This window comes from Opisthocomus hoazin, chromosome 6, assembly GCF_030867145.1.
Source record: "Opisthocomus hoazin isolate bOpiHoa1 chromosome 6, bOpiHoa1.hap1, whole genome shotgun sequence".
Taxonomy (NCBI): Eukaryota; Metazoa; Chordata; class Aves; order Opisthocomiformes; family Opisthocomidae; genus Opisthocomus; species Opisthocomus hoazin.
This window is the reverse complement of record NC_134419.1, coordinates 21609970-21682058: the sequence shown is the minus strand read 5'-3', so window position 1 is coordinate 21682058 and position 72089 is coordinate 21609970. Positions and strand designations below refer to the sequence as shown.

At 45.0% G+C, this 72089-nt stretch overlaps 2 long non-coding RNA genes across 5 annotated transcripts; one reads left to right on the top strand and one right to left on the bottom strand.

Annotated features, from left to right (window-relative positions):
• The first annotated feature begins 23535 nt into the window (after positions 1 to 23535).
• Positions 23536 to 51568, top strand: LOC142361807 (uncharacterized). 4 transcript variants are annotated; one of them, XR_012764421.1, is made up of 6 exons: positions 23536 to 23855; positions 28544 to 28707; positions 32452 to 32843; positions 33027 to 33324; positions 34478 to 34564; positions 47861 to 51568. It is a non-coding gene; the product is annotated as an uncharacterized LOC142361807 (long non-coding RNA). The 4 variants fall into 4 exon arrangements; XR_012764423.1 differs by lacking the exon at positions 33027 to 33324; XR_012764420.1 differs by having other exon boundaries at positions 32452 to 33324.
• On the bottom strand, positions 40762 to 66008 carry LOC142361808 (uncharacterized). The gene is made up of 3 exons (XR_012764424.1): positions 65801 to 66008; positions 51770 to 51971; positions 40762 to 41582 (listed from the first exon to the last, which is right to left on the bottom strand). It is a non-coding gene; the product is annotated as an uncharacterized LOC142361808 (long non-coding RNA).
• Between the last annotated feature and the right edge of the window lie 6081 nt (positions 66009 to 72089).

Here is a 72089-nt window from a genome sequence, read left to right as displayed (position 1 = left end):
CCCAAGCTGGTGCCAAGTCTTTCCCACAGAACAGTTACATCGTGATAAGGGCTTCTGTGTGCACAGTAAATCAAGGAGTTTCGCAAAGAAGCTACACAAAAAGCTTTGCTGTATTGCACTGTAAATCATTGTGTTGAACAATTACACAATAAGCCTCCTTAGGTTCTTCTTTAAGGGAACATCTCTCAGTAATGGATAAAAGTCAATATGAATATCTTTTTTCCCCTTTCTACCACCTACCTCAAATACTATTTATGAAAACTTAAGGTTGGGGGAAAGACCACCGTGTTAGCCTTGTATGCCTGCAGTTGTGATATGATACAGTTAATAAAGCACTGGGGTATAGTGTGCAAGTATCCTAGAGAAGTCTGAAGGCACCGCTGGGGCTGACTCAGTGATGAGAAAGGGTATCCTTGGCTTTCGGTGGAGATGTGTCAGTTTACACTAACTGAGTGTTGGCCTTTTTGGTCTCCACGAAGATATGTACTAGAACTTCCTATTTATGCAGTGATTGTATTTGCTTTGCTCTGTCTTAGTTTTCATTGTCCCATTCAATTTTTATTAGTCAGCATTGCTATAAGCAGCATCTTCCCTTTTAAACTCGATTTTATTGATTCTTGAGGCTTACAGGACCATTTCTCTACCCACCAGCTCCTCTTATGTGATTTAACCTGCTGCCCCTATTTGACAGCTCCCAACTCAATCAATTTATTTTTTACTCCACCCCAAGTATTCAGGTCTTAGCTGTCTCCCAGACATCTCCACACCGATGTCCTCTTGCCCTGCAATGCCACAGACTGGGACTCAGCTTCTTGCCTTTTCTCCCAGGCTAATACCCTATACCTCTTCCTGCCTATCTCCAGGACTCAGACTTGTCTTGATGCTTAGGTTTCATCTTCTCCCTTCCTATGTCTCACTGCTTCCTAGAGGCTTGCATAGTCTATTGCTAAGTGCCTCAAACATGCAGTTTGCATTCTTCTTCCTTGGCAGAGCCTCTTCAACTCACACTACTACAGCCTTTGTGCACCACTGCAAAAATGCACACCTTCTTATCTTTACAAGATGAAATAATAGTAAAAAAGGTGCCTGTTGCCATTTCAGTTGGGTCCCTTCAGGTGTATAAATTGTTGGAGTCAGATTGTAGGACATATGTCTGCCTTTCAAAGAGCAGGGAGTCATGTCTGCATTAATGTTGCCTCCTTAAAGCATCGTATACTGAAAAGGACTATCATGTACACCAGAGCTGCAGGAGCGAAATCCCCATTTGCAACACAACAGAAAAGCTCCAGTAATATCAAAGAATGTATCTTCTGTCTGTGCTGGCTGAAGGTCTGGCCTCGAGTGGGGACTAAGTAATGTAAGTGAGGAGATAGCTAATGAGGCCATTTTACCTGTCATGGACACCTGCTAGGGGTATAGAAAAAACACAAAATGATCTCACTGAAAAGAAATGAGAAATCTGGGCACAACGCTTGATGTTTTCAGAAGTACTCTTCATATTTGTTTTATTGATAGATGTGTTAGGAAAAATAAAATACTGTTGGCCATGAGTGTAGAGCTGCTGCTATCTACTAAATCCTAGCATGAGGTATTACCCTGTATGTATACATGAGACTTGCTGATGGTAGTCTGTCCTGTGTAGTGGAAAAGTCAGAAAGGAGCTGAAGTCTCTACCAGTTCAGGTTTGTTGCAGTTCCTGAGACAGTAAGGTTTGCCACTTCTTTTCTCTGTTCAGAGTCACATTATTGTCCTCTATAGAAGTTCAGCTGAGTTGGTTGTGAGGTTAGGAAGAGGGAAAGAGTGGTGAGAAATGTGGAATATTTTCTAGTCTGCATGCCAGGCAGATGCCTTACAGTATGCATTGCCCCTAAGAGGGCTCTGATACTGTAAGATAAGTGTAAAATCAACACTTACTGCCCTTATTTAAAACGTCATAAAGGTGGGATGTCTACACTTTCTGCAGTAGCAGGCTGTGTAGCCTCCAAGAGGTACATGTAGGTAGTATATTATGGCTTTTTTTCCTGGTATGCATCTGTTAAGTCCAAATGTAGATTAAATCCTGTTTTGTAGCAAATGAATGTACTGACACCAGCTGCAGTATGAGCAGCCTCCAAACATGGCATAGCACATGTGTGTTCCCATTATGTAGGAGAACTGTCTGTGTGTTGGGATCCAGCAAACCTGCAGTTTAGGTTTGTGGTTGATGTATGTGTAAAATATGATGGGTGGAATGCAGAAGACTCTCGGAAAGCTGAAGTGGGATGATGCTGTAAGAACAACTGTCCAGCCTGTATGTGAATCTTCATGTTGCAAGCCACATGTATGTAAAGCAGACATGTAGGAGTTGAGGCAAATTTACAAAAGGCTTCATACTTGGGAGCTGGGCTTTTCAAGCTGTTGTTTCCATCTTTTGTAAAAATCAGAAGACATGCTGAAATTGCAAACTGCCTTGTCATCCCTGGAAGAAAATCTTCAAATGAGGAGGATATCATTTTTTCCTCAAAAAGATGCTCTCACTGAGTCTTTTCAGATACCAATTCTATTTGTGACAGTAACTTCTTCAGAGAAATGAGAAGAAGATAGAACAGCATGTTGCTTCTGATTGTACATTTCTTAATATGCTTTAGAAATATAACCACTGACAACATTTTTACAAGAAAATGCCTCATCTTTCATTAAAGAATGACTTATAAAAAAGCCTTGACTTTTGTATAGCTGTGTGTTTCATTAGGCATATTTCATACTTCTCTAACATCTCCTAAATGGCAAATAGTCCTGACTAATGTCAGGGAAAGCAGATCACTGTCAATGGTTCATTTAGGTGAATTTAACAATTTTATTTTGTATATAAACCAAAAAGCTTTTCTTAGCTCAGCTTTTCCACTTGCCAGAATACAGGAGTTTAGTTGTTGAGTGAGATCACACATAGGAACATTCTCTGTAAAATGCTGACAAAGCCAAAGATACTTGCTTCCCAAATTATACTTTTAATTACTCCAGAGACACTGTACCTAGACACTACCATGAGCAGGTAGAATTAGATTTTTTGGCACTAGTGGGGAAAGTATCTGATTTTATCAGGTTTCCTATAAGCTGTTAAAGAGGAGCTGTATTTGACAAAAAGAAACCGAGTGAGCACTAACTCAAGATAGCATCAGAAGTAAAGTTCTGAGTATTTTAGCTAAATGTTTTTCCCAAAAGTCATCTTGTAACTTTGATACTCCTTACATGATACTTCTAGCACAAATTCCTTTGATGCAGAACATAAGTGCTAAGTAAACTGAGAAGCCAAGTTGAAAAAGATTCCATCAGCAAGCTTTCCAGTGAAATCATAATGAATTTTCAAGGAATGATTTCTCTTACTTCCTTCTCTTGTTACTCTTATTTGCTCTTTTTTTACCATGATGGTTGAATTAAACCAGTATACAAGTGCTTTTCTTCTCTGAATGTCCTTTAATTTGACAGCCTCGTGGCCTTAGTGCCCTTCTTTGCCAAATATTGCTTTTTTCATAGACACAAGTTAATTCCTGTCATACTGTGCGACAGGGTTGAGCACAGTGAAAGCCCAGCTTGCAAACTGCCTCATTTCTTTCCAACCCCTGAGGAATTCTGAATGTGTCAGTAAGAGCAGATAAAGCCATCAGCATGTTCTTTCTGTTTTCTTACTCCTGAACATTTTTCTCAACTGTATCCTAAAACACGGGGTGTTCTCTTTCATTTTATTTTCTCCTCTCCTTGCTCCATCCAATTCCTTTCGTTCTTCCCATTTCTTACCTCCCCTATAGGAATGCAATAGCCATATATCCACTTCATCTTCTTGCTGCAATTTGTTTGCATGGCTGGAAGGAAAGTGTGCTGTCATTCATGAGCCTTTACACCTGCCAAAGCTAATGAGCTAAGTTTGGCCCTCATTCTGGCTGGTTATGTAGAACTTCACACTCCTAGCAGATTTCTGATGTCCCAAAGGAACATCTGAGGTGTTACTACAAATATTTCTATTAAAAAAGAAATCTATTTAATATGCTTTTCTCTGTATAGATATGATTGAACATCTATGTGTTCTATTTAATATCTGAATTTCATTTTTTTGCATCGAATATAGTCATAGAAGTTGCAGTAGCAGAAATAACATAATGGTATTTTTATTAATAGTTGACACTTCAAAAGTCTATTCTGACCAATGGAGGAAATGCAGCAGTAGTTTTTAGCAAAGGTGCTTCTACTCAGCCTGACCCTGGGGTCCTATGCTTTCTTTTTGGTGGATGTCCTCATAGTGTCCCTGATGGCATTGACCTTACCTGTGAGTGACAGGTGGGATCAGAACTTGGTCCTAAACCTCATCGTTTTGGTGGCATAACTCAAAATGATGACAAATGGGAAAAGGAGATGGGTAGTTGCCCTAAAGTCATCAGGTGATTAGTGGTGGGTGAACATTGCATTTGTGGTCTGATAAGAAAAGCACTTGGAAGACTAGATACCTGTTTGCCAAAGCCCTTGTCTGGTGGGGAAGGGGGCAAGAGGAGTCTGATGGTGCACCCTTGGGACCTTCTCCAGGTGCATCTGGTTCCAGGGCAGAGGGGAGGAGTGCTGCCAGTGGCACCTCGCAGAGGTGCTGCTGCTGTCCCCAGCCAGCAGGCAGGCTGGTGCTCACTGCAGATGAGTGTACCTCTGAGGACAGCCAATAATTTTATAAGGAATTTGCAGATTAAGGCCTAGACAACCTAGAGAGCCTTTCAAAAGATCCACAAACCCTCTGTGTTGTATTTATCTCTTAAGGAACCTTGTTATTAGGCTCAAATTAAAAATGAGCTGTCAGTTTCTATTAATAATTAATACTGAAATGTTAGCACTTTGAAAGACTGTTTCAAGTGCAACACATTCCATTTAATGCTGAACAGTTTTATATTTACAGTAATTCCACCTTTCATCCCTTAATGTCAATGTCTAAATCTTTAATGCTTTAATCACACTTCTTATTTTGATATCCCAAGTAAGCTGTTCTAACCTGTGTCCGCTCCCTTTTGATAAGGTGCACTTTTTATACTGGAAGGATAGTCAGCAGCACTTGTTAATAATTAAGGAAAACAAAATGCTACTGCTGGAAAATTATGTTTGTTCCCAGCAGTATGTGTTACCTTTAATCTGTACTGACAAGAAGCAAGAGGAATCATAAAATAATCAGAGGAGCCAGGAGAGAGGATTGTTTGTGAAGAACATTACCCAGCAGAAATGTAGACAGCCTTGATTTGATTCCATAAATGAACCTAATTACTAGGTAATGTAAATACCATATCTGTAAAATATGTCGTTAAAAGAAGACATTGTGTATTTGAAAGCAGATGATTTTTGCTTTCGAGTTATGCTCCCTATAGCATATTCCTGGACAGCGCTAATTGACTGAGAGCTTTTGTCTTGTGCATAGACAGCACAAAAAAAATCACCCAACCTGCAGCATATGTCTGTGAGCTAAGTTCTTTAATGTAGCCTTCCCATTGAGTAGGGAGGGATTCTGCAGAGAAACAGGCCACCCATATGTGTTGCAGAGTTTTCTTTTTAAAATTCTTGCTTGCTTTTTCTCCCTGTACGTATGTCAGAATATAACAAAATAAATACCTGGAGTTTTCTTAACTGCCAGGCAATTAATGAATATCCTAGAGACACTAGAAAAAACACTTTAATGGCTCACAAAGAAAAGACATTTCTGAACTTGTAGTTATAAAACATATTACTCCAATTTGTCTGGGTTTTCCTTGCTGTTTCAGAATAGTTCCTTGAAGTGAAATGTATATGTAGTTAATGGTTTTTGTAACCAAATTTACACAGCATTAATGGATTACAGAAGGATATTAAACTATAACCTACTGTTTAATTACTGGGATTGGTAGAACGAGACTCTACCTTGTGTCTGACAGATTCATGTCCTCTGATGTATTGCTACCAATTTGTTATGAACTTGTTATTCAGGCACACATTTTCTGGGATAGATGCTTAAGACCAGCCACGCTATTTCTATGTGTTTACACTGGTGCTTCTGTATGGAGAAGGCAGGTAGGTGTTTCCCTGTAACAGACACCTCCCACTTGCACCTTCCTCTGCAGAGACTGGAGAGGAGGTATGGTGCTGGGGAGGGACCTCCTGTGGCCATTGACAGGCCCCATAAAGCTGTGCTTGTAAGGCACCATGTCTTAATCCTGTGTATCTGTCAGCAGGAAGACATCCATCCTGAATTTGAATGCTAACCATTCTTTAATAATGAGTGTTATTTCTTCTATTCCCCCTGCATCCTGAAACATGCACTCCTTTTCCTTCATCTTGTTTGTAGGCAAGTTTCTCATAGGCACACCTGAAAAACTAGCCTTTGGCTTTGCAGTGATAGCTAAGAGTTCAAATGCACTGTGCAACTCACAGTAAATAGTACCTTACTGAATGAATATCCGTCTGAAATCAGGGGACTCCAAAAACTCTCCATTCTGTTTGGCCTGCCCGTTCTGACCCAGGTGATTAGAGTGCTGTATCAATCAGATACTATTTAGCACCCATTTCACCCAAGGGCTAGCAAAAGCATGATGTGCAAAGTGGTGAAGTATCAAGACTGTATTATGATCAATTCTAGCAGCATTTCCACCTCAGATGCATGTAGTTCAGCAAGACTAAACTGGAGTAAAAGAAGGTAGGATTTTTTCTCAGCCTCTGAACTTCTGCTTTGTATTATCAGCTCTCAGCAATATTATCTTTTATCAGGCTCCCACTGACTGGGGTTTTTTCTAATTATATGAAGAGTGGATGAAGTCCTATTAAGTTGTCTGTGACTAGAAAAAGAATTACGGCACTGATACTTTCAGTCCTCAGTGCCTTGTAAAAAAAGGCATGCAGAGTTTACTGAACCTCCACCTCACACATCAAAAAAGAAATAGAAAAATTCCTGCTGCTACATTATCATGCAACCATCCAATTCTGTCCTTCCATACTGTGGAGACATGCACAACATACAGGAAAGTGTTAAAAAATATTTATAAATGCCCAACAGGACAAAACAAATGGACTTGTGTAGCATATGTACATTGTTCATTACAAACATGATTAGTGTGTGTATATAATAGATGTGGTGGTAAAGCACAGTGGGTTCTTCAAAGTTTACAAGTTTGTTATGAATTGATTTATTCATGAAATGCTTTGTTTCTATGACAACTTTATTGGTTTGCCTGTGGTCTAAATACATATAGGCATGGCAGGAATTCCACAGTACAAAACAAATTACCTGAATGGCTTGATGCCTTTAGGGAATGTACAGAAATAGTCCCCAATGAGGGCAGAAATCTCCATAGACTGTGCCAGTATGAGAAGGCTTGCTTAATAAAGAAAAATGCTTAAAGGTTCTCCATGGCTTCTAACTGTGCAATAAAAGGGAAAGAAGCAAATGAAGAAAGGAATCTGGTAGGAAAACATAAAAGGGACCCAAACCCCAATTGCAGAGATACTAGTGTATTCAAAAAAGCCACAGATCAAACACCGGCACTCTCCCACAAATAACAGAGCCTGCAAGAAGCTATTAATATTCATAACAGATCTAGAGCTACAAAAGAAACTGGAGAGCTATTGTTTAGCAAGAAATTAGCATGGAAGTGTAGGGCATTAGTTGATAAAAGGATAGGGAGGCTTGCTTGGACAACACAGAATGGCATCAGAAAAAAGTCAGTAAGTGGATCAAATGACAAAAAGGCAGTTTTTAAAACACAAGAACAATAATTAAGACAGGAGCTAGGAAGATGACAAGTGTTATGGAGGTATGAGACCTAAACAGGAGAATAACACTTGTTAAAGTACAAAAAATGCAAGTTATAGCAGGGCTTCTATGACTGGCCCCCATGATGTGGTGCTCTCCAAAACAATATTTTAAACTGTGGTGAAATGCTGGTCTTTGGCTGCTTCTGTCCTGTGATATGAAGCTCTCTGGAAAATGTAAGCAAAAACAGGCAAGTCTGAGAACATCAGTCTGTCTTGCTCCATCACCCACAATCTATCTTCTTTTCAAAGCCATGAACGTCAGAAGAAGCTGAAAGCACACTTCCATTATAAAAGCAAGTTTTCTGGCAATGTTTTTAAACTGAAACAAAGCTGCATAGAATTATGGATAGTTTTTAGAAAATTGGTATTAGAATTTCAAAGGGAGGAAGGATTGCTGACCATCCTCTGCCTAGCCTAAAAGCCAGCATGCAAATGCTGTCAATGAGAGCAAACCGGGGCAAAAGGAAGTCCTTTCTTGGTAAGCACAGACTGCCCCACCAGCTCTTCTGCCTCTGTGAGGGGCCTGTGCTGTGATGGAGGTGGCAATACCTTTCTGTGCTTACTTGGCTTGGACCAGGTTTGTGCCTTGTAATTTGGCTATTGGGATGTTGTTCGGTGAAGTGCCACCGATTTCACCTCTTACCGTGGAGTGTGCAGAGCCTGGGGGTGGGATGGGCAGATTTGCAGCACTAAGGGCTTAAGGATGCATTGCCTCCCCTGCACTGCAGTGAAGCCAAACTGCGAAGCCAATGGGGTTCAGTCACTAAGACTTGGCTCAATAATGAGTTCCAGATGGTGCCTTAGTCAAATAACTTTTTATTTATTAACTAGATATACTTAATCACCTGCTCTGGGAGGTGACCAGGCTGACATGGGCAGGAACTGCATGAGAGCCAGGGTCCTGAGTCCAGAAAGCAGAGGGAGAAGAAAACAGAGGTAGTGAGATGTGAATCTGCATGTGGCTTTGTGCTGGGCGGGCATGCAGTGTGCATACTTCACTGCCACTCTGCAAGTGCCTAAGCCATTTGATTAATTTGACAAGGAAGCACTAATAAAATAAAAAGCTCTTCCAATTAGTGCATGCTCTCTATTATTCCTGACTTGTGTTCTGACCTAGTCCGTTCCATACTCCTAATTGCCTGCACTGCACTAAGTGACAGCGCCTTCCATGCACTTTCATGAGCTGTGGTCTCCTGCAAGAGGAGAGAATTATCTGTATCAGCCTCCATGACTGATCTGAAATGAGACTGTTACTTCAGCTGGTGAAACTGCACAGATCACAAACTCTGGAATATTTGGAGATAGGCTTCAGAGGGAGGGAGTGGTTACTTCTTTGGACAGTGGGCCTTATCCTCAACTGAGGATCCTTTTATATCATGCTTGCTTCAAAGCTGTTCGTAGTAGCAGTGAAACATCATGCTTCTAGTAGTTATTAAAAATAAAGCCACACCAAGAAATCAAGAAAACCTAGAAGTCATCTTTACCGTGGGGCTTTTTTAGGCTGGGTATAAGCCTAGGGAGAGAAAGGAGAGTTGACATCAGTTAACTAGCTTCTGACTGCACTAGATCTTTGGAGTCTGAAAAACCACTGAAGTAAAGCTTCCTGGTGTGCTGAAAGAAAACAGGTTTATGTTTGTTTTTTCTGCCAGAACAACCCTGGGGAGCCAAGGTACCTGGCCAGAAGCTGTCTAGCACGGGCACTGGGGAGATGGGCAGCCTGGCAGTGTGAATACCACTCAGCTATTTTGTTACAGTTCTCTGCACATTCCAGTCTCATTTCAGGAACTGGGAGACTTCTAGAACATGCATCACAGGGAGTGGTGGGTCTCCAGAATCCAGGTAAATTGTGGTTCACACACGGTACCATAAAAAAAAATCTAGTTATACAACATAGGCACAGCTTCTGGTGTCTAGTGCATGTATTTCAGTAGAGTAGTTTTTGACAGATCCTCTTGGCAGTGGATTTACAAACAATTTTCAGAAGTCCCCTGTCCTTTTCTCTCATAAATGCTTTAAGAGCCCTTTTAAGTGTTGTCTGAGCTACTTAAGAAAATGTCATAGTTGATCCCATAACTAACCACAATATTTAGTTATTTAATGATGGCTATAAAACAAGTGTAACAAAGGGAAAACTGTTCTGAACTTTCTCGACACTGTATTCAGCAAATACTTGCTCTTTATCTGACATGCCATCATTTATGCCCTCAAAGAACAGCAGGGTAGCTGAACTATCAATACATTAGAAGAAAAATCATAGACAAGGAAAGTAAATTCTGACATTTTGAAACTAAGGGTGTAGTTCATCTGATGCACTGCATGTCTAACACTCAATGAAAAGTCTAGAGGGAAGAGTTTAATGCACCTTTTAATCTTTACATTTCAGTCACAGATTATGTGATGTCATATTTGTGTGTATGTATAAGGATATGTCATACATGATCTGATGTGATAAATTTATGCAGATAGTACTTTACACACACATTCAAATGCTCAATAAAAATGCCTCTATTCATTGCCTCTGGTTTGGGCTTGTGCATGTGTGTGCATATACATGATACAGACGGGTTATGAATGGATACCCTTTTTCATTAAGCAAGTGACATTTTCATGCTGGTGCAGCATCTATCTGTCTTCTTTCTGGCAAAGCTGTGTGCCTTTCAGTCAGCATCTGACTAAAGATCAATGAGAGAAAGCTTTTTGAAGGTGATTTCAGGTCCTGCGGCAAGGGAGATGATCAGAAAGCTGCCATAAGCTTCAGACCCACTTGACAAATGAGGAACTATTTTGGCATTCTGTAAACTGCTGTCACATCAGTTAGAAACACTAATTGGAACTACTTTGCTATTGAAAGTGTCCAGTGCATTAAATACCACTTCTGCTTATTGCAATTAGCTTATCCATTGACTTACACTTCATACCACAAGACTATCAAAAATGGAAACGCATAAGGGATTGTTTAATAATTTATGAGGGAAATTAGGGCTAAATGGCAAATAGCTTTTGCCTGCTACCCTTTGACTTTTCATTCCTTGCAGAGCATGAAGTTTACATGTGAAATGTGCTTATCCTTGGTTTTGTCTAGCTGGCAAAGAGTCAACACCCCAAGATGCACAAGTAAGCAAACATCAGGTTGTGTTGCTTTTTTCTCAGTGATGTGGAGATGATGTGAGTAGCTTCTAAGAAGCAATTGGACATATTGGTACCCTGCAGTCTGTAAAGCAAGGGAATTTTATGCTCTTCCCCTACTGTTCTCCAGAATAGTTCTTATTGTTGATAAAGTAGCAAGACTTGTTAAATAGGCTATACTATGTGGAGTTCAGAAGTAGTGGTGATGATCTTTAATGCCATTTCCTTTCTTCACAGGGCAAATTTGTAGATGACCATCTAGTAAAAAAGTGAAGTTGTAAAGACTGAGACAACTTCATATGTTTGTCTTAAGGTTTAATTGTGACTCTGTAGTGTTTCAACATGCCTTAGGAGTAACAAAAAGGAAGCAAAAAGTTTCTGATGCCTTAAAAGACAGAAGTGGCACAACCATTAAAGATGCTATAACTCTACATTTTACACAGATGTTTTTAGCTGAGAGGGAAGAAAATATCAGTATAAATAGCTGGCTTGCAATCTAGCACAAAATCTAAAGTCATGAGGCTGCATTCCTCATCCTGCTTTTGTTACCTTGGTCTAGGCACTTACTCTTTCTGCTCAGATTCCTACTGATTATGGTAGTCCTTAGTTCAGTTACCAGGGTGTTAAGGAAGATCAGGATTTGTAATTTGTTGTTTTAAATATAAGGTAGCAATCGTACTACCAGTCATACTTCTCAAGAGCTGGAATTTTCTCCCTAAATGATTTTTTTGTTATTAAATTTTTTTTTTTTTTGTTCTATGAGACCAGGTCAGAGAGTACCTGCGTTCTGTTCCTCAAAGATTAGTAAGGTGTAACTGTGATGCACATTTTTGTCTAAAAAGTTCATTTAAAGAAGCAGACAGAAAATGTAAAGCAACAATGAGGTAATTTCATCTAAAAGCTTATAACAAGAATCACCTTCAATGATCTGATTACAAATATATGAAACTTTCTGTTTTCAAATTCCTTTGTATGCCCATTCAGTGATCAATACAGAATATTCCTTGTCTGCCTGAAGTCCTACAACTCCCCACTGTTCCATACAGAAATATTTTTTTAAAAAATTAATTACTATATCATTTTCAAAATATTTGTGATACCAACATGAAATACTGCTAACAAAGGCATAAGTATACCTATGCTGACCTAAATGCAAGCATAAATTACAATATGAAATGATTTGGTTCTCTGACTATATTTACAAGTTAAGTTTTGTTTTTTAGGAAAGAAAAGTCTCTGGAAGAGCGGAATAGAATTGCAAGGTCTCAAATCATGCAATGACCTTCATTAGTCTACTAACACCAGACGCCAAACCTGTGTCCTCATTTGTACCCTTCAGTTTTGATACCGGTAACTGGGGGAAGGGAGAGAACTGATTTGGTTTATTTAATTAGATACGTTTGAAAACCAAAGATGATGCAACAGAAAATATCTCAGCATGATGTGCAGAGCTGTTTGAGGCCTGTTTTGGTTTGGAGCAAATCAGGTCTTTGTTCCCTGATGCAAGCTGCACACACTTCAAGAGTGGCTCTGCTCTTCTGGATGTCACAGAAGGAACGTGGCAGACACATGCATTTTTCCAGAAATTCACAGTAAGGTTGAGAATTTCTGACCATTATGGAGCTATGGTTCTGTTACAGGAACTATGGAAAACTTTCAAGGTTCAGCTGTGACTCCACCACCAGCAAAGTTGTTATTGATACCAGTGGAGCTGAGGGGTAAGAGCATGGCTTTACTAAGCAGCTCCTAATCTCTAGGATTTACAGATGCTGAAAATGAGCAGAAAATCAGGCCTGCAGTGACCTGGCTCTTCTGCAAGTACAACAAATGCTCGCAGATATCCACACTAAAAATGCAGTGTTCCCAACAAACTTTGCCTTGCCTGCACAACTTCGAAAATCTGCGCAGTTTGATGTTTGTGTCAGGTTTCACCTAGTATTAGTCAGACCCTACATTGTATTTAATGTTAATTTTGGTATCTGTCTGCTTGAGACAGGGTTTCACAATATTCCATTGCTGACAAGTTTCTACTGCAAAGGAGTAACTTGTGCATTGACTGTTTCCCATGAGATTTCATGTTCCTGTACAATCAGCCATTTAGGAAAAAAAATGCAGTATTAGTTTTAACTTATTTCACATGAATCCGCTAAGACAATCCCTGTAAAAAGAAAAAAAAAAAAAAGCAGTTCTTCAGATGTCCAGTGCTGTATGACATACATTACAATGCTACTCTTCTCTCCGGCAATATTTTATCATCCAGTACTGACTCAGGTTTTTCCTTCATTTAAAGCCCCTCTGTGGTGGCTGGCCAAATTCTTCAATTCTAAGACAGAATCTGGTTTTCCTATGCCAAAGTAAGTAGAAAGCATGCTGTCTTGTACGTGATACATATTAAAAGCCTGCCTTCACAAGAAATGTGCCGCACAAAAGAGTTCACCTCCGGTTCAGCTTTTTGCTCTTCAGGAGTGGCAAATGCTCCCAGCCCCGAACACAGGGGTGTGTGGAGCTCCTCGCTGCCCTGACCTTGTTTTAATGCCTGTTGTTTGTTCACGGTGCAGTTGCAGCACGCTGGCTGCTGAAGGCCAAATCTTAATCATGTTTGTGTTTGTAAGGACTATAGATTCAGAGTCACTCCAGCACAAGTGCAGGATTCTCTGCACTAGAGCATCAGTAATGTTATTCAAATTCACGTGGATTTTTCAGAGTGATCCTAGAGCAAATCCTTAAACGCAAACCACGCTTAGTAACAATGTACTAGAAAAAGGGTTTGTTACTGTCATTCTGTTCATTGACTACTTTTCTGCCTTTGTGTGATCCACAAATATATAAAAAAAACATTGGCGGTATCTTCTTTGTACAATCCTGAAGAAAACCTGAAAGAGGAAGTTAAAGTAGTTTTACATAATTTCTTTTTCATGATACCAGAGACATTTTTATTGCTTTAGACATTTTTGGTACTGTTTTTTGGGTAAAGACTTCTAGCCCACTAAGTAGAATTTGGTCTTTTCTGTAGAAAAAAAAGTTTACCTGCCAAATCTCTCAAGTGTTTCCTTCCCTACCTGCTACTGATTTTAACATACTTCTCACCTGAGAGGTATTAAAACTTCTTCAAGTGACCTCTGTGTTCTGGGGTAAAGTACAGCCATGTCCCAGAGCTGCCGTAGGGGTAGAGGAGCTGGTGGCATTCAAGTTTGTGCCTGGAGGGGGGTTGTCTGGGTGGGCTTTGCCCCTTCCCAGTATTAAGGGACAGGATGTGTTTGGGGGGCCCTCTCCAGTGTAAGCTCCTCTTCTGACTGCCCCCAGGTCTTGCCATGGGGTGCTGCTGCAGGTCCCACCCCTCCTTGTGCCCCAGCAGCTAGTAGGATTCGGCTGCTCTTGGTGCTGAGGAGGTATAAGCAAGCAGTAAGGTTATTTTTTAACTCTTATAGAAAATGGTTAATACATTAATTTTATTTCATTTAACCAATGTATGTATGAAATCTCTCAACAGAAGTATACATGGCTAGGACAGCCCAGTTAAATGCATTTGGCTTGGGAGGCAAAGGCTGTTCCTAAATTAGGACTGGACTAGAGGTAAGTCATTTTGTGCTCTGAATTAGTGGGGCAGCCAAATTCTTTGTGTTAGCTTTCCTTGCCTGAGAAATGTTCTTGTGAACTCTGGCTAGACCTAGTCCCTTAAAACTTCTGTAGATGGAAAAATTCCAGTGAATGTTTTAAAATGGTATTTGAAAATAAACATGGGGTGTAGAAAAATACTCAATAAGCAGCTGAGCAGGAGAAAACTATGAGAAAAATTGCTATTGTGTGAAGATATATAGCTGCAGCAATAGACTGATATCCAATAATTTACTACTAAGTTCTAAAAAAACAGATGACTGCAAAGTGTTTGCTAAACCATTCTTTATCATCTGACATGTGGTTGGATTATGTGAACTGACTCACCATTTAAATGGGGCTACTGAGATTGGTGTGTTATTGATTCAGACAGTCCTTGACCTCGGGGATAACACTTGCTGTAACAGAGGAAACTGGCTTTTAGGATAGAATTCTCCATCTCTCTCTGCATCTCTGTTATTTGACAATACTGAAAACAAAAAGATTAGGTAAGCAAAGCATGAGTTAATACCAGCAAAGTCAAGCCGCTTTCCCTGGGCTGCTTGTTCTGCCGAAATAGTGCTGATGCTCTCCAGAAGAAAAATCCAGAGATGCTGAGACTTTAGTCCTTTGAATTCAAATTTTCACCCAAGCTGCTCTCTGTGTGTGTATACATGTGTGTGGTTACAAACATACACATATCTTAAAGCCATTTTTTATTTCATTGAGATTGGTTTTTTTGTATTTTTAGAGTTACACTGAAATTAAATCCAGATGCAAAATGCTTGAAGTCCCCACTCATGATTTTTTTCAGGGCAGATAGAATTCCCATTAAATAACATCAGGTTTGTGTCTGTACAATAAATTGAAAGTGCAACAGCACCTGGGTTAGCCTCACCCCTGAGAGCACCCCTGCAGCTGAGCAAGGAGCAGCTAAGTAGCACAGGCACTAGTGCTGCACGCCGTATGGGCCTTGGGTAGGTGCTTTGACTGGTCCTTTCTGTTGACTGACACCTTTGTGCTATGCTCTGAGATAGTCCAACTACTGTAGACATGTGCTTGCCTACCCACACACAGTCATATCTTTATTTTGCTAGGTAGCCCTACTAAGCAGGAAGCCTGCAGTCAAACTCATCCATGCAAGGATGCACTCAAGCCTAAAATAGCAGTTTAGTCTCCTTGGGCTCCCTGTAGAGTTAGATGAGAGATGCAAGCTCTTCTGCAAGGTGATTTAGAGCAGGTACCTATGGAAAGAGCATTCTCACTCTGCTCGCTACATGCTGGGGAGACCAAATCTCCCCAGAATGGCACTTACATTGAGTGACTGATGGCACTGTGAGGATCCACTTCATCCCATCCCCAGAGGAATAAGCACTATGGTTTTTAATGTCACCAGAGTCTTCTGCAAAAAGTACAGCTGTGGTGTTGCCAGGGAGGGAGATGTGGAGAGCAAATCTGTCTGTTCAAAGCATCAGGGAGGGACAGCAGCAGCCTGGCCTGGCTCCACGGGAGCCTGTGAGGCTGGCATGTGGGGCTTAGAAAAACACTGGTGAGCAGGACGGCTTCTGGACCCTGCACATAGAGCAGAGTAAGAGTAAGTGAAGAAGGGAGTTTGTATGTGGTGGGGTGTTTTGTTTTGTGTGTTTGGGGGTTTTTTCTCTCTGGTGCTTGTGCAGAACACAAACGTTTTGTGTGTCACTGAGCAGGGAGTTATGACTAGGATGCACAGGAGAAAGCAGAGGATGCCTGGGATATATGGGATTACTATGAGATTTGGATGTTTCAGGTTTCTCTGGATAGCTCAGGAAGGACTTTGTCCAGAATTCATCAAAGACAAAGAAAAGCTTTATTTTCAAGAAAGTTTTCAGTGGGCACTTGCCAGACTGCCTTCAGGACCTTTTCTTTGCAAAGAACCCCAAAATAACAAATGAGTAACACAGCAGACTGTTGATAAGTCTTAAATTTACTTAAAACTTGCACTTGTTGGGTGTTTTGTTTTTTTTTTTTAAGTGCATATTATCCCTAGGCTTGTCTTTAGTCCAGGCACTGTGTCTACCTTCTCAACCTGTCATTCATCAATTCCCAACAGTTATCAATCTCCAGACATTAAGCAGGTAGCCTAGTGCTTGCCCAACAGGTACTGCATGATGCTGTGTCTGTTGAACAAGTACTTTTTCCAGCTTTTTATCAGATATTTCAAATACCAGGTTGCAAATCAGATGCTTCCTTTTTAGTTATATGGAAACTGAACAAGATACACCTGAATGCTTTTAAAAACAATTAATTCTAATTAATTCTAATACTATTTACCAATGCAAACATCCATCCATCCTCAATCCTTTCTCTGTAGACCAGAACACTCACTTCTTTCTTACTTTCATATGCAAACACTATGTCTACGTTATAATCACTGAGCATAAGTCAGATAAAATCAAAATCAGATGTATTAACAATGAAAATGTTCTTAATAAAAACATAGATTACCATGGGATTTTTCTAGGATTATACTATATTCAATATGATTAAGAGCCTCAGAACTTGTCTCTGAAAGACCTATTCTTCTGATCAAAGTGAACATCCCATTTTTCTATGCCTGTTTCCTAAGCAGGTTGAAGGATGATCTCCTTATATGTATAGTTTTTCCCAGGCACAAAAAAATCACTGAAATCATTTGGGGAAAGGGAAATTGGCAATGTCTTATGGCTGATCATCCTGCAGTCTCTCCAGTGCTGTTGAAACAAGATGCAGAGGGAGTGGGTATTTGGGAGCCTGAAATCTCCCCCTGTGAACGGTACTGTGAAAATAAATCAGTTTGATGTGGGAGTATCTGCATGGAGTGGGCTGATGTGGGCCTCTGTGCAGAGCAGCAGCTGCCATGTTCATGCTGCATGGCTGGTGGGTTCCACGGTGGGAAGGAGTCAAACGTGGAGCCCTGTGGCATCTATGTATGCTAGGCTTTGGAGATATTTCGCTCGCAGTTGCAGACAGCTCCAAGCCATTTGCTGACGTCCTGAAAGTTACCTAAAGCTGTGAGTCAGAAAGCACTGGTGTTAGACACTGATAGTATTGAATGGGTTACATACAGTACGTTTCATTTGCTTTTATGTGTTTAGATGATGGTCCACTAGTGCCAAGTGGTGGCAGCCAAAAAAACGTATCAAAAATGAGTATAACGTGGATGCAAGGAAACGCTATGCATGCAGAAATGTTGCTTTCCTACCAGGACCCAGAACTGTGTCACTAAACTACTGATACCTATGTCATACAACAGGCCTGCCCATGCCCAAAAAATGCAATGGCCGTGTCCTACTGAGATCTGTAACTCAAACCAAGGTACAGGCAGACAGCAGAGCTTAAGTGTTTTTTTTCTAACAGTAAAAGAAATCCAGTGAAGTCTTCAGAATTATTCCAAGATGGATCAACGTAGCATAAAATTGTAGTGCACAGATTATGTCATACATTGAGTCCTACATTGAAGCTGAAGCCATGCTGACAGAGAAATGCTTTCACTTCAGCAAGTTCTTGAAGCACCTCATTTCTGATGAGCTAGATTATTTTTTCATAAATTGTGGACAACAAATAAGATGAGCTTAGCCCTTGCCTTTGTTGCTGAATGTGGCAAGCTGATCTGTGAGTAATGGAGCAAACAGAGCAATCTGTTCCACAGCCTCTGTGAAATTTTCCGTTGTTTGGGGAACGAATCAGTCCATTCTCTGCATGAAAGGGAAAGTCACGCTTAGGAACTTGATTTGTTGCAATGATCTTCTTTAATGCATTGTACTACTAGTGACATTCTTGCTGATACTGGGGTCCTTTGTGTGCTTTGTATCAGTTTTATTTTCTTGCCAGGAAATTGAAACACCTGTATATGTAAGGAAGTCAATCTTTGATTCTAGCCCAGAAGTGTACCTGCTAACACACTTCAGATCCCAGACCACCTTCACAGCGGCAAAGAACCAAGGTATGAAATGTTTGCTACAGATTTTACCTCATCTTCCTATTGCAGTGTTAAGTTTCATCTTAAAATTAGCTCTGCTTAATTATATAGGGTATGAAGAGTCTTTTGGGAGCCCAAGGCAGTGTTTGGAAGGGCATGGTTTTCACCACAGTCATGTGGTTGCTAGATTTGAGCTGGTTAGGTGGTACTTCTAAACTAAGACAGGACTAACAGAAAAATCTAACTTGTGAGTTCGTGTGATATGATCAGTATTCACCTGAATGCCCCTCCTCCCCGAGAAGTAAGGTCTGGTTTTGCAGGGAATTCCTAACTGGACCGTGTAATTCTAAAGTAAACAGTAGGCATCTGTATCAAGAAACCTTTAACCAGGTGAAAGACACTGGAGACAGAATTGAAAAATAGAGAGGAGGACGAGGAAAATGGAGTGAAGATGAAGTTTACCCATAAAGAAACCTCTGTCTACAAGGATGGGGAAATAGAGAATGCTGGAATTTCCTTTCTAATGAAGATGAAAAGTAAGTTTTCCTTTTCCCCATTAAAAGGAATATATCGCATATATAAAAGGTCATTCACCATTGTCAGGTGATTCACCATTGTCAGGTGATACTGTAGCTTCTCGATAGGCAGTGAACAAGAGCTCATTTGTCCAAATGTCTCAGGATCTTGAAAAGGGGCTATAGCTGTCTGTCCCTGCAGATGTGTGGCAGGGAGACAGCCAGCCATGGACTGTGATGGTATGGAAAACGTTATAGATATGCCAGCATTCTTCATTGTCTAGCAACATGGATTGCTGTCGGATCAGAGATGAAGGCTTTACTAGATTCAGGGGTGGGCAATAGGACTGCATTTTTGCCCTGTTGCATAGGACTGTAGACATAATGGTCTCTTCTCAGCCCAGGGAAAACCTAATCGAATAGCTTCTCTTCCCATGGCAGCATGCTCAAAGGCATGAAGACATGGCAGACACAACAGCTGTCCTCGTACCATTATCCTAGCCTCCCTCTAGAGTCACCAGTGCTTGCCTCAAAGCTTTCATGGCAGCTTTGAGGATCTTGCCATTCTGAGAGATTTCTGGCGTGGTCAGGCTAGCTGGGTGCAGATGAGTCCCAGAGGTCAGGGTTTCACAGACCACCTGCCCTGTGGCTTGGGGAGGAAAGTATGAAGTCTCAGCTTAGTGACTGAGAAACAGCAGTGTAACAAAAATAAACAGCCTTTTCTTTGAGATTGCTTGTAAATACTAGCAGTTTTAGTGCAAACTCATAACGGTCTAAGGCCAGCCTCGTTATGTTTGAGATCCTAGGCATTTGCAGCACAGTGCCCCCAGCAGCCCTGAGGAGCAAATTGTGCCAAGCTGGGATGGCTCTGCTTCTGCCCGGCAGGACATCTGCAGCTATCCCAAGCTGTCCTCACGTTGCACCTTCTGCATATTACGGAGCACTTCTGTTTGTTTGTATCCTACAGAAATGCCCTGGTTCTCCAGTGATCAGAGCCCTGCGGCTCCCTGTGCCTTGCCCACTAATAACCCAGCATGTGTCTCCTTTGGCAGGGGGCAAAGGGACTTGCCCAAGGCCTCTCAGCATCTCAGGGGCTGTACAGAGTTGGTGCAGGGTTGTTGGTGTAAGTCCCAGGTGTCCTCTGGAGGCTGGAAATGTCTCTCCGAGCTGCTCCAGTTGAGATGCAGCTAAGTCTGATTCCTCTCCTCAGTTCAAAAAAGAGATTGGGAAATGCTGGTGAGATGTTGCTGCTTCTGGAGAAAGGGTTAATTTTTGTCTCTGATTTTTCTCATTTTACTTCTGATTTTCTCTTTGTTCCTCAGAGAGGTATGTGGGCTCAGCTTACAAGGAGTTAGGACTTGACCAGATTCTTTTTAAAGAAAAGTCTGAAATTCCAGGGAAGGATTTTACCTGTTTGATCTGCTTTTCTGCAGAAGATGTTCATTAAAAGGAGATGCTGAGTTTCAGCTGCAGGTCTATTACAGAGATAGAAACTAGCTCTAAAGCTTGACTTTGGATCCTGATTTCCTCCCAAGTCTGTGCTGAAATTCAAATGTAGGCTGGCCTAATAAGTGCTGCTCAAAAATATGCCATGCAGAATATTTTGGGGCTATACCCAGGTTAAATTAACTGCTGGCAGCTTTTGGTGGTAATGTATTGAAGCACAGTCTGTGCGGTGTTTTTCAGGGGTCATTCAGCAGTGTCTCACCACAGAAGCACGCTATTGAACTCCTTGGAAAAGCTATGAAATTTCATACACTGGATACAACCCCAGGAGACTAATCGAGCCCCAAACACTATCACTCTTAGATTTGTGTTTCATTCAAGAAGTCATGAAGCAATCTATTTTGCCAGAAAAAAAATTCTTAGTTTATCGTCATCCTCAGTACTTTCCATGAGAACAAAATTTATCAAAAATGCCTGAGATCTTTGAGAGAGATCTCAATTGTGCAGGAAAACATTACATTGATTGTGAACTTAGCCTTTCTTCGGGTTTTTCTGCTTGTCATTTTTACTTAAATGCAAATATTAATGAAGACCTAAACGTGCCCTTTTACTATTGCCCTTTATTTTCTTTTTCTATAAAGATTGCTCATAATCCTACAGCTATCTTTTTCCACTTTAATAGGTTCTTGCTTCTTATTGCTGTCAGGATAATGCTGCATCATTCCACCTAACTACCAATAAATAGAAATGCAGAGCCATGACTTCTATCCGAAAGCATGCAGGCTTCTTTGTACTGTTTCTGTATATACAAATATATCTTACAACTTGTAGCTGTGTAGTACAACATCTGAATTAAATCATGACTTATTCTTTCTATTAAAGCTGTGTTGTCCTTGCCATTATCCCCTTTTCCAGTAAATGAGTACAATGAAAAATTGATTCTAGCTGTATTGGACAGCAACAAAATAACAAAAGACGATTGTTACATTATCAAAATCCTCTTCACTTCCATAATATAGGAATTGAAAACACCTGTCTTTATCTTCTTAATCAATATTGCACCTGAGTCACATTTTCCTGGAAAACACTTTAAAGGTGTCCACTGTATGTTATTTAGATTTAACAAATGCATTATTCAGGCTGTCTTCATTTATTTTGATTACCTGAGATCGCTCTGCCATCCCTGTGAGTTATATAAAGCCTAATATTAAATGCCATACTAGACTAGTATGTCAGTAACAATATCAGATGACTTCTCTTCTGTGAAGCAGTGTGACAGCTGAACAAGTACACTTCGTAATATGTATGTGGAAAACTTGTGTTCAACAGGGACATTGCATCGCATGCTGCTCTCTTTCTAAAAGGTAGACCAGGGCAGAAGGCTTCCATTAATGGTTGCTAGAACAGAATGACCTAATTGGAAGCAGATTTGGGTAAAGCGACAGTGGATGTTAGAGCTGCATTTCCTACCATCAGGAAAGTATAAGCCAGTGTCAGATGCCTAAAGCTGTCTGTTATGCTTTACATCCATGCTTTTTCATATTTTTAACAGCCGCTACTTAAGAGCAGCTAATTACTGCATGCCTCAATAGCAGTCTGAAACTATCGAGCATCTAGTAAGAACAGAGAAATAAGTGAGCAGCTCTAGAGACGCGGCCATAATTTCAACATGTGCATTTGCATATTCCATCTAATGCCTGAAGTCAGATGCCTGAAATTAGTAGATTTATTTGGATGTGTGGAAATAATTGTAATTTGTTTCACAGCAATCAATTTGTGATGCTTTGATTTCCCTTTCTACAGAATTAAATTATTAAAGGGCAAATATTACTTTCAAGATACTTTCTATCATTCCCTCTACTTGAAGTTTTGTCAGGTTTGACACACCATAACCCAACATTCAGCCATGAGTAATAAATATTAAAAAAACCCAGTCAAATAAAACCAAATTAAGTATGAGAAATGCAAAGAAATGAGGGACAGCAGGATAGTACCTTGGCAGGAAACACGACCATAAGAGGGGCCTCTTTTCCATACCCACTAATTATCTGCATCATTTCCAGATTGCAACAGTGGTCCAAGTTAGGAGGCTGTGCCTGTCAGGATCTGTATAGGGTCATGGGTGGAGGGCAGGGAGGAGAAGGAAGGGTTGAGCTGAGCTGTTCTTCAGAGGTGCCTCCATGGTCCTCCACTGACAGACCCGCTCTCTGGCAAGTCTGGTGAGGCATGGGCTATATGGACGTGCAGTAACCCCATGCCCACAGGGACAGTGAGGGCTGCTGCACTGGTGCTCATCTAGGGGCGTTTTGCTCCAAGATTTGAGGCTGGTAACAGTCCTGCTGAGGCAATGGGGACAGGAGAGATGATCATCTGAGTCTGTTCCAGCTCCTCAGCTCCCCAGTCAGAGCTCTGCTAAGGCAGAAATGGTGTCCTTGGTAGTCAGAAGAGGTCTCACCCTGCATCTGAATAATGAGATGCTTGTATTCCCCCGAGATGCCTGGTGGTGACCCACAGCATCATGACACACACTGGGAAAAGCAGGAGAAGACAAGCCAAGGGGTTCAAATTTTGGTCAGTACCTGAGGCTGGCTCATGCCAAGCGCAGGGAAATCTCTGTGCTCCCCTGGCCCTGCACACCCAGGAGCAAGAGGCCATCCCTGCTCCAGCAGTGAAAACAGTATGGCCCCTGCCTACGCTTCTTTTGCTTTTGTCATGAGTACCCATGGTTTTTCCATCCTCTGCCCTCATTTTGTTTCTCTGTTTAAAAACCTTGCTTTTTATTTTAGCGGAGGAGAAAAAAATCTGCTCAAAAATTAACTTCAAAGCCCCTATTCATTGTACAGCTACAAGCACAGAAGTATTCCGTTTCAGTCTTTTTAATTTTGATATTTGTTTTTTACTGCTTGGCACAGAAGGACCGGTCTGAGCAAAGTATTCCTGTAATCAGACCCTGAGCTGCACCATGCCTGCTCACAGCCACTGCTGGAAGCATGCCCTGGGACAGCCCCATCTGTGCCTGACTGACCCATTGGTGCAGTGTCTTTCCATGACCCAGCAAAGCTACAAGAATTCCGGATTAGCTTGTGCTCAACAACATCTGATGTTTGCTTTGGCTCAGACGGAACCCTGAGTGCCAGGATGCCTATGTTAAGTATTTTTAACCTGCAACCGGCAATATTGCTTTGGTACCTTGGTGAGAACAGGTTTTCTCAGGAGCTCTGTGTGCCTCTGCTGCCAAGGACAGCTTTGCTGGTGGCATTTTGGAGCTTCTACTTCTGATCTCAGCCAGAACAAAGGGAAGGAGGGCAAGAAATAAGAAATTATGTGAAAAAGGTGTGCTGAACCTGGGTAAAGGCTATTCCTGTTGGAAGACAATCTCTGGCCATACGTCCATCCACATGCCCATCCACTGGGCAGAGGTGTACACCTGTGTTTCTTCCTCTGTTTCTGCGGTGAGTGCCTAGAAGGCTTTACCTGTGCTGGGGCACTGTGGGGTGGCAGAGGGGGCTTTACACCTGGGCCCATGAGAACCTGAAGGTCTACTGTCTGCAGAAACAAGCTGCAAAGATGCTGCTTAGCTCCATGCCTTAATACATTTGTATTTCCTTGTAAATTTAACTAGCAAGTGAACTGAAAACTCAGCTTATGGTGGGATTCTGGCTTTCATTAAGGAATTTTTTACCTATTTAAAAAATATATGCAGGAGCATGTTGCTGATTATTTTAAGAACCTATGCAAATATATTGATTTGCAGCAGGAAAAGCTTGCTGTGATGTGTAAATTAAGCCATTTAAATCATCCTGTTTGGTAACTGAAGCACCAGCTCTGTTTACTCAATGAGTTAATACGCACCATAGTTTTATAGTTGCACTCGTGGTCCTTGCTGGCTCAAAAGACCTAGCTGGCTGTCTCCCTGCTTGTCTTTACCAGCAGATAACTCTCCCACTGTCTGGGATAGGTTTTGGTTTTTGCTATTTTATGGTGCCCCAAAGTGTGCCAGCTGCCTCCTTGACCAGGCAGAACCAGCTCTCCTCAGTAGGAGAGGACACGGTGGCCATGTGCGGGTGGCAGGATGCAGCCAGGACAGCAGCAGCTGTGCCAAGCTCTGCTGTTGATTGCTACAGATGCCTTAACAAATATCTCTCCGTGAGCAGAGTTTCCACCTAAATACTTCTGCAAAGTGTTATTAGGGATACATTCTCTTTCAGTCCCACCCTGAGTCAACAGCAGGTCAGATGTAATTGAAGATTAGACAGACACAAATTTTTTTTCATGTCCTTGCACGTGAACATTTGGAAGCTGCTTTAATGATAAACCAAGGAATGTATTAACACAGAAATCCTGCAGATAGCTATATTAGTTTTCAGGCAAACATACACATGCATATACATCTCCCTGTATCTGCTACACAAGAGCTTGGTAATTGCTACCTGCATTCTGCAGGCATGCTTGTAAATGTTTGCAGACACATGGGGTTGGGATCTGAGGTAGCATAAGAGGTGCCCAGGAATCCCTAACTTGGGCTGTGCCTGGAAAAGGGGTGCTGCACAAAATAACACATCAGACAAATGAGGGCTTCTTTAACAAGTGCTCTTAATCAAGAAGTTGGGAAGAAAATTTTCTCTGCTGGATTGTCTTTTCCCTTCACCCTTACTTGATGCTAACATCATCATTTACGCTTTCACTGAGTTGTTCTCAAATCTATTTTTCCTAACAATAGAGTAAGAATAATTCAATAATTGAGGGATTATTTGATGCAGGAATAAAGCACATATCATCCATCAAGGAAAAGCCACCCTGACTTTTGAGAACTTTGAACACAATGCATGTGGCATTTGCCCATTTAGAAAACTACATGGTTTTAGGACAACAGACCATTGTCTGAGCCAAGTGACATTAAGATGAGTGGCTCAAAACCATAACGCTGTCCTGGTAGGCAATGCTGCATCCTTTCAGTGAAAATGCGATGTTCTAAAACTTCCAGATGAAAATAAAAAAAAAAAAAAATTAAGTGCAAATGTTAAAATGCATGTTTTAGTTCTCACATTTTACAAATTTAAGAGGTGCTGAATTTTACTGACAGTTTTCTAGGCAGCATGTGAATTCCAAAGATGCACACGCAAATATTTCTCAAAACTGAATTTTCAATTTTGCATGCAGAAGGTTTATTCCAGAAGTGCTGGCATATTCACTCACAAAAGAAAAGTAGTGTCATGTGGCATGTCTGGCCAATCACAAGAAACCTGTGTATTTTTAATTTTAAATATTCTGATTAATCCATAGAGTAAAAAAATATAGTGAAAAGAAAGTCACTGAATATATTTGAATAACAAATAAATTCAAGATTATGTGATTGGCTTATATATATTCACCAAGCAAGGAGAGACAAAATTAAACAAATAAATTATTCATTTTGAATTATTTGTTCAGCTCTGTTTTTACAAGTGGAGGCCTAATACTGATGTCAGAATTTTGCAGTTTGCTACAAAAGCTCTTGTATCATATGTTCTATCCTCCTGTCAGCTACCGCTTTGCTTTGAGTCTGACTTCTTCACACACGAGCACCGCGTTTGCCATGATGATGTATTTTCTGTGAAAGAGTTGGTAAAAGCAATTAGGTCTCGAGTAGCAGGCACTGAAAGTCCTAACGTGCTCGTTGACCAAAAGGCATTAGAAATGTAATGTTTCCCATTTCTACTAAATCATTACAACACAAATAGTGCTCATTTGCCTTGGCCTTTGAGCAGAATTAAATTCAGGTTAGAGTGCATCTGTACACTTACCCCGAGAAGCACTCAGCATGGCTGTCCTAATTGCACCCCAGATATCTAGACGGTATTTAGATAGAGGGTTTAATGGCTCTACTACCAAAAGTCCGTTAGCCTTTATTACATTTATTTTCATCAGAAAAAACAATCATTGTGTTCTCTGAGATAAATACAGTAATTATAATTCCTCTTTCTTTGATAGCTATGCGGTGTATGCTACTTGTCTACAGTCTTGTTCCAAGCTCACACAGCAGGGAAAGCAGAAATTTGAACTACTTAAGCATATATCAGTCTTCTGTCATTAATAAAGCACTGTACTGAAAACCAGAAGGGGACAGTGAGTTGCTAGGCAGGGCTATGTGCTTCCTCGGTGGCACAGCTGTGGGCTGGGAACAGCAAAATATCCCTTGTGGTTGACAGGGAGGTGAGGGTGTGCCAGGGCACAGCAGGGCCCCACCATGAAGGGCAGGGTCTGCAACTTGCCCAAAGCTCCAGGTCTCACCATTTCTGTGAAGTAAAGCAGCAAGGTGCTGGAGCATCACTCTCCTCCATCTACTATGGATGAGTGGTGGAATGACAGTTGATGCTGCAGCACCGCCTTGCTGAGGGGAATTTAAAGTGCTAAACGATCTGTCCCTGCTCCAAAACCCTTGCGCGAGGCTCAGGGCTTTGCTTGGCATCCGCCAGCCATGTCTTGCTGCCCAGGCAGCAGCCAGGGCCACGCAGGTGCTGTCCCAGCCTGGGCAGGGGCCAGGGCTCGTGCAGAGGGGTTTGTGATGGGACTGGTGAAGCCTGGAGCAGTATGGTCAGCTCGTTTCATAAAAGCCACCAGATGATCATGAATTTCATTGCCAAACCTGACTGTATTTGAAATGTGAAAACACACAAATGTAAGTGGCACTGTCAACTCCATAAAAATCACGTTTTCTGCAGTCTGCAATACTTGTTCTGTTCCATATGTGGAGGGATTTTCATGAAGTGTTCCAGGCAGAAAGTGAAAAACTCTGTGGCATACTGGCACGATAAAGCTATCTTGCATGAATGCAGTGCTTTCCACTTAAAGTGACTTGCAGAAGTGGAAATATTATTCCCACTTTGCTGAAGAAGAATCTGAAGCCCAGAGTTTTCTTTGAGTCACATCCAGTGAGCAAGGATAAAGCCAAGAAAGAATATGCTGACACGCAGGATTTCCCATTGCCATCAGACAGGTTGCCTCCACTGAGAATATTTTATTCTGACTTTATAGTTGTCTCCTCCCTGATTAAAGAACTATCTTCCTAACCATTTTATTTCCACAAGATAGAAAAAAATGTGTTGTCTGTACTTGCTCCAATCTGGTCTCCAAACTATCTCTTAATGTGGCAGGAGACTTTGCAAACTTTACTTGTGATGACTGGGCACAGCTGGAAGAGACCATGTCCTAAATTAACTGATGCAACTGGTGCCTGCACTAAATCTATATATGTGCAGGTCTACAATATAGGGAAGCCAGCAAAATGTGACTCCTGGAAGACTTATGTTGTCTATAAGGAATCATTATAGCTTTGGTTAGATTTGTTAACAATTCAGCAAAATGATATGAGACATAATTATGTGAGTTATTGATTGATGCATATTAAGAAAGACCTCCATTTATAGGTCATTATGAAGTGTTACTGGGGCCTCCGAGTGCATCAATAAAATCATTTATTTCTTCACATGGATGCTAAAGAAGACTTAGAAAGATGCCATGTGCGGAAAGCTGCTTGTGCCAGTAAATTATATTTACATCTGCTGCATATGGATAGATGGGATACAGGCCAAGTATGTGATGGTGGGAAGCAGCTTGCTGCTTCTGTTTTGGGAAAGTTCATCACGGTTAAAATTTTGGACAAATTAGATTCTGAATCAAACTAGAGAGAAAGCAGTAGATAAGCTCAAAACTTTGGCTGCTTCAGAAACTCCATTCAGAATAATATACTATCTCACGCGTCTTATCTTTCCATCAAAGTTTTGAAGACATTTTTTGGTTGCTGATGGGAGCAGGGAAGAAGAGAGGAGCTTGCACTGAAACAGACAAAAACGTGCACAATCTATTTCACTCTGAGTTTCATGTTTGGAAAATGGAGGACGTGGACACGTACAGGTCCCTGTGCTTTCCCTGGTCAGGGGGCCTCTGACCCTAGCACGGAGCAGCCTGCAAGGATGCCACCACCAGTCTTTGCTGCCCCAGATGTACCTATGGATTGTCCCACAGCACGTACCTCTGTTTCTCCCACACCTATTTCACTTTAATCTGCATACAGAGTCAAGCCCAGCCAGTGACAGCTCAGTGTAGTAGATCAAAAACAGTGAAGATTTTGCAAATCTAAAATAACATTTTCCTGCTGCAGATACAGAGTGGAGACCAAATGTGAATGAAGACCCTTTCCTAAGCCCTGGCAGGGCACTTGCAGCAGAGGCTGGAGTGAACCTGACCCTGCCGGCAGGCTTCTGCCTTTAACTCAGTGACTCCTGGGAAGTAAAACTACAGCAAGCCCCACAGTGATCTGCAGAGGTAAGTACATATTTCACCAGTAAAATGCAAATATGCCTGCTGTAGTCCCCTAAAGCGCACACTCCTGCTGCTGTCACCTGTTTGTGTCTATCCAATTTTGGATTATGTTTGCCTCTCAAATTTAATAATTTTGACAAGTTAATTTCAGCCTGTTCTTGACAAGGAGCAAACTACAAGGAATGAAAAAAAAACAAGAAGAGTGAAATGCTTAGGCAAGGTAATAGAATGATATTGCATGGCAAGCTACTTCCATTTTGAAACTATTGCAAATGTTAATATCAAACTGTATCTTGTTTGCCCACAGAAAGGAACATAACAACTCCTCTGCTGAGGAATGACTGAAGATCCTAGAGCAGCCAATTTGTGTACTGTTGGAAGGTGGAACATTTAGGCTAAACCAAAGGGCCTCAAAAAAGATAAAACATTAATAAAAATTCTTAGATTAGCAATTTTAGAATATTCTAGGTATTTCTTTTCCAGGTCTTGAATACAATGGCCTACAGCACTTCAGGTTAGCCCAGTACAGGTTATGTAGCCAGAGAAACCTCTGGAGCAACTGATCCTGCAGCCTGAGCAAGGGCTGATGCAGGCTTGTCAGCTCTGCTCCACCCGCGGGTTTGCTCTGCGCTGCTTCCCATTGGCCTCTCTAGCCATGCTGTTCCTGCCAAACCCTGGGGACAAATGGTATTTGTTTTGACTCATTGTGTCTGGATGTGTATCAGTACCAGCCCTGGGCTCCCGAGGTTATCTCCACAGCTGTTTCTTTCAGTGAATGCAGGAGGTACGTCCCCTCTTCCTTCTGGGCTGCTGCGACCAGTACAGCGTTTCCATCCATCACACTGGAGACGGGGCAGCTCCCAGCTCAGAGGAGCCATCAAGAACCCTGCCAGGCTCCCGTCTGGTTTTGGGGCTCCCTGGCAAGCCCAACTCCCCAGCGCCACGCATCCCTGCAGGGAAGATTGCTGGCTGTGGAGAGAAGAGCTCTGCAGCTTACCCCATCCAGCCCCTTCCTCTACAGCTGATGAATACTTTGGTGCGTAAATTAAAGAAAATTTGAGAAAAATTGGCTAGAGAAATTAAAACTGCCTCAGGCAGCTTAACTTGTACAGCAACACGTACAGTACTTAGCACCCTAGATTTCATTATTCTTAACAGCATAACTGGAGTCCTATTTTCACACATTAAATATTCTTGGATTTTTTTTCTCAATGAGCAGACATACAATTTTTTTCTCTGCCATCAACATGCATATGTTGTCCTTTCAGAGACTTCCTTCAAATTGGAATACAAATTAGTTTTACCTGTGATTTAAAGAGCTCTGATTCTTGATAAGGCCTCAAATCCTGGTTTTTATGGAAATGCATAGCTGTGGGGGCTATGGGGAGCTTCTCTCTGCTTAGGACTTCTGAAAGGAGAGCTGTGCAAGGCTACGCTATTTTCACATCTCTTGGATTTCACAGACAATGTGAAATTTGACTGTTTGCCATGAAGAAACAGTATTTCTTAAGTAGGGTTGGGCATGTTCTTATGCTCTCCCAGGCATGGTCTGCAAACCCCTGACAGTATGCTGGGAAAGAAAATATCAAAGCTTGCAAGAGGCAGGGGCCAGACTGCCGAGGCCAATTGTAGTCTGCCTGAGGTAGAGGCTAAGGGTGTGTGATTAGGAGACTGGCATTATTTGATATTTTCACTTCTCACTGGAAACTGTGAGGGAAAAGACTTTCCCAAGAAGCCCTATGGCAGGCAATATACTAGGTAGACCACCTGTTTTGTGGGTGGTAACTCATCAGAATGCCATTTGCTAGAGCAGACTGGGGGAGGCTACGAGAAGCTGGCCTGGGTAGTGAGTTTTGGTGAGCTTTGGTGGGCTTGCCACCATTGCCATCAATATTGTCTGCACGTTTCCACTTCTTGGGTTGAGACAGTGTGTCTAATGAAACCTTGTGCTTCAGGGCTTCGGTCAGGCACCTTCACCGTCTGGGAAGGCAGTTTTTGCATGCACACATACCTGCCTAGAGTAGGCTTTTGGTTTCCTTGTGTCCTTCTGAAGTCCTAGAGCCTTTCAGGGTGACATTTGGGCAACAGAGAGCTAATCAGCAGAGAAAGGAGCCCAGGGGGTTGGCCAGCTTACCAAACATTGGTGTCTGCCTTTGGGGGGGGCTGAGCAGCTTGCCAGACTCCTCTGATTTGTTGTGTAAGTCCCCACAGACTGCAAATGAAGCCTGGAGCCACACGTGGGGCACCTAGACTTAGGTGTCTTAGTGTGGGGCTGAATCCCATCCTTGGGACTCAACGCAGCTGTAAAACAGAGGGTCTGCTGCCACTTGTCACTGCCTCACACATCTTGCCTTCACCCGACCATCCTGGGAGTGTGGGTCCTTGCTGCTACTGTGCTATCCTGCGTTCAGACACACCAGACTACCTCATGTGAAGTCTCAAGTGGCACTAGGCATTTATGGTTGGGGACCCAAATCTTACCTTTATTGCCCTGGGAGCAGAGCAGATGAGTGCGCTGGTGCAGAGTATAATCTTTCCTAAGATCTTCTTCAGAGGTCTAGGTCCTACTGGTCATTAAATGTAAGCCTCACCTGCTGGGATCATCTGGGTGTATCTCATCTAAATAATTCTTTGCTGTCGCAGGGGGCTTAGGTATTACTGGCAGCTTTGTCTTGTTCTTAACCGGTGGAGCACAATTTAATCTGAGGACTTGAAATACTTCAGCCTAATGAAGTCTTTGAGTTTCATGCACCAGTGAAATATAGTAACCTATACAGTACAAGAGGTCAAACTAGATGATCTAATAGTCCCTTTTGGCCCTAAATTATGAAATTCACAGAATCATTTCTAATAATGAATGCATTTGTAAAACTTGGATGCCTTCTCATGAATAATCTGCAAACAGAAAAAGGTTTTGTTAAGCAGGCTGCGACAAACAATTCTTCCAACTTTATGCTATGCAGACATGTATTTTTGGATATTCTTTGGGGGAAAAATCTACTGCAGCCAAATGTACATAACCTGCAAGAAAAAGATTCTGAAACAAAACAAAAGATATATGTAGATTATGAAAGGTAGAGAATCAAGTTGGAATTCTAATGTAAATGTATGTCATTATCAGTAGAGATCACTTGTAAAGCACTACTTTAACTTGAAGAGCTGAGAACAGGAATACTAAAGCACAAGTCTTTTTACGTGTGCATTTAGAACAAAAGCTACCCTGTCAATAGAAATTATATATAACAGTTGGATGAGGGTTGTTGTTTTCAGTGTTTGGTTTAAACACAATAAAGATGAACAAAATTTAAATGTGTTCATTGATGCATGAGGATGAAGTCAAGATCAGAAGTACAATTTCCTGATTTTTAGATTTATTCAAATACTCTTCCTTTGTATTAACTCCTACAGATGTTTAATGAATGCTTAAAACCAAACACTGCTTTTTTCCCCCCCTACTGTGTTCAATGCATTTCGTACAGGCAACCTGATAAAAAGAGTATCTGGGAGAAGGGGAAGGCAAAATCAAAGATACATATCAGAACATCTACTGCATGTCTAAACACAATGAAACTGTGTGGGTGTATTCACTCATTTTAAAGAACGTTCACTGATTTGAGTTTTATTATGTTTGAAGTTGTGGTATGTTACACAAATACCACCTTACTGATCTTTATTATTCCATAAAAAACTACAACAATTTGAGTAAAACTGGCTGCAATGTATTTTTTTCTTTGTTTCTGCTGTTAGACTTTATGCTTAACTCTAGGCATAATGAAGACATAGAGCTCTGTCCCGGTCTCACTGAAAACAATAGGAGCATTGCTGTGGACTTTGAGGCATCCAGCTGCGAGATGTGACCTGGACTGTTCAACAGATGCGCCTAGTTTGGCCATGTGGGGAGTTGGTGTACGAACAGCATGAAGATAACATGAAATGAACCTGTGGTAACAACAAATGTAGAGTGCTGGAAAACGGTATCAATATCTAGCAGATAGAGGCTGGTAAAGATCTATGAGCGAATTTCCATGAGATTTCAGAGTTGCAATTCCCTGTTCTGGCAAGATTCTCTCCTCCAGCTGCCCATCCAACAGTCCACTTCCTGGTGGGCTCTTGGAAAGAAAGATAAACCTGATGAAAAGGTGAGCCCGTGTCCAAGCAAAACTATGAATCTTTCCTTTTTCCTTAGAAAGTAGTGAACTGTAGTCAGAGGAAAAGTAAGACACAATATTCAAGAGTGTCAGGTATAGCCAGGGAACAGTAAGAAGGACTTGGAGCAGGGGAGTGGGAGTCCTGAGAGTTGGGGTCTATTTATAACTCTGCAGAGATCCCACTGTGTGGACTTGGACAAAGTGCTCTGGATTGATGTGAATATCAGTAACAATACGCAAGACCCCTGTTGGCTTCCACAAGCTTTGAAGTACTTTTGAACCAGACTTCAGTGGCTCAGTACGTACTGCACTACCCATTCCTGTTCTCCCAGACTGAAGCGCAGACCTCCTGCATGGAGCTGCCAGGCCAAGTCTTTTTCTCCCCGAGACCCAGAAGAGGCAGAACAAGGCTGCCAGAGAGTGGACAGAAAGGCTTTTGTATTGAGAGACTGGACTTGCCTTCTGCCATGAGGTGAGACCTCCTGAGCCTTCCCCTCTCTTCTGCAACAAGCTGGCAGTCAGGAGAGCCTCAGTGCCAGGCACTGCGGGGTCTGCACCCAGTCAAATCCATTGTTTCTTTCTTCTAAGGGTGGGTGGGCTGCACCTCCAGGTACAGTCAATGTCTGGAAGGTGTCACTTCCAGAAGTGGGGAAGAGACCCCACCTTGTTGGGCATTCCTGCTGTGGGCACCCGATGGGCGCAGCAGGGTCTGTTGGACACACTAAGATATGGCAATTAGACGTCTGGTGCCAATTAGCCAGTACTTGTAAGTAAGTTTGATGGGACAGGGATACCATGCAGCTGAAAGTCAGAGGGGACAAATGGCCAGTTGCTACCAGGCACACATGGACCACTAATGTAACCTGCACCTTCCAACCTGCTGTTTGTTGCTGTGAAGTTGCAACTGTTTTTCTTCTCCATGAGTGAGGTTTTACACTATGGTTTCATTTCACCTGATGGATGAGGCATGTTTCCTATTGTAAGTTGAATAGACAGTGTGTCATCCTGGCTACATTTTTCAAGGGTGTTTTTAAGTTTATGCTCACAGGTTTTCCACAAGGACCCACTTTTCACTCATATTCTGTATTTGTTAGGTTACAGCAACCAAACTGCGCTACATCCAAACTCCTGAGCATTGAGATAAAAAAAATTTCCTGGAGAAGGGAGTTTATGGTCTAATTAGCTGATGGTATTTCTCCTCAGACAGTTTGTACTTATGAATTGAAGGTTCAGGTGAGTTAACTACTGGCTTTCACCACAATGAGCACCCAGAGCTCAGCTAAAGTCAGTCCAAGCCCAGGCTGCGCAGACTCAGCTTGTATGCCCTCTTGTACTGGGCACTATGAAGATGGAGACTGTAAAATCGTTGTTGTTATTGCTGCTCCCAGCTGGAGAAATTTCAGTGTAAGAAATAAGCTCATGTTTAAAGAGATTGTTCTCTAATCCTGGCATATTTCAAAACTGTGGGTGAGATTTAGTTAAATCCATGAAGGCATAAGAGATTAAATTCTAACCTCAGTATCCACAAAATTCCTAAACCAAAACGAGCATCGCATGATCATTAACAAGCTTAACTCCATCTCACAGACATGCCAACACAAACGCACACCGTCTGTGCATTGCAGGGAGGTGTTGCACACCAGAAAGCTGGGTGACATGTCAGTGCGCCGGGAATGCCCATGGCTGGAAACCAGTAAACCTGTGCCAGTGTGGTAAGTGCCATTGCTGCCAGACCAGCCTCGCTCTTCTTTTTATTATTAGCTAAACACAAGCCTTTGTTCAGCTACCATGCTGGGACCATTGGGGTCTGGAGTAGAGGGGGTGCAGGGACCAACTGTGTGCTGTGTGGGAGATGGGCTGCGGGAAGAGGCTGCATGTGGCAGCAGTGGGTTCCCTATCTCCTTACTGGCAACTGTGCACAAAGTCACAAGTAATTATCACCCAGATCACTACTACCAACAGTCTCAATTGGATTACTGTGTGAAGAGAAGGGGTCTGAGAAGGAAAGTTTCTGGTTATGTGACACAAACCTCCTTCAGAAATGCTGATTCAAGTGCTGGCAATGTAAGCATTGGAGGTGCGGAAACCCAATGCTGCGGTGCTCCTAGAGCTTTGCCATGCCGTTCTTTGTCTTTCCCAATTCACTTCTGGAATGCTCTAACTACAGGGGCACCAGTTCAATAGCCATGAAGGGAAAGTTAGCAGTCCTGATGCAACAGCACAGCAACATGCTTCCACTAGATTTTCTAGAACAGACTCTTCAGGTTTCAGAGAGAACATAATCATGACTTCCTGTATGCGAACAAGTCTCTTTCAAGACTCTGAGTTGTGTTCTTCAAAAATCACCCATTTAACCCTAAAACAATGAAATGGAGGGCTATGGGTTTGCTTTAACTAACTCATTAATGAATTCTTCATCACCACTTTGCTCCACACATTGTCAAAACAAGGAGCTCATTCTTCAGGGGGGGGTTGGGTCATCCTAACTACAGTCTTTCAACTGTAATTTTAGAATTTATTGAGAATATCAGTAATTTTGTCTGTTTTGAAAGGATCCAATTGCCTTCTTTTGCTTATTCAGAATGCTACTGATTAGCCTCCACTCTTTGAAGTAGTTTCATTACTACGTGGATTTAGCGTGTGCACACAGTGCTCAGTTTCCTTTTATAGGTGCTAGCTCTTTTGCAGGGCATGCGCCACAGACCCTTCATAATTTTGCTTAATTTTGTTCAAATTATCCTGGCTTGCATGAGAAATACATTAATCTCGGATGATGTCTGTCTCAACAGCCAGTAGTATAGTACACAAACATGTCAGAGCTGTGGCATGTGTAAGTTATGTTCTCATATTGGCCTTAGTCTGCAGGTACAGCCAGAATCTGGGCTTGTGAGTGCCATACAAAGAGAGACTCTCCACTTCATGGAGGCAGCTCCCATGGCTGAAAACTTTCCAGTTTCTTTTTCCCTTGCTGGGAATACTGCAGCAGTCCATGACTGCCTGAGAAGCCAAGGACGGGAAAGTCCTGGTGCAAATTCTGTTAAGCAGTTTTCCAGGGTGGTTTATTTGGGCAACATCATCCTTTGCATTCACTTGTGCTCTCCCAAAGACATTATGCTATGGAAAGCATTAGGAGGTAATATTTGTGTTAACAGGATTCAAATACCCTCTGGCTTTTAGTCTCAGTTTTGCACCAGCATTTAATTGTTCTCAGATTTTTGCGTCTGACTATAATTTACTGCTGGTGTGAATGTCAAGATGTAGCCATTTAGCTCACTGACTTGTGGGAGCAATGCGGTAATTTTATGCCTAGGTCCTCTCATTTGTACCTGCCAGCAATGCAGAGGCAGTCTTTCCTAATCAGGCGTTAAAAATTCTTCTTGATTAATCTCTGACTTTGTTGGAGCCATTCCAGATTTAAGTCAGTGTAATTCGTTTCAGGATCAGACCCATTAAGCGTTTTCCAATGAGTAGTATACTGTGTCATTCTTCTGGTCTTAAGGATTTCTAAAATCATGGAAGGATTGATGCAGATCTGGGAGATACATGGCTCTTCTGATTCCACTGGCACCTTCCCTGACCCTTCCCTGACTTTTGGAGATTCGTCTTTAGGTGAAATTTCTTTATTTCAATTTCTTTCTGTGTTGTGCTGGAAGCATTAACAAATGGTGAAGTGTGATACTGTTGATCCAGTGCTCTGTGTGGCCAGGCAATCAGGACAGAAATAATTAACACAGAAAGTGGCCTGCCAGTATCCTGCTGAATGAAATTGGAAGGAGTTCAAATACAAAAAGATTTTTCAGCTTACCACTTCTGGGCTACATGTAGCAGTAGCCATTTGGAAGGGCAACTGCCAGCTTCCATTTCAGATTGCTTGACAGCACTAACTAGAGCACTAAGAGCATTGCTCTGTTTCAGCAGGAGCCGATTTGGGGTGCGGAGCATTATTTCCAGACAGGAGAAGAGATCAGAGAGGGTGCTGCGCTGATGTGGTGTAAGAGGGTGAATTCTTCTGAACACGGGAGGAAATGTGACATGGGGAAGGCCTCTGGTTTCCAGCCTGCCAGGCACCTTCTTGCGATGCTCTGGCTGTGCAGAGACCCTGTGCTCCCCCAGGCACCTGCTCCTGCCTCGCTGCTGCCTCCTGCCACCTCTCTGACCCTGGGCCTGTCCATGTCCCGGTATGCCACCACGCAGGGATGATGGCTGGGCTCATGGGCACAGCCACGCACCTTTGCCCTAGCTGTGTTGTGGTACCTGTGCCTGTAGGGTGACACAGGGGAGGGACTCCTGCAGCTCTGTGAAGACCACTCTCCCCTTCCTCTTTCTGCCAATTTCAAAGAAGTCTGATGCAGCATGAAACAGAACAAATGGTATCTGTATACCTTGAGGAAGATTTCTTAGGAGAAGGGATCTCTCCTGTTGGAGAGGTGATGTCAGGGGGTGATCGCCTCTTCTACCATTGTATTGACTGAGCATCCACAGCCAGGTTAAAGACCTGTATTTGTACGACACGGCTGCCCTTTAGCTCATTTCTCTGGCTTTCCCTCCCATCATGCTTGCAAAGCCATCCTGCTACAGCAGGATCCCATGCAGAGAGTAAGGAAATAAGGCAGAACCACAGTGCTTTACTTGTTGTAAAGTGGGTATCTACACTGGTAAAATTGCAGCTGTAGAGACTAAAATGAGTTCTGTCCTGGTGAGCACAGAAGCTGCTGCCTACCTTTTGTGCCCTACAATTAGCGGTGCATCGCTTTGTTTCACATCTGCCTACATCAGGAATATACTTGGTGCTTTCAGTGTTTTCAGAAATGACAAATGAATAGATGATTAGGAGAAACAAGGGAAGAGAAAAATTAAGAGTAGCAAGCTTCTGAAATGGTTTTCCTCTGGAAATTGTTCAGACTGGTGGGCTGAGATGCCTGTGGCGAGACTGTGTTACTCTGCGGTGCCTGTCAGTTTGCATATACAATGAATTGCACAGCATTTCTTCCAGGATCCCCAGTTGTGCCTTCTCACACGTGGCGATCCTGTGATGGTCCACTTGTACCTCTGCCACTGATATATGTCATGAACAAGCCATTAACCCAAGATCTTATAGGCCAGGACCTACTCTGTAAAGCCAGTGGACACCTAAAGAGAATAAGTGCTGAGTTATGCATTGTTCGTGTTTACAGGTAAGTCTTGCCCTGCCCTTACTTTTGCTCTGTGGGTCATCTTGTTGAGCATGAAAATGATGATCAGCCTCCTCTCTCTCTTGCGAGAAGGAGTCATGATGGAGACCTGAGGAGAGAGGAAGGAGCAGTGGGATCTATTTGATTATTAACTTCAGAAAATGACTTCATTAGCTCCTTGTGAGAGCAGTGTTTGTCACTGACACTACATCATTTGCTTCCTATCAGACAAGCTCTGTCGTCTTGGCCTGGAGCTCTGGGAGCTTTGTCTCTTCTTAGAACTAGGCATGGCTGGAGGTGGTTTATTAAAATAGCACCATAGATATGAAGAATTTGACTTGAGGTTTTTCCGTTACTTCCATCATGTCTCTTTTTTCAAATTTGTACTGAATACATGCATTTGATTTTTCTCATGCATCCTGAATTCAAGTTCTAAAACTGACCTTGCTTAATTTAACCTTATCTAGCTAATTTATCATGGGCCTACGTTTCTAAACAATGTTGAATGAAGTACATTTCCTTGTATCTTCCCAAGTAACTAAGCTTTCTGCAAAATTCAAACCGTTAAAAGTGAGGGTGATAGGAGAAGCTCCAAGAAATGAGTCAACTTAATATAAATATTCATAATCATGTCAATTCCACTTTTTAAACAATTTCTGAAATGTTAGTTTGCTCTAACGGCTGGTCAGAAGCACAAAGGTTAGGTTAAGCTTCCTTCGTTAATGGTTTGGCTCAATGCACCCAGCAATATAACGTATTTTATCAGTGAGGGAAATGATATTGGTTTAAGAGGTTTCATGTAACAGTCATATCCTGGCCAAATGTAATTTTGAAAACAATCAGGGCCATTATGGCTCACACAGAAAGAAAGATAAAGACAGATAGCTGTATATGGGTTTTTAATAAGTAATTCACCCTGGGTCTTGAAACATCAGATTGCCAAGTAATATTATTAATGTATAAGCATGTTGGTAAAATCATGTATTCTTTCCCATTGGTTGACTGTAGATATGTTTCTGATGCAAATGTCGTGTAAGTGTATTGAATCCAAGCTATGTAAATAGACTATATAGTACATCCATCAAGCAGTTGACTTGATTATTCCACACACTAAAGAGCATTTTCTGACATCAATCTACATTCTGCCTAAATAGAACATTTTTCACCAATGATATTATGCATCATTTACTGTATATTTGATACTAATTGTTCAGCATATTGATCACCTGTCACAGTAAGAGTTTAGTGATCTCTTTGCAACTTGTCCTGACAACCTGGAAGTTACAGGCAGCGGGTTACCCATCGTCTGCAGCACCAGGCACCCCTCCCTGTCTTCCTGTTGCACTGGTTAGTCCTCATGCTGACCCTTTAATAAAATACTGTTTCCAAAAGCACTTACACTAGAGTAAGTGACATCTGTTAATCTTTGCAGTGTGTTTGTGTGCTGCCGTAGCCTCATCTCTGTGAAAATCAAAATGGTGTCTTTTTTTCTTTTGAAGTACCAACTTGGTGGACCCTTACCCACCGCTTAACTCTTCTCTCTACACTGTCTGCCCAGGGCAAGATTTCAGCGCCATCCAGGAAACCTCAGACAGCCAGGATGAGGATGAGGACTGACCAGTGCAACAGGAAGACAGGGAGGGATGCAAGGTGCCAATTCACCCTTTATATGGATGCACTGTGCCTTTTTCACAGAATCACAGAATCACAGAATAGTAGGGGTTGGAAGGGACCTCTGTGGGTCATCTAGTCCAACCCCCCTGCCGAAGCAGGGTCACCTACAGCAAGCTGCACAGGACCGCCTCCAGGCGGGTCTTGAATATCTCCAGAGAAGGAGACTCCACAACCTCCCTGGGCAGCCTGTGCCAGTGCTCCGTCACCCTCAGAGGGAAGAAGTTCTTCCTCATGTTCAGACGGAACTTCCTGTGCCTCAGTTTGTGCCCATTGCCCCTTGTCCTGTCACTGGGCACCACTGAAAAGAGTCTGGCCCCGTCCTCCTGACACCCACCCTTCAGATATTTCTAAGCATTTATTAGGTCCCCTCGCAGCCTTCTCTTCTTCAGGCTGAACAAGCCCAGTTCCCTCAACCTCTCCTCGTAGGGGAGATGTTCCAGTCCCCTCATCATCCTTGTAGCCCTCCGCTGGACTCTCTCCAGTAGCTCTTCATCTTTCTTGAACTGGGGAGCCCAGAACTGGACACAGTACTCTAGATGAGGCCTCACTAGGGCAGTGTAGAGGGGAAGGAGAACCTCCCTCGTCCTGCTGGCCACACTCTTCTTGATGCAACCCAGGATCCCATTGGCTTTCTTAGCAGCCAGAGCACACTACTGGCTCATGGTTAACCTGTCGTCCACCAGGACGCCCATGGTCCCTCTCCGCAGAGCTGCTCTCCAGCAGGTCCGCCCCAAGCCTGTACTGGTGCATGAGGTTGTTCCTCCCCAGGTGCAGGACCCTGCATTTGGCTTTGTTGAACCTCATCAGGTTCCTCTCTGCCCAGCTTTCCAGCCTATCCAGGTCACGCTGAATGGCAGCACAGCCTTCTGGTGTATCTACCACACCTCCCAGTTTGGTGTCATCAGCAAACTTACTGAGGGTACATTCTAACTCTTCATCCAGGTCGTTGATGAAGAAGTTAAACAAGACTGGGCCCAGTACTGACCCCTGGGGGACACCACTTGTTACCAGCCTCCAACTAGACTCAGCGCTGCTGATGACAACCCTCTGAGTTCTTCCATTCAGCCAGTTCTCTATCCACCTCACGAACCACTCATCCAGCCCACACTTCCTGAGCTTCCCTAGGAGGATATCATGGGAGACTGTGTCGAAAGCCTTGCTGAAGTCAAGGTAGACAACATCCATGGCTCTCCCTTTGTCTGCCCAGCCAGTCATGTCATTGTGGAAAGCTATCAGATTGGTCAGGCATGATTTCCCCTTGGAGAATCCATGCTGACTACTCCTGATAACCTTCTTTTCCTCCACTTGCTTGATGATGGCCTCCAGGATAAGCTGCTCCATCACCTGTCCCGGGATGGAGGTGAGGCTGACCGGCCTGTAGTTCCCTGGTTCCTCCTTCTTGCCCTTTTTGAAGATTGGAGTGACATTGGCCTTTCTCCAGTCCTCGGGCACCTCTCCTGTCCTCCAGGACCTCTCAAAGATGATGGAGAGTGGCTCAGCAATGACATCCACCAGCTCCCTCAGCACTCATGGGTGCATTCCATCGGGGCCCATGGATTTGTGGACATCCAGATTGCTTAAGCGATTCCTCACACAGTCCTCCTCGACCAAGGGAAAGTCATCCTCTTTGTAGGCTTCTTCTTTTACCTCCGGGGCCTGGGATTCCTGAGGGCCAGTCTTAGCACGGAAGAGTGAAGCAAAGAAGGTATTCAGTAGCTCTGCCTTCTCCGCATCCTCCGTCATCAGGACACCCGCCTCATTCAGCAGTGGCCCCACATTTTTGTTTCTGCAAGCTTCTTCTCTTGCAGAAGTGGCTAAAAAGAAGGGGGATATCCAGGCAGTGAAGGCCTGTATTCACATGCAGAGTCTGCATACATGGCAATACCTGTCAAAAGACAATTATATCAATAGCTAAAGGGCATGGCTGCAGCTATGAGAACAGTTTCAACCTCCTGATAAAACAGGATCTGTTTTAATAGAAATATGTTCAACTGACCAATTTTAAACATCTACTTCATATATGAAAATGTGGATATTGTAGAATAAATTGAACTGCAGCTGGAGAGGGGCTGTTAATATTGACTGTTCTGTATCTGTCACAGCACATACATTATTGAAGTAGAAAACTACTGGAAGCAAAGGCTTTAGAAATAGGAGAATATATTGATTTAATCATTGCATTTGTTCAGCAGTTCTTTTACAACAGTTTTTACAGTATGGAGCATGGACCGTCTACTTGCCACACACTTTGCTCACTAAGCAGGTCACGCCTTTACTGCATTTTCCTTTATAACCCCTCTGTGTTCTGGGTGCTTCCCTCTCCAGACCATCAAAGCTCTTACCAGGTTTTCATCCTTTCTTGACTCAGCTACCACTATCTCTTTCCATCTTCCATGGCTGTCACTGTGATCCCCTTCAAGCCTATTCTACAATCAACTTCCAGCCCCCCCTTTGCCCCCCTTGTCCTCATGAGCTGGCCACCAGCTTGCCATTTTTCCCCACGGAGGCTTCTCCACACTAGCACCCAGACTTATGATTCATCCCATCACTGTCCACACTTCGCCACAATATTCCCACTCCAATATAAACAGCACAAAAAAGCTTTCTAGAAAGATACATGAATCTGCTAGCTTTACCCTTCTGCAAACTGTTGCTTGAGCTTCAGGAGTACTGAGATGCCTGCTGCCCAGTGGGGAGGCTGAGGGGTGCGACGGGGGGCAGCTGAGCTCTGAGGGACTGACGGAGCTGCCCGCAGGCATGGGGGAGGAGGGGGCAGATTGGCATTGTTTTGAGATAAACAGAAAATTTTCTGGAAAATAGCATTTCAGGGGAATCAAAATTGTTGTGAAATTAGGGTCAGACTCAATAAACTTTCAGCGAAGAAAAAAATGTCTGGGAACTGACAAATGGCAAGAGATTTTGAAAACCTTTACACAATTCACTCACAGAGGGTAAAAAAATGGAAAAACATTAAAATAGCCCCAAACTCAAAGGAACGTTTTGTCTTGGATTGAATGACAAGATCTGACTGATCTGAGCTGGTTTTACCCAATTTTTTTTTTCAGTTGCATAACTCAGGGTTGTGTTCTTTTCCCAGCTCCGCCCAGCAAGCCTCGGGTGACATGCACCAACTGTACTGAATGTACAGACTGGCAGTTTCTTTTGCAGCATGACCCCTAAACTTTAATCATATGTCTCTGTCCTTTCCCTGCGTTTTGCCTTTTCCTTAGAAGACCAACTCCTTCAGATGAAAGTTATAGTCTCCTTACCAAATGACTGTGCATTAACTCAAAAACTGGACCAAAATCACTAAAATAAAATAAAAAATATTTACAAGAAGTGATATTAGCAGTCTCTCAACGGCTTTGCTTTTCTCAGAGGCATGATCCTACGCTGCTCGTATGGGGACATGGTCTCCCTCCTGCTCCAGGAACTGGCAACCTCAGAGGTGGCAGCTGTCCATGTTTCTCATGAATTCCCGACTCAGGTTTCAGGCTTCTCCAAAAGGCTTCTCTAAGTCATTCTGGGAACATCCATGACCCATCATCAAGCAAGTAAAGGAAATTCTCATATCTGGGAACAGAACTGCCTTGCCTGTGTGTGCCTTGCTTTGGACCTTTTCAGCTGTCATTGTGGAGCCCTTCTTCCCAGGGGTTATTTATAAAAGATACTTTGATTCAGGCGGCGTGTGGGTTGTCAGGTAGTGCACACAGTGCCCTCCCCACAGCAGCTCCCTCCTTCTCCCTGCTCTCCCCTCCCACCCTGTGCACAGCTCCTCGGCTGTCTCCTTCATCTCTGCCTCCCGGCTCTCTCCCTCCCATCTGCTGGCTCATCTTCCAGCACAGAAGGAATTTGCTGGATCCGCAGCTGTTTTGGGAGGGAGAAAACTGTGTAGCAGCAGCTGTGGCAGTAGTTGTAGCAGCGAATTACATGAGGGTACAGATTATCTGAGCACTTGTTTCAGAGAGGTGCAGTTTATCTAAGATGTAGACTCTGCATAGGCAGTATGGAAATGACAGCAGCCCAGTGTGACACTGCGGGGTCGGTTTATTCAGGCCCTTCCCTGCCAGGACCAGCATGGGCTGTGTGGGGGAGTGGGTGCAGCGGGGCTGGGGGCTGCGGATAGACAGCAGCCCTGCCTGCGCCTCTGCCTGCCTGGCTGGCCCCATGAATGGCCACGGCACTGGGAGCAGCCAGCATAAGCTCCTCAGGGCAGGAAACCTTTCCTTTACTTACCCATGAAACATCGTTCAGAGCAGTGGTGGTTTATGAATAATAGATGTTCAGAAATGCTCAGGAAAAAAATCCTCTGCAGAATATACCCAGCAAAATGTTACCGAGGCATCCCTGAGACTGCCGGAGCCACAGGCACGGTGAGCGAGACTGTAATGTCCTCCCATTCATCTGACGAACAGTCACCGCTCTCTGCTTTACATAGCTGTTTACTTTTTCAGGCATCTTATGCCATAGCATTAAGACACAACAGAGTGTGCTTTACTGGGACATTAATAATACATCGGGTGCGTTGTGAGCCATGACTGCAAAGGCTGAATGACTCCAATAGCCCAAGAAATGTATTAATGCTCCAGCAAACCACATCCAAGAGTGGTAATTCAAGTTTTATTCTGTCATTTTATTAATGACACAAGTTACATGATATTATATATGATGCTGCCTAATAGCATGCATAGGCAATTAGGGGACAGCGAGCCCGTGGGCAATGCTGGGCGGATTGGCCTCTGTCCCCTGCCTGCGGGGAGGGCAACTTTAGTCAGGGAATTTTAAGTATCTGCATATGCTTTGGGGGAATATCACAGCAATAGTAGAGATAGCCTGTGAAAAACTGTCTAACATGTATAACAATGAGGGTGGTAGTGTTATGAAGGGTACATATACATATTAGAAATGGGAAGATGGAAGATTTGCATCTAAAGCCGTAGCTAATCACATCCTTCAGTAGGAAAAACTGGGCTCCTTGATAGCAAAAGAAATGATGAAAGATAGGAAGAAAAAGAGAGAAAATTATATTCCAAACAGTGTGAAAAAAAATGAAAGTCAGAAGCCAGTTTGTAGGAAGCATCTCACCTCATTAAGCATCTTAATTCCCTTTTATTGTCTATACTGCACTGAAGCCTACAAGATGTATGTGTGATTTATAAACAGTGCTGTGCATCAGCTGAACAGTTTTATACAAGGCTCTGAAAGGCTGAGGCACATGTGGTGCTCAGGTTTGGGTGGATTTTCTGCAGCATTCGAATCTTGCCTGATCTCATTCACGGCGTCACTTGGCTCTGCTATGCCTGCATGCTTTTATTTTGATAAATGTTTGAACACCTCTGTGCCAAATGAAGCCAGGTAAATACAAGCCCACTTTACTCTGACATAATTTTAAAGTTAATTCATACCTGGATAGACCTGCATTTCATTAAAGTCCACTAAATAAGAGTCATTGATGTTTATTCAGAGCCAAGAAAATTTCATGAATAATTATAGTCATTTAATAATTTTAATTGTTCAACTTAGATTTTAGATTTTCTTATACTCTTATCTGTGTTAGCTGTACAATCGTGAAGAAAATCTAAAACAACAATGAAAAATGCTGGTGTTCAGATTCTGAGACAAATCTAATAACAACTCTGACAGGATTGATTACAACAGAATCAGCAAAACCTCTAGACTTTTTTAATGCGGTTTGAGACATAAAGAAGATAATGAAAGATGTTACTTGACAGTAGTAGGATATATGTGTAGAGCTAAAAGCAAACTGCTCTGAATTTTTGTTTTTGTTGTTGAAATATTTTTCTACTGTGAAATATAATTTTTGTCAAAATTGACATATTCATGAAATTACACTAATTTTGATGACATTCTCTGCAAAAAAAAAGAATATTTTTCAAGTGATCATTTGGAAAATTCCATTTGTGAAAATGAGATATAATCACAAACTAAAAGTACTTTTGAAATTAAATTCTTCATGTGTATTTATCGTTTTAACCTAATTTTATGTTATGTCACCAGCAGTATTATTTTCTATGGTGGTTTTACAGAACCTAGTCCTCTCTGCCTTCTCTCTCTGCACCTTTCTGCATCTGTGGGTAATTCCATCTGCAAACATGCAATCAGCTACCGTCTCTGTGTGGCGAACTCGCAGATCTACCTGTGCGCTCACAACCTGTCTCCTCTAGCCAGCTTCAGCTCTGGGCTTCTTTCCCTGTCATTTCATGTAGACGACTGTCTGTCAACTCAAACTCAATGCGGATGAGACAGAACTTTTAATCTTCCCCAATTCATGTCTTCCCTGCTAGTCCCCTCTTTGATCACTGCGGACAACCTTACTGCCCTGCCTGTCACTCAGGCCTATAATTTGTGTGTCATCTTTGACTCAGACCGTTTCTCAGGTCCTCACATCCAGGCTACGGCATAGTCCGACTGACTGCTCCTGCTTCAAGTCTCTCAGACGTCGCCTCTCCTGTCCATCCCCATGGCTAAGGCCCTTCTCTAGCCTCTTCTGTGTCTCAACTAGTGCAACACATTTTTTTATCAGGCCTTGACAAATGCAACACTAGCCTTTTGGTGCCCACTTAAAATGACACTGGAAATACTCTTTTCTTAGACTATCAATCTTCCATTTTCTGTCCATCTCTCCTCCATCCCCTCTTTCTCTATTGCACCAAAAATTACCTGTTTGTCCTCATTTTCATGTCCTGTCACAGTCCACTTCCACTTTCAGTTATCAACAGCTACTTAGTACCGCCAGCTGGGGTGACCGTGATGCCAGCTCCTGTCGCCCATGTGCTGGGTGCCCAAACTTGCACCTCCAGCTCATCCCTGCTGCCTCACACTTTTGAGAGGACCATCCTGCAAGGAACTGCAAGCTGCCTCGCATCCTGCACCCCATCCCACAGTGAAATTTTCTGTGCCCTCTTTTCCTAAATGCTGCTAGGCTCTTCATTTGCTGGCTGCCCTGTTGCCTAATATCATCTGATGTTCCCCTGTACACCATCATCGCTTTTTCTGTGCCCCACTTTGGTCTCTTGCCTTGTTCTCCTGTTGTAAGGCTTTAGGAGCAGGTATCATCTTTCTATTTTGCCTGACACTTTAAGCATCAGCCCACAATCAGGTCTTATGGGGTAGAAGTCCACTATACTCATATGTGTGCGTGCACACATGTGTCCACATTATGATAATATAAACTGTTATTCTCTATTAATAGTATGACAGTCTGTCATGGTATATATCAGCTCATGCCTTTTTGTGGCTTACTAAATGTTACTATTTTATTGTCCTTGACTTTTATATTTTGTTGTTATTTGAATAATTAACTTTGCCAGCTATTTAGATGGATTTGAAGCCTCCTATTTTCTAGATCAAACCATCTCCCACTTCTGTTATAATGAAACACTTGAATTCTTGGACAGCCTGAACAGGAAACTTAGCTAAGAGTCGAAGTGTTTCATCACAAACAAGCAAGAGATGCTTTGATCTAGAGAATATTATTTTAAATATTTTTCATCTTAAAGATAAAATCTAGCACAATAAATTGCATTGTAAGTATAAAGTGAAATCACAGAAAAGTTCAGCTATTGTATTGCATTGCATAATGTCTGGAATATGTCAGGGAGACTCATTCATCACAGAAGGTGTGTCAGAATGCTCCCTGGCCCCCCAGCTGCTGGACTTTTCAGTACTCAGTAAGCAAACTGTCCTGCTCTAACAAAACTTGAGTTTAAAGCTGAGAGGACATCTCTGGGAGCTCACTATGAGGGAAAGGTCCAGTCAGGTCCACACCACAGCTCAAGGGGGTGGTGGTGGTCCTGCTGCGCAAAGGGGGACTACAGAAGGTCTCTGTGGATCCACCTAGTGCAATCCACAGCTGCTGCTAGCATGACACTGGAGCAGATCACAGCCTGTGAGGGATGTCCGAGAAATCTCGGGTTTGCACTGTTAAATAAAAAAAAGTCAGTTCAAAGTTACTTTTTAAAACTTCTTCCTATTCTGGCATATTTTGAAATGTGACTTAATGCTCTCGTTTACAGTGGGTGTGAAATAGCTGCATTTCCCATGAATAGCTGTTCAGGTTCTAGGTTTTGACTGACTCTTGCAAGTATTTCATTTAGATTTCCACTTAAAATACACTGTTCTGTTATTTCACTTTGCTGACAGAATGCACTTTAGTGTGGATATTTTGCAGTGTCACCAGAAAGCAGGAGGGAAATGTGCTAAAAATTGCCAACCAAAAAAAGGAAAAATTAACTGTGGAAGATTTATTCACCATACAAGCACGTAAGAGCTATCTTCACCCAGTGATTTCCCCTAAGCCATGGCAAAGGTGACCATTTCTCAAGGAGTCCTCCCTGTTCCTGCTGACAAATCCGGAGCTATCGCCTTCTTCAGGGTGTGTGAGCTGCATGGAGGTGCTGAACTCCCAGAGATCCTTTTGGGAACCAACAGGTGATGGATTAATACATTTCATAACAATCTCCATAGAGACCAAAACTGTGGTGACATCCTGCAAACTGATGGTGATGGAAAACCTCATTGGCAATGTGGATTAGTGAGTGCTGCTCTCAGATTCAGAGGCTACCCTGGATGATGTAGTTTATCTTGGTGTAAATCAGATGTGACTCAGCAGCAGACATTGCACAGCCAAACGTGCAGAAAACTCGCATCAGTGCTGAATCAAAGCCTGAAATGTGGATCATTATTTAAAAAGAGTTATGAGAACACCAGGAGTTTCAAAAAGAAGATCAACACTGCTGAAGAAGTGAAAGCCAAGAATTATAGATATAATGATAGGGAGCTCTTAGGATTTATTAACTGTTTTGTTTGGACTTATTAAAAAGGAATGACACCCATTAAAGTACATCACAGGAACCAGCTATCTAGCAGCCCCAGGGCTGTGACTGAAGGGGAGCTCTGCGATAAGGTGAGGGCTTTCTATTGCTTTCCAGTGACAAGGCACTCACTAAAACAAAGAGAAGGTCTTGCTTTATAAATTGTTCATTCAGTTCAAGAGTTTTTCTCAAACAAATGTTGTTCTACAAATACCTTTAAGAGCACATGTCCCTATTGTCATGAAATACATCTACTTTGGCTTAGTGCGACTGCCAGTGGGCAGGAGCTGGTGCTGCTGCGACAGCACAGCTTGCTGCCTCACCTGCACCAGTGCCGTTTAGTGTTGTGAACCTGGCAGTACTCAAGACTTTGGCAACGTGGAGAACGTGGATAACCAATACTACTTTGGCAATTCACAGTGGTATTTCAGGAGGTTGCCAAACTGCAGGCTGGGCTCTATTTCTGTATTTACCTAAGCACCCGTGCACTTCAGGTGCTGTAGGAATCAGCCATGCTCCTCTTCATCCTCCTACCAGCCTCTGCATGCACATCTTGCAAGCTTTGCAAAAGCAAGAACCACAGCCAACACGGCTGGCACTGCGCCTGCCGGTGGGAGCATTCCTTCCCTCACCTTTCTCTTCCTTCCTGCTGTCTGTCATCTCTCCCAGTGTTTAGTCACGCTTTGGTGTCAGCAGCTTTCTTGCAGTGCAGATGTGAGCTGGGTACTCAGAGATTTGATTCGAAGCTGTATGGGCGCGCTCACTAGGTCCTTTCGAAGCAGTGTTTCTAATCCCCTTTCCACAAGGGCGTTTTTCCCCCTGCCACTGCCTCCAACCCGCCATGCCTCCCGGGGACCTTCCCGTGTCTGGGCTCTTCTGCTGTGTTTCTTAATAAGCAAGTACAAGTCACAAGCGAAGATAAATCTCTTCAGCTTAGTTTGTTACATCTGTACCAGCCTTTTCAGTCACGTCAAAACAGCTCTGGGATTATTTATCTGCATTCAGGAAACTCTACTTTGCCAGTGTACATTTCTGGCCATGTAAAACCAAGGCTGTTTCTTTTAAGTCATCACTGGGAGTGGGGAATTTGAAACAGAAAAGTTCCAATCCTGCTTCATGGAAGCTCAGAGAGTATTGCTCAAGGGGTTATAAAATACTTCTGCAGATGGAGTTCCAACATCTACCTGAGCTATTTGAACATCCCCCTTCTACTAATTCTTTCTATAATTCAGATCATTTTTCTTTTCAGTTTAAAAACAGCAGTATGTTGAACCTAACCAGGATAACTGAGGTGCAACTGAGGGTAGCCGCGTTTCTTTTTAGGAAAATAATTGCTGCCTCCCCCTAAGAGATGGCAATAGGAGAGTGTCAGATTAGAAATCCTGTCTCACACTGTTTCCTACCGCTGCCCCATAAGGGTGCTTGGTCCTTTGGGCATATGATGTTTTTTTTCATTTGGGTGAGCTTCATTGCAGCTTATTATTATTGAAAGTTAGAGAACAGATTGAAGACTGATTACAAGGATATGGTGTACCATGGGAAAAGCCTAGTTATAGCCTAGTTATAGAAAAACTTTGCCTGAGACTCAACTACTTTCTGTTCTGCAACAATGACAGCAGACATCCCTGTTGCTTTTATTGATCTTAGAGATTCAGTACTGGGGCATTTAGAGTCTAGCTTTGCTTTGACTGGGGCATTTAGAGTTTAGCTTTGCTTTGGAGACTTGCTTATTTTACTTGAATTTTCTCGAAATTCAACTAAGTGATCTGACAGATTTTTGAATGCTGGCCTAGAAAAAGAAATAAAAAGCTTTCTCATACAAGGTAAGCCAGCTGTCTCCAGAAGAAGAGTTATCACTCCACACTGTCATCAGACCTCCTGGTGCCCAGAAATTCTGATTAGGCAGAAGGCCTGTGCTGGGGCAGGCAGAACCGTTTCCCTGGCACGAGCAGTCACAAGTGCCACCCGCAGCCGCAGCGGTTTGGCATGATGGGGCCGAGCCCTGCCTGGCCCAGAGCCTACCGGCAGACGGCAGCGGGTCCAGGCTCCCGCTCTGCAGTAGAGCCAGCCTGATGTCTTCCCGCTGGGGCTTCGGTCAGCTCAGCCCCAGCAGCTCCTGGAGCTCGGCTGGGAATCCAACCCCAACCTCCTACGCCGTGTACCGCGCTTTCCCGATCTCTACTACAGTGGCATTTCCTGCATTTTTAACAAAAATCTTCTAAAATTGTGATACTCCCAAGGATACAGAAGAGTGCTGTATTTGCTATTTTACTTAATATTAAAAGGTTAAAAAGCCCATGAAAACATATAGCTATGTGGAAATTAATGATGCTATCTCTTGTGAACCAGTGCTGTGTATGTACCTATCCACTCATAAAGTTTTAAAATATACATAGCAGAGTGCAGATAGTGATAACACATTTGATTTTATCTGCTACAAATATATATATATGTCAGACAAATAACTGATCTCTCTCTCTTCCTACTCTCCGTATTGATAAAATCCATAGAGGATTTAATCCATCTCAGTGTGCTTCTCTGTGCTATTCATCTCAACCGTGCACTCAGAAAATTCAAATATTTAAATTGGTTCAAAGTCAGAATATTAGTTGTTGTTCTTAGAAATTCAACAGCAGTTACCTTTTCCCAGTTGATGGATACTGTCACGAATGGCTACTGCAGAAGTGTACATAGTTAATTACTTTGCAACAATTAGGATCTTAGTCAAGTGTATGAAGACTTTTACTAGTATGTGTAAAGAGAAGCACTGAAGCACTCTCGGCTCCTGATTGCTGAAGGAGTGTGCTAAAGATGCGAGTTGATAAACCTTAAAGCAGCTCATGACAAGGAATATTGTGTATCACCTGGGCACAAGGTCTGGGAGAGTTCTGGTTACCCCCCTGCACAGGACACGGGATTTGGTGTAGATAAACGTTGTTTATTCTTGAAATATCAGTCCCGGTGAAAGAAAGGACTGCCAAGGAGAAATACAGCTTCTCTCTGAAGCTGCAGGTTTTCAGTTAAAAATACAGAAAGAGAAACCACATAAAACTTACAAAGGGACTTCAGCAGGTGAGGAAACAAGCCCTGTGCTCCATTACGCTGTGACTAGCCACCTCCTCATAGTGCAAAGCCAGAACATATGCTTCATTTCAAGCCTGTTTTTAAATTTATCCCTAACCATGAAATCATTACCAGGAACCTGCATGATAAGGAAAAGGAGAATTATTATATTAACCTGGAGTCTTCAGTGCACTCAGAGGCATCATGAAGCAGCTCTCTTGCAGTCAAAGCCTGCGCACTCTCTCTTTTCTCTCATCCATTGAGTCGCTTCTTCCCTTTAATCTCCATTAAAATCCTTTCTATCCTCTTCAGTTTATGACTCTGTTGCTGTAAGGTGGTTTGTGGCACTCGGTATGGCTAATCCTTGGGATCACATCCTGTTGAGAACAGAATAATTGAAAACAGCTTGAAGCGGTTGTAGTTAGGCACACAAATCAATGACAGATAATCGTTTAAGCACAAACCAAAACAGACATTTACATGGAAAACAATCATGGCCTTGGAGTTACACCCTGTTCTTGCCATGCAAAATCTTTCATGGATTTGGCAAAGTACCCTCGGAAGGTAAACCCCATTGCCATTGTGGCGATCCCCTCGAGACAGCGCTGGCAAACCACTCCCAGAAACCTGAGCTCAGCTGTAAATAGCCCTGAAGGCTGTCCAGCTTCGGGTGAAATAAAACTTCACTGCCTCCCCAGCTGCATGAGAGAGTTGTGGTCCGAGGTGAACAATTTGGAGCTGGGCAAGGCCACACAGTAAAGGAGAACATGGGTCTGTGTCTCCCCTTTCGTGGCGCTGCTCTCATCCCAAGTCCCCAGCAAGGGAGGTGGATTGTGTTCAGGCGCACTCCACTGTGTATGGAAGCGCAACAACAATAAAGAAGAACTCCTGAAGTGGGCTGTTTCCTGACCCAACAGTGCAGATGGGACCACGTGTTTGCCTGTCATTTTCTGATGATAGTCATGTTTATACCAGCTGGTTAAAATGCTTTAATAAATGATTACCTGATGTGAACACTTTGTCATGGCTACAGTGCTGGGGTTTGCTCATTTTTGCCACAATCCAAATAACTGTTCAAATTAAAAAGCAGAACAATACCGATAAAATGACAATCCTACATCTTTCTGAGCATCTTTGGAAAGGCACCTGGAAACCCAAATCCCTGCTCACCTCAAGTGGTTAAGTTGAAGAAAATGTGTTGGGTATGTCATATGCTGTCTGTTGTTTGTCCTGGGGAGCCTGGAAGAGGCGAGCCTCCATCCCTGTCCAAGGACCCATTTCATCGCCAGGTGAGTGAGCAAGCACTGTTACATGTGCGGCTCCCATAGCTCTGAATTCCTCTGGGTGAATTTCTCTGCAACCATCCAGTTTAGAGATGTAGAAAAATCCAGAGCAAAATCCCCTCTGCTTCTGTGTGAGGCTGAGGGTTATAGCTTCCCCAGCACCTCCCGGCCCCCTCGCTGCTCTCACGGCTGCAGTGGTCTGCCAGGAGCCGACCGCCCTGCTGCTGGTGTGATGCACATGCACGCACAGAAACCAGCCAAAAATGGCTGGTGATGTAATAATTTTTTATTATTTACATCTACTTAAAAGTAGGCGAGTGAGACTTTTTCCCGATTCTTTAGCCTTTTGCTTTAAAAACATCATCATCTTCACCACAGAAGTTTCAAAAGTTTAGTTGCCAGTTTTCCTTCCACTTTCCGTGACTCTGGTGAAAAGGTATTATTTATCAAACTAAGTGTATATTATAATCTTTGCAAAATGGTAAAGATCAAAGACTACCTTGCATCAAGCAGAATTACAGTGCCATAACATTTTATCTTGTTACAACTGATATCAATCATGGCATGACAGCAAGCTACAGAGAAGGTTTTTTCAGTTGGTATCACAGACACGCTGCAACATCTGAAATACAGCAGCCAGCTCGCATGTGCTCTGGGTGTGAAATGGAAAAAACAGCAGCAGAAGTAAGTGCCTTCAGTATCCATGTCATTAAGTACGGCCATTTGGCAGCGAAACATGTGCCCAAGACTTTAACTCTGCCTGCGGCTGTTGCATCGTCATAAGGGAAGAGATAAAAGCCTCTACGAGAAGAGAGGGCTTGATTTCAAGTGACAGTGGTGACATTTCCAGCAACGACCCCTGAGTGCGGCAGAATCCGCCATCTGATACTCCTGCCCCAGAGGCACATGCATCGTCCTCCTTTCGTCGGGAAGAGGCGGGAATCCAGATCAGCAGCCGGAGAGCAGACCCAGCTGCACCGCAAACTGCGGCTGGCTCCGCACGCGGCACTGCTGCCAGCACGAGTGCTCTGCAGCTCTCCGGCACCAGCCACGAGCTAGTTGCTGTCTCACTGCAACTCAACAGTTGTGTAATTGTTTAATTTAGGCTTAAGAATCTTTTCACTATGGCCACAGACAGGCTTAGGAAAGGAATGAGATTTCTCCCGCTCCTCCCCAGGACCCTGCCAGGCCTGCCAAGTTTTACAGCACCTGAAGTACTGCACACTCTGTGTCCCCTGGACTTATCTCTGGGAACGCCTGGCAGAGAACAGAAAGGAAAGGGGGATTACAAGAGATCTGTTCTCATACATAACCCTTCCAGCAGGGATACGTCTGTCCTCTGCTTGTCCAAAGCCAGCCCTATGTATTTCTCCTTGCAACGTGTACAAGTCCTACAGCAGCATCTTTCACAGATGAAAGTGTGAAGTGCCCCCTGAGCTCCCAGCTTGCAGAGGCCCCCGAGACCCTGCGGCAGGGGCTGGTGCTGTCCCCATGGCACCCGTAGGGCACGCTGAGGCCTCCGGCTGCACCCCCAGGCGCAGCCCGCGGTCAGGCAGCGTGCAGGAGTCAGAGAAGCAGCCTGCCAAGCCAGCCCACCACCGCACGCACGCGGCAGCCCCGGGGCTCCAGGCCAAGGGATGCTGCCGTGGGCTCCAGCAGTATCGTTTCTGGTGGTGACTGGAGCACTTTAGTTTCCATGTTTGAGTTATACTAACATTATAACTTCATAGAAGGCAACTTCATTTCACATGGTCCTGCAATTGTTTCTCAGAGACTTCAATCTGGAGAGGGAACCCTTTCAACATAGCAAAGTGGGGAAGAAGAAACAAAGCAAACGCAGTCAGGAAAGTACAAGGGTTCGACGATTTTAAACATCTTGGGTTTTCAGGATTCTCCTGCTATTTGAACAGAAAACTGCATTGTTGTAAACAAAGTGCCCATCTTCGATTTTTCAGTCTCCTTTCCCTCTGTTGTTGAGAGCCACACAGTGTACTTCCCCGCCAGTTACTGAAATGCTTCTAAAAACTTGAAGAATTATTTGAAAAAGGGCATTCCTATTCCTTATGCATAAAACATGCATGCATATTCATATAAAACATTTAGAAAAATTTTTACCAGTTATAATTAGCATGTTTTGTGCCTCTATTTTCTTTGCTATTAAATAACAAATTTGTGGTAACCATAGCAACTGGAACATCACATGGTACTAGTGCTATTTTGGAGATAACATAAGTACCTTTCTTAAAGAAGCATTCACACCTCTAAGCTATGAATTTTAATAATTTTCTTGATAAAATATCTGTTGGGTAGATTGCATTCATCCCTCACTATAATATTGACTTAATGTGGAATGCACTACTTTGTTTTGCAGTGCCTGTGACCACTTAAAAGCACTAATGAGTCCTCTTGTTTTGCAAAAGGGAAGAGACTTAAGAAAGGCAAAAGAGAAGCTATGTGACATATCAGTAGAACTTGCATTGAGGGGAGAAGTATAATAAAATGAAGGATTTCTGTTATTGTTTCTGGTGAAGGAGGTAACATTGGTCATGTAGCTCTTCATGCTTGAATAGAGGAAAGCAGAAGGAAAGAGATGCTTTCATCTTGGACTGGTACAGCTCTTACTGGAATAAGCAAGAGGTGTTGTGTTAGCTCTGCTGGAAGCTGGGACAGGTCCTTGGGGAACTCACATGGGAACTCCTGATCAGAAGAGATCAGCTGAGCCATCAAAGCTAATTCCCTGCCATTGCAGTCAAATGTGTTTGTCTCCAGAATATCTGCTGTATACAACACTGCATGCCACGGGCCTTCCAACATATCTCAGAGCATTATAGCTAATAAGATAAAGAGCAAGGGACCAAATGCCACAACAGTAATGAGCCATTAAAAGAGATTAGGCGGCAACCAGGTCAGTATTCATGTGCTAGGCTCCTGCTACAGCAGGGATTCTTTTAAATAAAATTTGCTGGAGCACCACATTACAGATAAGAACAAAATGCCACAAGAATCCCTGCCAATGTTGTGATGAATTGAGGAAAAATGGAAAAATGTGGAAGAAATTTCCTTTGCTCTCTGAAACTGGTAATTCTGTTAATCATGGGAATGTAAGTAGGATGAACCAAACAGGCACCCATGAGAAATGAATGCTATTAAAAATATCCTGCCCACACTGACGTGCTAATGAAAAATGCTGGTTGACATGATTAATTCTTTTATCATGAAAGCATCTGTAGACATGAAACCCACCCTGAGCTATCAGGATGATGTCATCCATCTCCCAGACCAGAGGCAATGAGGACCTGGGCGGCTGCTATACAGGTGAGTTGGGTTAACACACATACTAAGGAGGCCATTAGGCTGGGAAATGACTCAGACCAAGTTTGTCTGTCAAGGTGGAGTTAGGAGCAGAGGAATTTTACCAGAAGGTGAAGAAAGGTACTGGGGTTGATGAGAAGAGTTGTGAATCTGAGCTGTAAGAAGACACAGCAAGTATGTACAAAAGATGAGGGCTCATGGGGGCTGCAGAGCTGGATGGGGCCATGCCACCAGAATGGTGCGATGCTCAGGAAGCACCTCAGACACAAGTCTGGAGCCTCTGCTGCAGGTGAGGACTCGCCAAGCTGCAGGCTGGCTCGTGGCAAGCTGCGAGGAGTAAAAGTTAATGAGAACTTTAATTTTATGAACTCACCTAGGCCAAACCTTGCAAATCTGAGCCAGACTGTGGGAATGGGCCTGTGTAAAGATTTGTAAACTGATGCTTTGCCTCTGTCTCCATTCTAATCTGCCTTCCTCCCATTTTCCCCCATTCAGGTGTATCATTGGGAATCTTTTTGTAAAAGTTTACCTTTACTTGCTAGTAATTTTTTAGCACAACACTTGTAGGAGAAAGCTTATTTCTGCTTTTCTTCTATTTTAGAAAAGTAGCTTTTTGTTATTATGAATAATTATCAATTGTCAAAATGCTCCTTTTCAGACATTTGGAAATGAAGGAATTTGTTTCAAAAATTGTTACAGTAAACAGATAGATTAAAAAACAAATTAAAGCAAACATTCTGATATTTCAAAAATGGAAAGTTTTGATTAGCCTCAACTAACTCTTAATTTTTTTTTGTTGTTGATGTTCAATCTGCCCCAAAATAAATAATCCAAGATGGACAAATCCTTTTTTATCCCTCTCTTGCTGAGTTTTTGGGGACTTGCAGTGCTTGTTTCAGGAAGGCCCTAGCAGGATGTCCTGTGGGTGCTGCCTGAGAAAAGAGGCTTTCCAGGTCCCCACCATGCTCACTCCATGCATTGCATAACTGATCCTTTTGGACCTCCCTGCTTCGTTCTCCCTTGCTGCAGCTCCTGCCATTCTGTACATTTCTCTACCTGCTGCCTGCCCCCTCCGCTGGTGGCTGGTGCATCTCTTCCCTTTGCCTGTACTGTGGGGAGGGACTGGTCCTCAGCTTGGCTGAGGGCAGCTCCACTCCAGCACTTCCCTGGCCTTCCAGTCTTGTTTTCCTTCAAATACCCAATTCTTAAGAAAAGTCTTGGGAAAGGGTCTAACAAGGCAGCAGCGCAGCATTTCAGCTGAACATATATGCTTCCAGGAGCCCTAAGGGGTGAAGCAAAAGTAAACCCATTAGAGACAATAAAGGAAAGTTGTATAATACGCTTTTTTGTTTTCTTGATCCATGCTGTGATATGGGAACTCTTCCTGTTCTACTCTCTGTTTGCAGAGCAAGAGAAGAAAAGAAAAAGATTTGGAAGATGCTGGCAAACGATAAAATACAAAGAAGTTCTTTTTCTTATAAAGTAAGTGAATGGATTTCTGCCTTGCCTTTTGTTAAAGCTCTTAATTCAGCCTGTAAATAGGGACTTTCCTTTTGGACTGACTGTTTAGATGTAAGACTTAGAGCCGATCTGAAGTAATGGGATCAGAAAACAGAGGATATATATCTAAGAGAATGATAAATATGCTCGTACTAGTGAACTTTCTCTTGCAGCGCTCCTCGTATAGTATATGTAAATGTTCACAAGCACAAAGTGTGCTTCATTTTACTGCAGACGTAAGCTAAGATACCTGCTTGAGAAGCCTGCCTGTTTGATCCCCGGGGGGCAGCCTGCCTGCATTTGGGCAAAACACTGATCCTCTGCAATCAAGCAGAACGTGCGAGGTAATTTTGCTGCGTGGCCTGGCTTGGGTTTACTAAATGCTGGAAGAACTCGGCATTTAAGGATGCTGGAAGTGGAGACTCACACTCGCAGACCTCAGAAACAGCAGTAGTTCACCTGACCAAGCAGAAAACCCAGCAAAACAGGCACTCAGGATGGAGTGAACTCTTAATTAAAAAACAGATGATCTTCAAAGAAAAACTGTATTTCACACTCATGGAAAAGCTTTCCACCCTCCCTGTTACGCTGCCCAAACTTTTACAATGAAGCTGTAGCCCTCCTGGCAGTTTCCTCAGGGCAGTGCCAGGGCTTTCTGTGAGTAAGGCCACGGCAATGTATTGTTCAATTTGGGCTTGGAAACCTTCCAACTTGTATTCAGCTGCCATGGCAAAAATCCTGAAAATTCCCAGACTTGTTTTGTTTCCAAAGACACCTCCAACCCAGGCAATGTATTCTAAAATCCTTAATCATTTGCTACTTATTGAAAATCCTCACTGACTGAATAGAAATTTTTCCCAGGTCAGAAATTAAGAGAGAGATGGGATTTCTATTGTGGTTCTGAAAGATTAACATAAACGTATAGTGAGAATATAAATATAAAATATAACGTATATATTTTCTTTTTATTTCAAAATGCCTAAATGAGTCACTTTCCTTCCATATTGTATTTAGGAATATTTGGATGCCGTTTGATGCTCTTTGTATTTCCAGGGCAGCTTTTCATCATATTAACTTTTTTAATAGGTGCTACTATGATTATATTTTGAAGACATTTGAAACAATATAAAGAGGTAAACCTCCAACCAGCACCATCAAGGTCATTTGGGAAAATTGCTCAGACCACACAGCTCTGAAAACAAACTTGTTTTCTTCCAATTCTTGCATTAATCTCATATAAACCTAGTGGAACTTTGCAGATCAGTAATTAGACTCAAAGAAGAAAAAAAAAAAGCTGCTCAGGTCTGCTTTACACATCAGCAGAAGTAAAGATTAACATTAGTGAAAGCTGTTAGACTGAGCAGATTTTCTTCTCCGTTGAAAATACTGTGTGACTAAAGCGGGAAAACCTTTAGAGGAGGCGGTGAGGGATGTGCCCCATGTTCCCAGAGTCTGAGGCTGTCAGCACAGAGCTAGCTGCTTGTACAAGTCACAGCTCTTCCACTGAACAGTATGAACAACAGGCTGACATCCGTGCGCTTACTCTCTTTTTCTTTAAAATAGTCTTTATCACCATCGTACACTCTTCTAAACTGTATGGATAAGTTTTTCTGTACTGCTGCTGGGTTTTGGTTTCTTCTCAAAGTAAACCCGGTGTCTGTCAAAACCACAGGCTACATTATGAGCATTTAAAATGGCTGTCAGTATTTGTATTAATACATTTATCCCTGATCAGCTGAAAGCTGATGTGAAAAGTTTGCTTTGAATTAATCCCTAAAATATCTTTTTAAATACCAGTATAGGAGATGTTTTAATTCTACTACACAGATAGCAGCCACTTTATTATTTTTTTATTCTGTGCTTTAAGCAGTACAACCTTTTGACTATATCCTACTTCAAATGTGAAGCTATAATATTTAAAATATTCGGAATAAATACTTTATTTGACTTCATTATCAGTATGACAGTTACTAAAAGGTGTGTCCTTCTTTGCCTGTTTCAACGTTATACTGAAAGGCCTTAATTTCAGTTTAATTTAATCTCAACTAAGATAACAAATAAACAGGAATATCAGGTGATGGCATGGCACCACCCCAGTTGCTAATGTAAAATGATAAGCAAGCGGTGAAAAGTCAGGTCTGGAACTGGGGCCTGCAAATGCAACTTGCTTTTCATATTGATTGTGTTTTCCAGAGGGCTTCAGGTCAGGTGCTGAGACCTCAGGGCTCACTCTGTCTGCAACTGTCTCGCTGTTTTCTTAGCTTACCTTGAGCAAGTTCTGCAATCTTTCTGTACTGGTTCTCGAAGGATAAAATAGGTCTAATGTTTATCAGTGTTGCAAAGGCATCACTGTCTCCAAAAAGGTCTTTGGTCTTCCCTACGAGAAAGACAACATGTACAATAAAAGACGCGCACTGTGCGTGTGTGTATAGAAAAATATTAGCTCAAGGGTTAATGTTTCTCTGCATGATATTTATTTTACCTTTTATTAAATTCACTGTGAATTAATGTTTTTGTTTAGGTTAAAATGATTTTACAGCCAAAAAAAGGAGAAGATATAGGCACCTGTTTAGAGAAAGAAGCCACATATAGAGCTATGTATGTTTTATGAAAAGCATTTGTTGATACAGAACAGATCAATGTGTAACTGCATAATAAGATGGAGAGAAGATGAGATTAAATGTTCAAATACATATACTAATTAGAAAGGACATGTACATCCACGTATAGAGAACCTGACAGTGAGAAACTGACAGAGATTCAGCACTACAGTGAATTATAAATGTCAAATTTCAGGAATGCATGTAAAAAAAGCTTGTAACTGTTAGGAGCTAGACTCCGTATTCATATGAAAGCTGTTGCCTTTATCATCTTCTTAAATCCCTCTAAGGTGCTCTGTCATTCACTGTCAAATTTTTTACCTGAGATACTAAGACATCTGTCACACAAGTGTCCAAAACTGCTTCTCTACCATTGCCAGGACACACCAGTGTATTTTAGAGTTTTTTTCTAAGAAAACAGAATATTAAGCAGGAAATCTGCTTAAGTATTAGCGGTCAGTTACAGAATGATTTTTCCCCTCAAATGTGATAAAATCTAACACATAATGCCCGAAATGTAGGGGAAAAGGGAGCCAGCACGTGTGTTCAGATTTGGCTGCGGGCTCAATAGGTTGTCAGAGAGCCATAGGATGCACAATAAAAACAGTTGCTAACTAAATTTCGATGTGCAAGAGCATATGTTTAATTTGCAAGATGTTTTGTTTAATTAAAAGGTAAATACCACTTATAATTCTTCTCACAGACTCTTTGAGAGCAGCAACAACACCTACAGAGCTCTCAAGCTGCCTGAAGAACTTCTTTGATGCATCTGATCCATGAGGTAGGTACATTTAAATGAGAATATTTCACCACTTTATTAAGCAATATTTTTGATTTTACACAGTATTGATTATCACTTCTAAAAATTTTTAAACATCAGTTGCAAGATGTTAGCTGCATGAAGCATGTAAAATATTCTGTCACTGAAGTGTGGTGAAAATCCCTCCCCAAATATAATTGACTCAGAGACAACATTCACCCTGGTGCAGAAGACTTGCATCAAGCCAAGATATCGCATAAATATGAAGGCATAAAACCTGTTTGCACAAGCCATGTTCAGACCTCTCTGCATACAGGGCAGACAGAACTGCTGCCGAAGCAATCATGTCTTTTTGAGGCTTGCTTTTCTTAGCTATATCCTCTCCTTTCACACAACACCCCAAGCTTGCAGAGCTTGCTGTTCCTCTTCGCTTCCTTTAAGGTCCTGAGACTCAACACCCCACTCTAGCTTATGGACCCATGCTCTGCTTTGGGCTGCTGTGGTTCCTTCAGCAGAACCCATCATCTGACCAGACTCCTCCTAGCTCCCCACTGGCTGAGGTGAGTCTGTGGCTGTGCCCATGGCAGGAGCTCTCCGGAGGCATCACGTGTTTGGTAAACAGAGCAGCTGAAGCCAAGAGGAACAACAGTGTCAAATCAAAAGGCAGCACCAGTGCAGTGATGAGTGTCACAGGTGGTCTTGTCACCTTACCATGTCTACACAGTCGTGCTGTGAAACCTGAGCATCTTCTGCCAGCTGCTCAGTGGCGCTTCTTGCCTATGAGCACTGACAGAAAAGTGTAGGGGTATTGCCGGGCTCTAAGAGATGGCCGCCTCTCCTACCAGCGGTCCTTAGGGGCTGCATCTCCAGGTCAGCTTTTCCAGCAGGGAGCCCAGGAGCTCTCGTTTTGTTAGGTTGTTTTTACACGAGAAGAATGGCCAGGAAGAAGCAGAGGCTGCCGACACCCAGCTCTCTAATATGCTGAAGTTGGATCCTGCTCTGCTCAGAGGGTCTGATGGTATCAGCCTCCAGGGAATCCATGTCTGACGTTCCCAGTCTGTTGTTCATATTGGTTCAGTCTCAGCTGAGCTATTTCTAACAACAAAGACCATATCTGAGAGAGTTACAATTTGCTGTAATCATATTTTTCCAGTTTTTCTCTGTGATAATTACTCCCATAAATATCATTGCTCCACCTCAGCTCACCAGAGTGCTCTCTCAGTCTCAACCTTCCACGCTTAGATTGCCAGGGAAGGACAATGATGGTATTAATTATTACTAGAACTGCTCCAGCTATGGGGCGGTTGGGGCTTCCAGTTCCTGTGCTGTATTAGCTGATCAAAAATTGCTGTCTGAAATGAAAACTGGTGGGAAAAAATGTGTTAAATTGTGCACGTGTTTAAATAATAGATAATAATAATAAAGCTTTGACTTGGTCTTCAACCAGGCAAAGGCTTGAAAACCAGAAGTCAGGATGCAGCCTCGATGTTAAATGTCTCTGACTTTACTGCTGGCCCCTGGGTTTAGTTTAGTAACAGAGAATGTTTTTAACATAATCAGTGGGCTGTAGACCTCAGGAATTCCAATTCCTACTGTGTTTACTGCCTAACAGCTTTTAGGAGAGATCCTTAAAGTAGATTTTATGAGAGTAGGGGCAATTTTTAACTGTCAGTCTGCAAGTCCCAGACACATTTGGACTTCAGAGTGCCAGGCACCAGGAGTACACAGAAAGGAGGCACTTGGTCAGAGAGCATACAGTGCCAGCAGGTACATGGGAAGGACAAAGAGGTGAGAATGGGAGTATTACTGTCCCCATTTTAAAACTAGTGAATTGTGGCAAAAGACTGAAGGACTTGCCAGTTTACCTCTGTTGCCTATGGCAGACCTGGCATTCAAAACAAAATCTTCAGATTTCTAATGTACCCTCTTAACTACAAGGCCATTCTTCCCCTCCAGAAGGTGATGTATAGGTATATAAACGTGCATTGATGCAATGCCAAGTTATAAACCACAAGCCTTTCAGAACTCATGTCCCTGATAGATTGCGAAAGATCTTGAAGTCAGAGAATTGTGGTTTGTCTGACCTCATGCTAATCATTCTCCCTATTTGTATCCTGGTCAAACTGAAAATGGATACCATAATGAACCCTTTTGAAAAATGTAATTTCTGGGTGTTGGTCACGACCCAGTTTTCGTAAGTTGCTAGGATATGGGGATAATCAGGGAAATGAAGCTTCTATCTTATGAGACAAGACCGAAAGGCTTGATTTAAACAAAAGAAATTACGAGAAAGAATATTAGTACACTGTGAGGGGAGTAAATATCAGAACTAATGAAGTTCAAGGACAAAACTGGCATCTGAACAAATGGATATAAACAGGCCCCTAATAAATGTAGGCTGGAAATCGTAACAAGCCGAGTTATGAAAGTCTGGAACAACTTTCCACAGGGAATATTAGGGCCAGAGAAAGTAAGTGCTTGTTAAATGGATCTCGATCGGTTTACGAACTGGATATCACGCCGGAGACAACCAGAGAGCTAGATTCTTGGGCCACCCTAGCCCAATATTCACAGGTAACAGCCAGAACATCACCAAGCTAGAATATCTTGGTCATACTCTGGAAAAAGAAGTAGCCAGCCACCATGTATCTCACATTGCGTCATCCCAAGTAACTGGTGATAGCACGAGAGGCAATGGCCTCAAGTTGTGCCAGGGGAGGTTTAGATTGGATATTAGGAAAAAATGTCTTTACTGAAAGAGTTGTGAAGCTGCCCAGGGAATTGGTGAAGTCACCATCCCTGGGGGCGTTCAGAAAACGTGTAGATGTGGCACTTTGGGACATGATTTAGCAGGCATGGTGGTGTTGGGTTGACGGTTGGACTTGATGATCTTAGAGGTCTTTTCCAACTGTAATGATTCTATGTATATTTTGGGTTTTGGGCTCCTGCATTCAGAGATTCTTCTCAATTCGCTGACTATCCCACCAACCTAGCGCTCGAGATGTTCTTTGACATTCCCAGGGAATCCTTCCTCGCTCCTAAGCGCCAGCGTGGGAGCAGAGCTGAAGCAGCTCGTGGTGGCCGTGAAGGCAGAACTCTTCGCGCTCGCCGTCGAGGCGGGGAGGGCGGGGTGGCCGCGAGCAGGGCAGTCAGCGGGGCGGTGCTGCTCGGGCGGCTGAAGGCCCCGCGTGCGGCGGTCGGACACCGCGCCCCAGCAGCGCAGCCCTGTCGGGAGCCGGCGGCGGTGTCTACCGGCGCGGGCGTACCTGAGGGCGGGGACCCCGCCCCGCGGCCGCAACGCGGGCACGGGGACGCTGGCGCAGCCCCGCAGGCCCCCCGCCCCGCCGTGGGGAAGGGGCGGGAGCCCCGCCGGCCTCCCCCGGCTGCCTGTGCGCAGAGCCTCGCCTGCTGGGCGCGGTCCGGCAGGGAGGCGCTGTCCCGCAGCGCCCCACGCGCTGCTTTGCCCCCCGGGATGGGCCGCGGGGAGGTTGGAGGGAGGGGCGGTGCAGAGCCGGGAGCGCCCCGGCCGGGCCCGGGCCCCGACTGCCCGCGCGGGCTGCAGCGCCACGCGCGGCCAGCAGGGGGCTCCGCCGCTCCGCGCCTCTGCGCGCCGTGCAGGCGGGCTGGGGCCGCGGGGCGGGTGCCCGGCCCGGCCCGGCGGGGCCCGGCCGCGGGAGCGCCGGCAGGCGCCCCGGCAGCCCCCTCCGGCTCTCAGACGGGAGCTGGCAGGCGCCTCCCTGCAGCTCCGCGGGCGCGGGACGTGCCGCGCCAGACGCAGAGCCCTCCCTCGCCGCTCCCGCCCGGCGCGGCTGGCGGACGGGGAAGCGCGGCCGGCGGAGCGGCCGCCCCCGGCCGGGCGAGGCGGCGGCTGCCGGGAGACAAAAGGCCGCCTTGTGTCCGCCTCTGCGGCAGCGCGGGGTGCGCGGCCGCTCCCCCTCCTCGGGCAGCCTGCGGCGGGGCCGGGGTCGGCCGCCGCGGCCTCCCGCCCCGCCTCGCTGCGGCGCGGAGCTCCGAGGAGCGAGCGTCTCGCTGCTGACGGCGGTGGGCGGCCGTGCGCGCCCGGGGCAGCGGGGCGCGGCGGCTCCGATGCCGGCCGCCGGAGCCGCTGCCGAACCCCGCGTGGACAGTGGTAGCCCCGGGCGGAAAGCGGAGAGGGGGAATAAACCGAGTCCCTACAAACGGATGTTCCGATGCGGTGGGGAAAGCAAGCGAGCGGCCGCCTTTCACTGGGCGCTGGCGCTCCTGACTCACAAGTAACAGTGCTTAGATCGCTTTAACGTTGGTGTTTTGGGGCTGGGTTTTTTTTTTTGCTCAGCTACAGCATTCTGAGCGTTGCCGTGTAAGCGGTGCCGCGGCGTGCGGAGGCACGGCAGAGCGCGGCTGCGGGAGCGGCACCGGGCGGTGCCCACGACTCTCCCCGTCCCCGCGGGAGCGGAAGGCGTCCCTTCGGGGCGGGGAGGGAGGGGCTGCCGTCGGGCCGTCCGGCCGGCCCGCCTGGCCTCTCGGGAGGTCTCCCTTGCCCCGGGAGCGAGAGAGGCAAACTCTCAAGCGGTGGACGCGGAAGAGTTGCCCAGCTGGGGGGAGTCGGGCGGGATCCTGAGCGCCGGCACTCGCCTGGCCCTGTTTGGTGCTGGGCTCCTGTCTTGTTCCTCGGCAAAGCTGGGGAAAGGGCAGGCTTTGCCTAGGGACCTTCCCGTACTTGTGTGGAGAGAAAGAGAGAAAGAAAACACGTCTTCAGAGCGGCACCTCACCTTATTCTGCCTTCTGCTCCGCTGGCCGGGGCTGGGTGAGGGGCTGAGTACAGCTGGAGCAGTGCGTGCCCCGTCCGGCCTCGGCTCTCCCCGCTGCTAACCCCTCCGAAAGCAGCACGTCTGAGCCCTCGTGGTGAAGAATCAAAACCACCAAAGTTGGATTTTTTCTTTTCTAAAATGGGGCCCGGGGGGCGCCGGGAGCGGCCGCTCTCGCCCGCTGCAGGCCGGGCGGCGGAGCGCCCGCCGCGGCCGGGACTTGACCTGCAGAGGGCAATAGTTGGACGCGGATGCTGACAAAGGCGGCGGGGCTCGCCGGCTCGGCACCGCGCCGGGACCCGAGAACGCTCGGTAGGTAGGCAGCAGTGCTTAATTAATGTATATTGAAACAAAAGATCGGGTAAATTGTTTGATTTGTCTTTAGGCTACGTCTTCAAGGCTAATCTAATTCATAACTGTTAGATTTATTCCAAAGAGATTGGCGCAAACTTCCAGGAGAGGCATGCGGTTAAGTCCAGAATTACTCTAAACGCTAATTGTTTACCGGAACATTTACATTCAGCTGCTTGGATTCGTATTATTAGCGTGATTATTCCCTGCTAATCAGCTAGGCGAGGCGGAAACGAACGGGAGCTTTCCTGATTGTTGTGGCGACGGACAGGGCGACCGCGCGGACTTCGTGGGAGGAGGAGGTGGCCGCCCGGCGCCCTGCGCGGCGGTGACGGCCGCGTCGCGCCTGGCCATTGTCTGCGCGCCCGGGCGGCCGCGTTCAGCACCGGGCGGGCGGACAGAGCCAGGGCGGCCGCGTTCAGCACCAGGCGGGCGGACAGCGCCCGGCGCCGCTGCCCCGCGGCCGCGCAGCGCGGCCCGGCGCCTTCGCCAGGGGCCGGGGGGGGGAGGGGGAGGTTCGCCTCCCGTTTCTTCGAGCAGTCCTCTCCCCCGCCGGTGAGGGGTTTATTAGGGGGCGGAAAACAGACCCCCGACGGGCGCGCCTTGTTTCCCCTCCCGCGTGTGCATGCGCCGCTGCCTTAGACGTCTGCAGCTTGTGTACATATACCGCTTTAATAATTACATATACGTCTCTATAACCTCATTATTCAGGAAAGACTAGAAAACGCGAGTAAATTGGAGTGTTGGCAGCAGGCGTGATTGCAGGTCTGGATACACACTCCATGTCTTCCCAACTCGTTGCCTCCTCCCCCCCCCCCCCCCCCCCCCCAATCATATTTATCTGAGATTATGTCAAATTTCACTGATCGGAAATGTCTTGCCCAAAAGCCATTCCCTCTGGAAGAAGTCAAAAGGGTTCCTGGCATTAAAACGACCTTGCGTCATTCCTGATGAAATTAGTATGTTTAGGGCTTTGCTGTGGATGCGCTTTGGTCACAATAAGAAGTAAGAGATTTGGGGTCTAACCCCCATCTGAGCAGGAGCCATCTGCTTTCACTAGCTGCGGATCCCGAGACCGGCACTTGAAAGCGCCTTAGACCCGCAGTCCATTTTTTTACTCGTCTTTAAGTGCAAGCGATGGGAATTACTAACCTCGGCTAAGAAAAATTCATTTTCCCCATCCTGCTAAACGGTTCTGGTCGACATATGTTTGTTATCAGAGAGAGGTGCTATGAACACAGAGCCATTTTCTTAGCAGCTCTTTGACTCTGTGTTACCATAGTCCCACACGGCATTGGTCCTTTCCCATTGGGAAGTCATGAATAAGAGACTATGAAGCTTTCACGTCAGATCTTCCTCAATTAATCCACCATTAGCATGTTTGGGATCCTCTACTGGATGGTTAACAGCAGCTTTGGTAACTGTATGCTGTCCATACCCAATTATGCTCCGCTAAAAATGAACTCTACAGAACAACCTTCCTGAGCTGTCAGTGTCTCCCGTTTTCCTATTTTAACGCTTGTGTGTAGTGGCAGGCGACAGATGGTGTAGATCAGATCGATTTGATTGCATTAGGCGATTTTTTTTCCTCCTCTCCCCCCCGACTCCTTTTCTGGAAGCCCACATTCATCTGAGAGGCGATCACCGGGGACGTGGGAAGCAAGAGCAGCCGCCGATGTGTGAAAGCAACGAGACATGGCCAGCCAGAGGCGCCGAGGTCCCTTCCCGGGGTTTGTTAACATGGTAATCCGGCACCAGGAGAGAAAGCCGCTTGCTGCTGCCCAGAGCCCGCTCCCCATCACATATCAGACGACTCCCTGGTTTTACACACATTTGGAGTTCTGCTTGAAACCTGGATTTAAAGGGTAAGCACTTCAATAGAGGTGGATTTCTGGTGGTTAGTTGGGTAGGTGGTGAAAGGAGCGAGCTCCCAGAGATTTTGAAAGGAGGCTGCCTTTGAGTGGGAATGAGTATTTTCTTCCTTCCTCCTTTCTTTCTTCTGCTTCCCCCCCCCCCACGCCCCCTCCCACTTTCGCCAGCGAGCCCCCTAATTCAGAACAATTTCTCGAACGGAAAGACATCGCGCCTTTCTATTGACGGATGGGATCGATATTCCCCCCTCTGAAATTCGCTTTTCGTGGCAAACCTGAGCTCTGCTCAGAGCTCCGCTCCTGAAAGCTTAATTGTTTAATTCCCTCCACTCGTTCCCCTCCCCTCTGTGCCGGTTCCCCCCCCCCCCCCCCCTTCGCCGGGCACCGCGGAGGCGGTGGAGGTGCCCCCCGGGCCCTTCCCCGGCCCCGCCGGGCTGGGGCTCGGGCTCCCGGGCTGTTTCGGCAGGGAGCGGGGCGGCAGTGCCGATGAACACGGCTTTCGGGAGCCGGTGAACAAAGGTATTTAACGACGCGGCGCGCCGCCACCGGGCACCTCCCGCATGCGGCGGGGAAGGTGCGGGGCGGGCAGCGCGCCGGGGGCTGCGCTCCCCCGGTGCCCATGGTGCCGGGGGGGGGGGGGGGGGTGCGCCAGTGCCGGGTTGGGCTGGGCAGGACAGGGCGGGGAGCCGCCGGCGGAGGGGGTGCGGGGAAGCGGGCGGCGGCTCCCGGTGCTCGGCGCTGTCCGGGGCCGCGGCTGCTGCAGGGCCCGGCGGGCGCGGGATGCGGGGCGGGCGGGGCCGAGCCGGGCGGAGGGGTCTGGGACGGCGCGGTACCGGCGGGGGAGCGACGCTGCTCGGGAGGGGACGGGCAGCGGCGGGCGGACGCGGCGAGGACAAGGCTGGCGCCGCGCGCGGGTCACCTTCTCCCCTAGAACCGCAGTCTTTATTATTTCTTGTTTTTTAAAAAAGAGCACCCAAAGTTTGGATTTCTGCCTAATTCTCAATGCGTTTGTGGAGCGCCTCCAAATTTCGGAGAATCTCTGTCTAGGTGTGTCACTGTAGAGTGTTTTCGCCACGACTCGGTGCATTTTACTTTTCAAACGGCTTTTGTTCAAGTTGAAGGAAACCCAGTGCGTCAGTTATCCGAGTTCCAACGCCAGCTAACGGGGTTACAGCCTTCAGTTTCACAGCGGGGAAAAATTACAGTGTTTGTTATTTACTTTCCATCTGCCATTTAAAATGCAACTTGAAAGCTTGCTGTGTTAGAGGAATATAGGAAATAACACATGAAATGAGATTAAAATAGAGGAGAGTGAGTCGGGATTTTTTTTTTTTAATTTAAGGTAATGTGGCTATGAAAGTATTTTTTTTTCTTCCTCTCTCTGTTTTTCTCTTTTCTTTCAAATTCAGACAAGGGTCTGAGTTACAAAACAAATGCCGTCTTCTCGTATGTTTTGGTAGGAAGCATAGTGGTAATGTGTCAAGGAAGGCGAGGGCTCACGTTAAGAAAGGAAGCGTCTTGTAGGAATTTCGGCTGGAATCTAATCAACAAGCTGGTCAGTGACCGGGCGCAGTGGATAATGAGAGCTCTGCGTGCTGCGTAATTGCTGGTGGCTGAAGAAACACGGGGTGCCCCTGCTATGTGCGGGTTTCGGCCGCGCGTCGCTGTCCTCATTCCCCCCTCCCCGCAGCTCACGCAGAAGCTGTCCTCAGCGTCGAGAGCCGGGCTGGAATAACCCGGAGAAGTTCCTCGTCGCCAGGCGAAGTGTGCCGTGCCGTGACGTTGCAGAGATCCTTTCTGTTTAGTTGGCGAACAATAAACGTTTATTATCACCGCAGCAGATCATCAGACAAAGCTTCCTCCTCCCGCCTCCCCCAAGTACGAGCGCTGCTGATAAGGGAACTGCTCCGGGTGACAGGCAGAGCCGCCGGCGCCATTTGGAAATAACTTCTTTTATTCCCCCCCCCCCCCCGGTTCGCCTTTTGCAGTCGCTCGCAGGGAGGCGGCGGGTGCCGGTGCGGAGGTGCCCCCGCCCGGCTCGGTGCCGCCGCGGGGCTCTGCCGCTCGGGCACGCGCGGGGCGCGAGGCGCGCTGGATTTGTACTTTGCAGCCTTTTTTCGCCCTAGATGCTGAAGGCGCCGGGGGGGCCCGCAGATCTGTGCCTCTGCTGAGCGCGGAGCCTTTGCTGCTGCTCGCTTTGATTCTCTCTCCCTTCGCCGCTTTCCCTTCCGCCCGCCCTCCCCTCGGTAGCACGCCGAGTCGGTGTGAGTCAGGACTTGTAAAACGCGCTTCCGAAGCCCAGATGAAAAGTCTCTCAGGCGTGGCTGCTGCTTTATCGGAGCTCTCCCAAGCCCACCTATGCAAACAGATTTGTAATATTTGTGTGCTTAACCGTGCATCTCTCTTACAGGAATCTGTTGCTGCCTGTGACATTTCTCGCAAGCTCCCAGAGAGAACTGATGGAACATACAGCTAGGGAACAGGATGCCAGAGAAGCACAGAGGAAGAAACAAGGCGGTCACCAGGTAAACTGAACCTTACTTTGATTTATTTCCTTTCACCTCGCCTGCGAGACCTTGCCCGCTCCAGTAGGGCAGCAGGAGAGCAGAGGGACTGTACGCGTGTGTATTAAACGCCCACTCTTCTCGTTTGCCTCCGCAGGATGGGAAGGTTCAGCGTCCGTTGGATATGGGGCAAGATCACTCGGCAACCCTTGTGGATTCTCCTTCTTCCAGAAGGGAATTATGGTTATGGATTTATTGTCCCGGTGCAGCACTTCCACCAGCAGCAGCAGCGACAGCAGCAGCAGCTTTCTGACTCTCTTCGGTGACGGGTATTCTTGGGTGGATAATACGGATTACGTTGTTATTGCTTAAGAATACGCGTAGTCGAGGAGAGTACCGGCGGCGGGCAGGCAGGCAGGCAGCGCGACCGCCCCCAGCCCACCAGCTGGCTCCCAACCTCCTCTAGTTGCCAAGGTAGCACCTTTTCAATCTTTTCCTACGCTTTGCAATGTTTCACTCTGTCTGTGTCTCTGCCCGGGCGGGGGGAGCTCGGACGCCCCGTCCCCTGCGGAGGGGGTGCCCGCATGTGTCTGTGTGTGCGTGTGCGTGGGAGCAAGCGCAGGGCCGGAGGGGACCGGGGAAAGGCTCGCCCAGCCCCGCAGGAGCAAGCCGAGGGCTGCGGGCGGTGGGCGGCGGGGGGAGCCGAGGCCGCTGCGGGCTGCGCCGGGTCCGGGGGGGAAGGGGCTCGCCCCGCCCGGGGAGCCGCCGTGCCCCGGCGGCCCCCGGCCCCTCGCCCCTCCCGGGGCGGGGCGGCCCACCCCGCCTGCGGGGGGCGTCCCACGCCCGGGGCACGGGTTACCCGCGGGGCCGGGGCGGCCTCGGCTCCTCCCGCATTCGCCGGCGCAGCCCAGGATGCCGCCGCGGCGCCCGCAGCAGCCGGGGCGTGCGGGGCCGGTGGGGGGGCCGAGCCCCCCTGCCAGCGGGGCGAGGGGCGGCCCGCACGGCCGCGGCTGCGCGCTGCCCCCCGGGGAACCGCCGTTCCCCGGCTGCCGAGGGGCCCGGGCGTCCGGCGGGGCCGCTGCCGGGAGCCGGTCGCGGCCCGCTGCTTCGGGGGGTGCCGGCCGCCTCGCCCCGCGGCCCGCACGCCGCAGTGCCAGCCTGGGAACCGCCTTCACACCGGCCCCGGCTCAGCAGGCCGGGCGGCGCCCAGCCGGCTGCAGGGCTCGTCAGCCGCCGAGGCCCCAGGCCGAGATGAGCGTTTAGGGCCGGGGCCAAGGGGTTGTTTCCCCTCCTGGAGCTCAGGCAGTGGCTTCTTTGCCCCCCACAATGAGCTCAGGACTCCCGAAATGCTACTTGCAGCTGGGCAGGTGCGAGACACAGCCAAGGGAGTGTTGATTCCCATTGCTGGCCAAGCCATGCCCCAGCTCTTTAACACAGAAGAACAAGTGCGTCCGTCCCTCTCTCCAGTCTCAGCAGCAGGTGAAAAGCCCGATCAGCCTTTCAGATGCTGTGCTTAGGAAAATCCAG